General features: G+C 42.4%; 1 protein-coding gene across 1 annotated transcript; it reads right to left on the bottom strand.

The window, feature by feature from the left end:
- Window positions 1-871: 871 nt before the first annotated feature.
- LOC105495786 (transmembrane p24 trafficking protein 10) lies at window positions 872-45255 on the bottom strand. Its single transcript, XM_011765553.2, has 5 exons — window positions 44977-45255; window positions 21272-21383; window positions 17099-17172; window positions 5109-5235; window positions 872-4368 (listed from the first exon to the last, which is right to left on the bottom strand). Exons 1-5 carry the CDS (start codon window positions 45199-45201, stop codon window positions 4247-4249), a joined length of 660 nt encoding a protein of 219 aa, XP_011763855.1. The 5' UTR covers window positions 45202-45255; the 3' UTR covers window positions 872-4246.
- Between the last annotated feature and the right edge of the window lie 8044 nt (window positions 45256-53299).

The raw sequence follows: 53299 nt of genomic DNA, 5'->3' as shown, positions 1-53299 counted from the left end.
AAAATACAAAATTAGCTGGGCATGGTGGTGCATGCCTGTAATCCCAGCTACTCAGGAGGCTGAGGCAGAATTGCTTGAACCCAGGAGGCAGAGGTTGCGGTGAGCCAAAATGGCGCCATTGCACTCCAGCCTGGGCAACAAGAGTGAAACTCCGTCTCAAAAGAAAAAAAAAAATTATTCCCAAATAATGGGAACCACTACACTACAGACTATGGATTCATAATAAAATTTATGTGAGGGAGAACAAGAGGTAAGAGGATAAATAAGAGGCCAGCCAGTCAGTGTGCAAAGCACTTCATATTGGCTCTTGGAAAGCTTTGTGAAAAATGTTCAACTGTAAGTGAAAGGAGAGGAGAAAAGGCCTTTACCTCCTGGAGTGGGGTTTTGCATTGGATATGACAGGCCTAAAAAGTGAGTCCTGAAGGGTCATATATTGGGGGGGGTCTTTTAGGCTTTTAGGAATGAAAGGCAAGGGAGACGGCTTTCTGTAGGAGTGATTCTATGTAGTTACAATTTTAATTGCAAAAACCGCAATCACTTTTGAGCGAACCTAATAGTAACAGTTTCCAAAAGAGACAAGATAGAATAAAATGCCTAGCTTACAGAACCATATTTGGTCTGAGGATGCAAAATTAAGGATTCTTAATTATATATACATATATATGTATAAAATTTACATATATTACATACAAAAAATATAATCTTTTACTAGCTCATATAAACTATCGATCTGCAGTAACTGAAGAATGACAATATTTTTTCTCTAATTCATCAGGTATCATTTGCCGTAATTTAAAATGGAGAAATATGGAAGAATTATCACCAGTCCAGACATAGAAGTACTCAAGAGTAACAGAACATACACCTAAAATGGTTTCTGCTAGCCTTTATTTGAGAAAATTTACACAAAAATCCCCAATCCAACATTTACAAGTGAATCTGTATAAATCCCATATGCCTCTTTCCCAAAGAAACCGAAAAATGGCTTTACGACAGGGCTCCATGACAATGGTATACAAGGCTTACTTAAACTGCATCATTCTCATTTATACAGACCATTTTGGATAATATGCTCAAAAATGGAGGAAAGCACATAACACCCCTGATTTTAAAGCTTATTTGCTCTTGTGTCAGTCTTTTGTCAAAGGCAAATACTTTTACTTTTTGGATAAAACCAAGGTATAATATCAATTAACTTTTAAACCAAAAGCACAAAATGTCCCAGTTGATAGGCATGAGTAAAGGGAAGGGACATGAAAGAATGTCATCTCCTACAAAGCTTAAGTTTAGGGTCACACTTGGGAACAAAAGCATCAACAACATAAAATATTCTCTTCTCCTATCTTCTTGACATTTTATCACATCAGAAGAACATAACAGAGTAGCTTTCATTGCTCCTAAAAAGGGGAAAGGCACCAGTCAGAAATAGGAAAGAAAATCTTGTTAGGCTAATGGTACATAATAGAATTTCACATTTAAAAGTTTAAAGATGGAGGCCGGGAATGGTGGCTCACGCGTGTAATCCCAGCACTTTGGGAGGCTGAAGTAGGCGGATCACTTGAGGTCAGGAGTTTGAGACCAGCCTGGCCAATATGGTGAAACTCTGTCTACTAAAAATACAAAAATTAGCCAGGCGTGGTGGTGTGCGCCTGAATTCCCAGCTACTCAGGAGGCTGAGGCAGAATTGCCTGAACCCAGGAGGTGAAGGTTGTAGCAAGCCAAGATAGCGCCATTGCACTCCAGCCTGGGCATCGCAGCAAGACTCCGTCCCCCCCCCAAAAAAAAAAGTTTCAGGATGGATCTTAACCCACATATTATTTTCTCTACTTGGATGCATCCTCTGTGACTTAGTATATGTAATACTACAGATAGACTTTCTCAACCTTTGCTGCCTATGCTAAGGATCTGCAGCCAGGTTCTCAGAAGCAGTACCTACCAATTCTCAACAGCAGATGGCAATGTTGTACAAGTTAACGACAGAGCTACTTTTATGCCACATGAGAGGAAGATAAACAGAGTCAAAAGGGGGGGAAAAACGGTTTGAGTTCATAGTAGCAGGAACATTAACAGAATAGCCTGAGATTTTAACAACATAACTCATTCCCTCTTCCACCTTTGTACTTTATCCAGGTCAACACATCAGGGTTCTCTAACAATTCCAGTATTCTGCTGCTTTACTGTGAGATACGTGTAATTCTTGCAACTGTGATTAAACAAGCCCTGTAATAGTCAGCAGGGTTAAAAAGAGATTACAGAAAGGATAAATTCCTGCCTACTTTCTTGGGAGATGTGGGAAAGATTTCAAGTCACAACATTTTTCATAACTTTATAAACATGGTCATTTATATCCACATTTTCTCTTATTTACATTAGTTTTGGCCCTTAGGCACCTCATACTCCTACAGTGATTATTGGCTTTGCTTTCTTAACATGTATTTTTAAGTATTTACTCTCTTAATGGCCCTCCTAGATGTCTATTTTATACATCGTATCTCTTAATTCTCTAGATGGAACACTGAAGGACAGGAATTAAGTGACTGGCCATGCAAGAGCTGGAAATTTTATTTATTTTTCCTTGGTATAAGTTATGTTAAAAATTCAAGCAACCACGTATCTAACAGAGGAATTTTATCTAGGATATATTAAAAAAAAAAAAAAACTCTCCAAACTCAATACTAAAAAGAACAGATGACCTAAATAGAAAACAGACAAAAGACATGAACAGACATTTCACCAAAGAGGATATATAGATGGCAAATCAGCACATGAAAAGATACTCAACATGATTGGCCATTGGAAAATGCAAATTAAAACCACATGTGGTGTCATTACACACATCTCTGTGAATGGTTAAGATAAAAAATAGTAGTAATACCAAACGCTGGTGAGGATGTGAAGAAACTTTATCAATCATACATTGCTGTATGAATTGTATGAGTGGCTGTATGTAAAAGGTACAGCCACTCTGGAAAAAGAGTAGGGTAGTTTCTTACAAAAATATACGTGTTTACCATACAACCCAACAGTGCCCTTTTGAGCATTTATCCCAGAAAATGAAAATGTTCACATAAAAACCTGTACATGAATGTTCATAGCAGCTTTATTAGTAAGGGCAAAAAACTGAAAACAACTCTTATGTCCTTTAGTGGGTGAATGGTTAAGCAAACTGTGGTACATCCATACCATGGAATACTACTCAGCAATCAAAAGGAACTGCCCAGACTTCACAACGATGCAACATATGCATGTAAGAAATCTGTACATACCCCCTAAATATATAAAAATTTTTAAAAGAAAAAAAGGAAGAAACTATTGATACAACAACTTGGATGGATTTCAAGGGAATTATGCTGAATGAAAAAAAGTCAACCTCATAAGATTACGTTCTGTATGATTCTGTTCACACAACATTCTTGAAATGACAAAATTACAGAGATGGAGGACAGAACAGTGGTAGCCACAGGTTGGGGTGAGGGTATAAGAAAGGGATGTGACTGTGGCTGTAAAAGGGCAGCAAAAGGGATTCATGTGACAGAATGTCTCTTGTGATGGTGGTCACATGCATCTACACATGTGATAATATTGCATATAATTAAATACACACGAAAAAAGTTCAAGCAGTTAAGCACAAATATTTTAATTGTCTAAAATGACATTTTCTTTAAGCGTTATCTACAGTTCAAAGCTCACTTTTATGAGGTGTCACATCCATCACCATTTTAAGACATAAAATCATGAAAAGGTATCACCAGAAGCTACGTAAACATTTCAGCTAAGGGTAAAGAGAAAGTTAAGGGTGTTTTCACAAGGAAATTGAAAGAGGGCAATCCGAATGAAGTCAACATGGTCACACAAAAATCTTGGTAAAAGAACCAGAATGGAAGCCCAAGCTGCTGAGCAAGTGGGAGAAAAGAAAACATACTCCAAACAGATCACACAAGGGAACCCAGGACAAATGCTGACTTTGGCATTATCTAGGTAACCCCTATTTTTTTGTCATAGGTGACTCTAATAATAGACCTATTGTTGCAAAACCAGTCAAAATCCTACCAAATTAAAAAGTCCCTCATTGATTTGTTGGGTGTAGGTGGTACCCCACATCCTCCCACACCAAAAGAGATCAGTTCTGGCAAGAAAGCTCCAACATGCCTTGATGGTGCTGTTGGTAGGATGCCTTAGGCCAGGCACGTCCCAGCGATGTTCTGCTGGCTGAGGTACAAGGTGGGAGGAGAATATGCCTCATTCATTACTCAATCAACTTCTTGGCCTTGAAGAAGCGTCGTAGGTAGAAGACCTGCCAGGTGGCTAGTCCAATGAGGCAGAACATTGAAAAGATGCTGAAGTATAGGACCCGAGTGTTTGTTGACTCTAAAAAAAACAAAAACATTGTAAACATAATGAGTGAGCCTCCTCAGCTGGCTAAACAATGGCAGGGGAGCAATGTAAAGGCAATTAATTAACTTCACTCTGTCCCTAGGTCTAATAGTAGGATTTCAGATAATTTTTTTTTTAAGTTCATTATCCTGGCTGGGCGCGGTGGCTCACGCCTGTAATCCCAGCACTTTGGGAGGCTGAAGCAGGCGGATCATGAAGTCAGGAGATCGAGACCATCCTGGCTAACTCTGTCTCTACTAAAAATATGAAAAATTAGCCGGGCGTGGTGGCACGCGCCTATAGTCCCAGCTACTTGGGAGGCTGAGGCAGGAGAATCGCTTGAACCCAGGAGGCGGAGGTTGCGGTGAGCCAAGATCACACCACTGTACTCCAGCCTGAGCCACAGAGCGAGACTCCGTCTCAAAAAAAAAAAAAAAAAAAAGTTCATTATCCTATATATAAATGTTGAAAATAACAAAGCTTGCTGCTATCAATTTGATATGGGTATAGACTAATTGAGGATGCTGTCAACTGCCTATCACAGTAGCAATTTCTACTCTCTTGAAAATCTAACAAGGCTCATTTACCTTTAGCAACAACAACAGCAAAGTAAGCAATTTCCCTTCCATATACCCGCCTTGGCAAAACTGAGAAAAGGATACACCAGAATTGAAAGTTTGGAGACTGTCTCATTTATGGGTCACTTAAGAAGTAAGAGTCGCCTTCCCCCTCACCGTTGGTATCACGCATCTCCTCTTCTCTCTTCTTCATGTAGGCAAAATCATTAACAATAGATTCTGAAAGGTCTTCTAGGCGTCGCAGCTCTACCTCTAACGGTTTGAGCTTCTCAACTTTTGCAATCTGGAAAAGAATGGAATATTTTCAGGTCTCTGAAAACATCGCTTCAGTCAAGAACATAAAGAAGGCAACAGAAGAGTCTTTTTTAAAGTTTCACCAGATTTAAATTCTCTCCTATCAATCATCCTAACATATTTTAAAATTTGGGCTTGTTTCTTTCCCTATAGACTGTATCTTTCCATTTCAGACCTTTTTTTATACTTTAATTTTGACTAAAATCTCTTTACAAGTAATATAATAACCGCAGGCTATAAAGCAAGATATACTATTGTCTCAAGATTTTTACTTTTTTTTTTGAGACAGAGTCTTACTCTGTTGCCCAGACTGCAGTGCAGTGGCATAGTCTTGGCTCACTGCAGGCTCGACCTCCTGGGCTCAAGCAATCCTCTTGCCTCAGCATCCCGAGTAGCTGGGACCACAGTCATGCAGCGCCACACCCAGCTAATTTTTGCACTTTTTGTAGAGATGGGGTTTTGCCATGTTGCCCAGGCTGGTCTCCAACTCCTAAGCTCAAGCAATCTGTCCGCCTCAGCCTCCCAAAGTGTTGGGACTACAAGTGTGAACCACCATGCCCAGCTGATTTTTGACTTTAGTAAAGCACTTTACTTTGCCCTTCCACTCATGTCTAAGAAGTAAACAACATTATTAATATAATAAATGTGAGTCATATTAGGTCAAACCTGGTTTTAGAAGAAAAACCACTAAATTCATTAAACCTTTGACAGTACATATGAATGTGAGCATGTGTTATTAGAGCATTAAAGTAATACTTCAAAATACACAATTAGAGAATTCTGGTTTGTTCATATAAATCCTACAACAACTTTTAAGGTTTAGTATCAGAGCTCAGATGTGAGAAAACTGCACTGAATTTTTTATGCATTTTTTTTTCTTTTAGAATGACACAGTTATCAAAAGAAATCTCCAAGGAATTCCCTGTATGCTGAGGAATGAAGGATGTCAGAAAGAAATTAACTGTCTTCTGTTCTCAAGTTAGATCCCTAAGAAAACTCTTAAGAGTATCCAATAACTAGAGGCATCTATCACACCAAAGATTGCACTATTCTATGTTTTTTTTCTTATCAATCTTAGATTATGCTTTGCTTTAAAATGGGATACACCACCAGAGCTTTCCTGATTTTTTTTTTTTTTTTTTTTGAGATGGAGTCTCGCTCTGTTGCCAGGCTAGAGTGCAATGGCACGATTTTGGCTCACTGCAACCTCCGCCTCCCAGGTTCAAGTGATTCTCCTGCCTCAGCCTCCTAAGTAGCTGGGACTACAGGTATGCGCCACCACACGCAGCTAATTTTTTGTATTTTTAGTAGAGGTGGGGTTTCACCATGTTGGCCAGGATGGTCTTAATCTCTTGACCTCGTGATCCACCTGCCTCGGCCTCCCAAAGTGCTGAGATTACAGGCGTGAGCCGTCACGCCTGGCCAGTTTTCTAGATCTTAAAACTTCTACATACCAGTTGCTCTTAAAGTTTCCACGTAGAGAATTCTTTAATAACTATCTTTCTTTCTTTTTATTAATTTAATTAATTTATTTATTTATGGAGTCTCACTCTGTTGCCCAGGCTGGAGTACAGTGGTGTGATCTTGGCTCACTGCAACCTCTGCCTCACAGGTTCAAAAAAATTCTCCCACCTCAGCCTCCTGAGTAGCTGGGATTACAGGTGTGCGCTACCACACCTGGCTAATTTTTATATGTTCAGCAGAGATGAGATTTCACCACGTTGGCCAGGCTGGTCTGGAACTCCTGACCTCAAGTGATCCACCCGCCTTGATCTCCCAAAGTACTGGGATTACAGGTGTGAGCCACCACACCTGGCTACACCTAATAGTTCTGTTTCTATATCTGCTTCTTTACTCCCTATTTATTTACATTCCCTATGGCCCACTTTTTTTCCTCTCCTTTGTTCAATTCATTGTCCTTGTTCTTTCTCTTTGTGAAATGTTAACAGCAGTTAACAAGGGATGAATAGGAGGAATTTATTTTACATTTTCTTATTACATTTTTCACTAAATGTGTGATGAACAAAAGTTATTTAAAATAAAACAAACTGCTGTTAAGATTGGGATGTAAAAATTGAGTTTATATTTAAGGTTCATAAAAATATGGTGATAGACGCGATGATACACCTACGTTTTCTCTCACCAGATGCACATTTTCTTGCATTTATAAAATGTTGGCTAGAGTTAACGGTGTGACTGGTAACTGCAGAACAGCTTCTGGGTGTAAGATTTAACCAACAGTTAATGCACAGAGCTAACTTTCTTAAGTGAATGGCCAAATGCCAGGTTTTGTCATTAACCCAGAATATATATCTATTCATTGATCTCATATAGAGCTGCAGAACAAAAAAACATTCCCCAAGAAAAATAAGAGGAGCTATACAAGCTGAACCTTAGTCTAACATCTTCCCTCCTGCTCTATACTTCCCCACTCTGAGCTTCCTAAATGAGACAGTATAAAGGAAATGGCATGATACTTCTTAGAGATAAATTATTTAAAGTTCCCTAAATAGAAACTTGCAAAAGAAACTGGAAGTGAAACTACGGCTGTGCCTCTGCCAGCTGAAAATGATATTAAAAAAAAAATTACACTAAAGCCTGTTGAATCCCCCAGCCCCTGCTTTCTTTCTTTTTTTTTTTTTTGGTTAAAGGACAATAGTCCAGAGACTTAAAACCCAAAAAACAATGATGGAATTAAACTTGGTACTGAAGATGGCTTTTGTAGATTACAGCCCCCCATAAGCTGTTCTCAATCCCTTTACAGTAATAAAATTTATTTTTTAGTTGTACAACCAACACATAAATATAGTCTTCTGCTAAAAATTTAAACTATCCAGAAGCAAAGAGAATATGAACCAAAAGTCTACCTTCATGGTTCCTCAAATCCCACATTGCTTTCCAGAGGTAACGATGCTTATAAACTCGATGTATTATCTTTCCACACCTTTTTGTCTGAGACACTATGCTTTTATATGTAAATGTACACAAAAATATAACTTAAAATATATTTATAAATGGCATCATACTACACATATTGTTCTACAGCTTTTTTCCATTTAATAAGATATTTCCAAAAATGGCAGTGCTTATAAATTTACCTTATTCTTCTTAACTGCTGCATAGCATTCCACATTGCTAGTATTCTACATTGTTTAGTTAATCATTCAATCCCCAACCCCTTTTCTAGTACAGGTGCTACTCCAGACTCTACACCTCTATTCATAACCAAACAGTCAAATTCCTATCTTCAAAGCTGATTTTATTTCCTCCACAAAATCTCTGCTGAGGCCAAGCATAGTGGCTCACACCTGTAATCCCAATACTTTGAGAGGCTGAGGCAGGAGGATCACTTGAGCCTGGAAGGTCAAAGCTGCAATGAGCTGAGATCATGCCACTATACTCCATCCTGGGAGACAAACTGAGACTCCGACTCAAAATGAATGAATGAATAAATAAATAAATAAATAAATAAATAAATAAATAAATCTCTATTGAATCCCCTCTTTCATCCAGGAAATTATTTTCAGACCTTCATTAGTGTGATGAAGGTCTCATTTTGGTCTCAGTTCCTAAAAGCCATTTTTGCCTAATAATTACCTTCACTCATGATACTAATTTAAAATCTAGAAAGCTTAAAGAAATCTCAAGAGACTAAAACAATACTGAAATCTAGCTTGCCATTCCAAACACCTAGTACACCATGGATACTCAATAGTAAATAACAACAATCATGGATATATTTCTACGTTGAATCTAAACCTAGAAATCAAAATAATATTTGGAGGAAATCAAAGAACAAAAATCTTTTCAAACCACCAAAATCTGACAGACTTAACAATTAAATGCTATTAAGGAAAGCAATTCCACCTTCCTCCATGTGAGAACACAGTGAGAAGGCAGTATGCACTCAGAAGAGGGCCCTCACCAGAACCTGACCACACTGGTACCCTGATCTTGAACTTCCTTGAATCCAGAACTATGAGAAATAATTTCTGTTGTTTATTTTATTTTTATTTTATTTTATTTTTGAGATGGGAGTCTTGCTCTGTCACACAGATTTTCCTGCCTCAGCCTCCCAAGCAGCTGGGATTACAGGCGTGCGCCACCACATCCAGCTAATTTTTGTATTTTTAGTAGAGACAGGGTTTCACCATGTTGGTCAGGCTGGTCTCAAACTCCTGACCTTGTGATCCTCCTGCTTCAGTCTCCCAAAGTGCTGGGATTACAGGAGTGAGCCACTGCACCTGGCCTGTTTATTTTTCCAAAAGAAAAAAATTAGCCAGGTGTGGTGGCTCACGCCTGTAATCCCAGCACTTTGGGAGGCTGAGGCAGGTGGATCACTTGAGGCCAGGAGTTTGAGACCAGCCTGGCCAACATGGTGAAACCCTGTCTCTACTAAAAACACAAAAATTAGTTGGGTGTGGTGGCACACACCTGCAGTCCCAGCTACTCAGGAGGCTGAGGCATGAGAATCCTTTGAACCTGGGAGGCAGAGGTTGCAGTGAGCCGAGATGGCACCACTGCACTCCAGCCTGGGCTGGGTGGACTGTGTCTCAAAATAAATAAATAAATAAATAAATAAATAAATAAAGAAGTAGTAGTAGTGTTAAAAAAAAAAAAAAAAAAAAAAAAAACCACACAACTTCATTGCAGGCTGGGCGCAGTGTCTCATGCCAGTAATACCAACACTTTGGGAAGCCAAGGCAGGTGGATTGCTTGAGACCAAGCTGGGCAACACAGCAAGACCCCATCTCTATTACAAAGTAGTAGTAACAATAAAGAAAAAAAACTTTACTACAAGAATATATAAACTTTTATTACCAGCTTAAAACAAATGTAAAAAGTTTCTTGATTGTTTTTTTAAACATTTTAAGACCTTAACGTTTTTTCTGAGTTCTTATTTTTTTTTTTGAGACAGAGTCTCGCACTTTCCCCCAGCCTGGCGTGTAGCGGCGTGATCTCGGCTCACCGCAAGCTCAGCCTCCAGGGTTCACGCCATTCTCCTGCCTCAGCCTCCTGAGCAGCTGGGACTATAGGCGCCCGCCACCACGCCTGGCTAATTTTTGTATTTTTAGTAGAGACTGGGTTTTACTGTGTTAGCCAGGATGGTCTCGATCTCCTGACCTTGTGATCTGCTCGCCTTGGCCTCCCAAAGTGCTGGGATTACAGGTGTGAGCCACTGCGCCCGGCTCTGAGTTCTTATTATGTGCAAGGTACCAAGGTAAGTTACGATCTTAAGCTCTCACAGCTTACATAGTAAGTCATAACCATAACATACGGCTTTATGTAGTAACTTCTATAACAAAGACACACATTAAAAACAGAGTTCTAGTCGGGAGGACAAAGTGAAGCTTAACAGCAAGTGCGTGAGCTGGGTCTCCCAAGTTGGGCAGGACTTCTAAGAGGGCATTCAAGGCTGAGGGGAACCTGTAAACCAAAACACGGAGGGAGTAAAGTGCAGGCATGTTTGGCAACTATGAATAGTCTAGACTTAAGTAGTCTGGTGTGCTAGAAACTAGACTATAGGATATGTGTGCATGTACCCACATAACTGCCACACACTTGTGCTTGGGGAGGGTAGGGGATAAGGGGATAACAGCAAATGACAGGCTCAAAAGTTAGGCTGAGACTAAATTGGGGAAGGGGATGAAAAAGGTAGAATAATGAATCAGGGTCATTCATATATGCTCACAATGTGGTATATTTTGTAATCTCATTTAATCCTCGTAACCCTATAAGGTGAATATTTTTATCCTTAAGTTTTACAGATGAGGAAACTAAGTCTCAGAGGTATTAAATATACTTGCCCAAAGTATCACAGCTTGGTGAGTTGGCATTAGAATCCAAGTCTATGTGAGTTTATTCTGTAAGTACCAGAAATGTAATAAAGAAAACCAGATGACTATACTAAGCTTTTCCTGAATCAAAGGTGAAAATGAACAAGCTATATTAGGTCACAAGGATCTATATAGGTTGTCCTATTTGCTTGACTAATAAAGTTTGACTAATAAACTTCCTGGGTTTCCCATTGCTATTATTTTTGCAGAGCCACAGAGTAAAATTTTAAAACGAATCATGTAAGTATTCTCAAGAAGACGCTCTTTACTTGCTCAGGACTAAGCATCTAATAAATAGCACTGAAACTTTATATCACTGTACAAAAAGCTAAAAAAGAAATCCTCAGTATCAAAATTCCCACTTTCTGTTGTTCTGCTCTTGTAAACAGTTGATTAAACTGTTGAAAGTATCTGTAAGAATGCCAAATTATACATGTTTCATGAAGGCAGGCTGGTATTCTATTCTACTTTCCTTCATCACTGGAAGCATGAGGTATGTTTTGCCAAGTCTGTAAGACAATGTGCACCACAGGTTCTCCAGTAGGGGCTGACATTCCCCTGGCAGGCTGCATGTAGTTGTTAAATAATCAAAGGATGTTATAACTTCAAGGTACTTCATTTTGCAGTGAGTCCCTCATTTTTCAAATGAGGAAACTAAAGAGTCCATAAAGTTACTCAGCCCTTTGGGTGCCCAACCAAAATTAACAGTACCATGGTCTCTTAACTCCCTACTCAGGGTCATCACAGCATTTAAACTGCCAAACTCTGCTGTAAAATTCGAGAACAGAATCCTTGACTTCCAAAAGCATTTATGCTCTCTGTACCCAAATCTGACCTATCTTTCAAGCCTCCTTGAAAGCTTCCTTCAACCACTCCTGTCCATGCTCTCTCTTCCCTGAAGCTCTACAACACTTACTGTGTCACACAGTTAACACTCAATCATATATTGTCATATTCACAAATTGTTTTATTTTTATCCTATCCCTTCACACTAGTTTGGCCCCTGAACTCAAGGAAATTAAAATGATTTATAGTTTATATAGTCTTAAAGACCTGATACATAGTAAACACTTGTAATTGATCTGTTCTGCCCACTCTATGCCTTCTTCAAAGAAGGCAACTTTCTCAAAGTAGCTAAGTGCTGCTGGTCCCCTGAAGCAAGTGTTTCTTGTATACTAAAAGCACTCTGCATTTATTTTTTTTCTTATTTTTTTCTTTTTCTTTTTTTTGAGATGGAGTCTTGCATTGTCAGCCATGCTGGAGTGCAGTGGCATGATCTTGGCTCACTGCAACCTCCACGTCCCAAGTTCAAACGATTCTCCTGCCTCAGCCTCCCGAGTAGCTGAGATTACAGGTGCCTTCCATCACACCCAGATAATTTTTGTATTTTTAGTAGAGACAGGATTTCACCATCTTGGCCAGCTTGGTCTTGAACTCCTGACCTCAGGTGATCCACCTGCCTCAGCCTCCCAAAGTGCTGGGATTACAGGTGTGAGCCACTGCGCCTGGCCTGCATCTATTTTCATAAGGCCTGCCGCCTAGGAGAAAGCCTTCTCTACCACCATATCTATTAATATCATTCTTACTGGTCATGGTAGGTACCATTTGGAAAAGCTACAAGTTACAAAGCCTTTTCCTGTATAACACCTCCAAAATACTGGTAAAATTAAACTCTTCTAAAACCATATCCAAATCTTCCATTATAATGAAGATTTGAATCTAAAGAGTTTACAGAGTTATAAGTAACTGTACCAAGAAACGGTATTAACTTTCTGAAAAAACTGCTTCTTAAAACAGAGGTGTTAATCTAACCTCTAGGGAATCTCTAAATTCTTTTCCTTGGTGGAGCATCAAGATCCAAGACAGAAGCTTCTTGTGACAAGACAAATTCAGTCAAAGTAGTTTGCTGCCTCCACGCCTCCCACCACAGCCCCTACCAACTCCAGGAACACAGCAATAAATGTGAAGACCATCTACTCTAACACAAGCAAGATAAACATAACTGGGCTGGTACATTGGCTCATGCCTGTAATCCCAGCACTTTGGGAGGCTGAGGTGGCTGGATCACTTGAGATCAGGAGTTCGAGACCAGCCTGGCCAACATGGTGAAACCTTGTCTCTACTAAAAATACAAAAATTAGCTGGGTGTGGTGGTGCACATTTGTAATCCCAGCTACTTAGGAGGCTGAGGCAGAAGAATCGTTTGAACCCAGGTGGCAGAGGTTGCAGTGAGCTAAGATCACGCCACTGCACTGCACTACAGCCTAGACGATATAGTGAGACTCTCTCAAAAAAAAAAAAAAAAAAAAAAGGATTTTGGATCTAGTACATGGAATCAGAGTTCCTCCTTCCTGAGAGCACTCAGATAAACAGAACTTTTGGACAGCTGTTGCTCCAACCAGGGCAGGTGTGTTTTTGGTGTATCTGTTGATAGCCAATGACAGACAAACAGAACTGCTAGGCAAAACGGTATTTTACTCATGGGACACACAGATAGCCCAGGAGTTAGAAGATGCGTCAGATAGCTCCTTCTTTGTTGGACAGTAATTGCCTGCATTCTCCCAAGTGCACAATCAGACAGTAAGTCCCTACAAACAACTGCTCTAATTCACAAATCACAAGCTAAAAAGAAGTGGCTCGGTTCACATCCTGAATCTACAAAGATACACCCTCTGAAGGGCAAAAGCAAGACAGTGGTCAGAGGTTCATAAAATACAATACAGGAACTCAAAATCAAAAGCGCTTTTTTTCTGAGGACAGAGGCATTCTTTCTCATTAAAGAATCAAACAACAAGACTTAATGCTTCTTCACAGTATGACAAACACTGTCTTCCAAATAGTATCATCTTACATTTGTATTGTGTTACATAGCAATTTCACATGGATTAACTAATAACAATTTAGGTAGGTAGTGTGGTACAATTACTATCCAATCTTACAGGACCACATGGGATTTCAGAATTATGAGTCCACAAATATGAGGGAGAGACATGTTGGACATGAAGAAAATTAAAGAAGTGTGCCACATTACCAAATCTTAATACTGATGCCAAAGGTTCCAAATCCTCTGGAGGTAAAGCCTCTCCATTATCTCAAGGGCCTAAAATTAAATCGTTCAAGTGATTCTCTTGCTTCAGCCTCCCAAGTAGCTGGGACTACAGGTGCCCGCCACCATGCCCAGCTAATTTTTGTATTTTTAGTAGAGATGGGGTTTTCGCCAAGTTGGCCAGGCTGGTCTCCAACTCCTGACCTCAAGTGATCTACCCAACTTGGCCTCCCAAAGTACTGGGATTATAGGTGTGAGCCACCGTACCCTGCCAGCTAACAGCCATTTGTAAGCAAAGTTCAAGGGAGCCTTGCTGCAGACTGAAGAAATGGCTGGTCTTTGGACTGTGTCATAGCCATTCCTCCTCTACATCAATTTGGTCTGCTGCTGGGGGGCAGGGGTGAGGGGTAGGAGAGTGGGGACACATGTTAAAGTAGTGGGGAGGAGTTTCTTGGTTAAGAAGTAGAACCTTGGAGCTGTGTTGTAACTACATGCATAAAAAAAGGCTTAGGACATGTCAGACATCTGAAGCAGGAAGCAGGCAAAGGAAGCACCGTGGTTTCCTTTGGGCTAGGGATTCCCCTCTTGGGTTAAGCAAAAGGTCAGGAAAGGTAAAGCCCCTTTCCTAATGTTTATGAAGTCCAAGGATGATGGAAATTCCAGGAGGTATAGGGGTTCTAAAATGCTATACGACAACTAAGTTGTGTCCAAAGCATTCTTTATTTAAACCCACAAAAATGTCATCTGTTTTTGAGGAGAACTAGTTACGTCTACTGTCTAATAGGGCATCGATGTGTTGTTATTTAATAAATACCCTTGGGTTGGGCAGGGTGGCTCATGCCTGTAATCCGCCAGCACTTTGGGAGGCTGAGACAGGCGGATCATGAGGTCAGGAGATCGAGACCATCCTGGCTAACGTGGTGAAACCCTGTCTTTACTAAAAATACAAAAAATTAGCTGGGTGTGGTGGCGGGCGCCTGTAGTCCCAGCTATTTGGGAGGATGAGGCAGAATGGCGTGAACCCGGGAGGCAGAGCTTGCGGTGAGCCGAGATCCCGCCACTGCACTCCAGCCTGGGCAACAGAGCGAGACTCCATCTCAATGAATAAATAAATAAATAAATAAATAAATACATACATACCCTTAATGATAGCCAACATGTTGGAGAAAAAAATTACAATAGGTAAAATTCCACAGAGTACAAATTCAACTGAGAATGGTCCACAGTTCGGGAACAGAAGCAGTAACCACAAACTAGAAATCATTTCACCTATTCTTCCACCTCATAATAATGACATCTTCCCTTGTGTTTTATATCTTACAAAAGCACTTTAAAATAATCTTATTTACATATAATTAAGATTCTTCTGAATCATGAAGGTTTAAAAAAATTTTTCAACTTACTCTTAAATTCATCAAATAAAGAGGTTTTCTTGTTTTATTTATTTAAATTAAACTAGCCTGGAAACAGAATTGAAGCAATTGAAAAGTCTCTACTGGAAACTGTCTCCCATTCACAACTATATCACTTGCTCCTACTTACTGCCTCTAAAGAACGCTACCCCGTTTCATTCAATTGAGGATTTGAACAAGGAAAGAGCTGCAATTGTTGTACTACTTCCTGTTGCAGAATTAACCAGTCATTTCCAATCTTCTTCCATTTTAGGATATTTCCCTTCCCAAGTCCTGTCCAAAGAGAGAGCAACTTCTGTTCCACTATTCCTAGACAATTTTCCTAAATCACTTAAACAAATTTTCCTTCATTTACTTAGTTTGCATTCTTCAAAAGCCCATTCTATTTCCTGTACCCCACTCCTCCTTCATGCCCTTACGTACTGTTTTGCTGGGTAAAAATACTCTTATCTTTCTGTAAAGATCAATTATCTAGTCTTAAATAGTTCTTGTGGTTTTTCAAAGGTGTGCTTTGTTTGAAGAACCCTTTTGTGCTGCCCCCGAAGTCTCGCAGAGATGAAAAGGCTGTTGCCCTTCTCCTCATTCTGTGCACACCTCCATCTCCCTGTCACCCAAATAAATGTCAGTTTTTATTACTCTATAATGAATACTTCCTATCAGCATCAAATTTCTATTATCAACATTCCTAGTCTCTTGTAGCTTCTTCCTCCATCCTGCCCTCTTCCTTAAAAGTCTGAAATTATTTTAACTCAAAACTATATTTGACTATTGTTATTTCCCAAAGACAAAACAGTTGTTCAAGACTAAACAGCACTGAATGCATGCCCTAGATATATATATATATATAGATATACACAACTGTTGGTCTTGGGGAAAAAGTCTTAGGAATTAAAAACAAATCACTTTTCTTAACCTTGGGCATTTACAAATAACTGAATTCCAGCTTTAAAAATGTAAAATATCTGTCTCTATACAACACACACACACACACACGGTTTCTGCCTCAAGAGAACTAATGCCATATGCTTCAGTGTTTTATCAAACCCACATTTCTGTGGGACAGTTAGTTCAGTCCTTTGGCTGACTGCACAGCCAGAATTAGTCTTCAAGGCTGTTTTTTTTTTTGAGATGGAGCCTTGCCCTGTTGCCCAGGCTGGAGTGCAGTGGCGCGATCTCGACTCACTGCAGCCTCTGCCTCCCGGGTTCCAACAATTCTCCTGAGTACACTAACTGGGATTACAGGCGCACGCCAACATGCCTGGCTATTTTTTATTTTTAGTAGAGATGGGGTTTCACCATGTTGACCAGGCTGGTCTCGAACTCCTGACCTCAGGTGATCCACCAGCCTCGGCCTCCCAAAGTGCTGGGATTACAGGAGTGAGCCACCACGCCCGGCCAAGGCTGTTAATACAACTTTTTGTTCATGGCTGGCTGTCACAAGACTGCTAAGAAACCACAGCCTTTTGGGCAAAGCACAGCCTGTTGGCCTGCCGAGGTCACAGAAACCTCACAGCATAGCACACTGCTGCCTCCTCTGGCTGTTACAGCAGGACATACCTCTTCGTAATTTTTCGCCTCCACTCCATGCTTCATGTCTAGGATCACGAGTTGGTCAGGTATCCGCCCTGTTCCTGAGAAAGAAATCAAAGGATTCATTGTGTGGAATACTTAAAATTCCGGGAAATTACCCACCCACCCACCCGCCCTCCCTCTCCAGAACCCCTACCCTCTCAATAGAGGGAAACAGCCACAACTCCTCCCCCTGCTCAGTTGCAGAAAATTCTTGGCTCTGGCTAAAATCACAAACATTCCAGACAAAGCCTCTATCTGTGTGGGGTGCCGGAAAGCAACAAGAACATGCTGCTGGCAAACATCTCTGAGCAGGCGAGGACACAAGATACTGCAACTGGTACTACAGAGGAACAGAACAGAAGGGAAAACACACAGGCTTATTGAATTGGGAAATAAAACTCAAAAATCAAAACAGTGTGAAATTGAGTGGCATATAAATCAAGAGATAGTGGCCAACAACTTCGGCTGAAAATGCGTATTTCCACATCTGAAAAGGTTGCCCTGTCAAATTTTGAGGGAAGGCCATGATGAATTAGGATTATTGGGTATGTGCTAAGCTTAGATTTACTTAATATAAATCTAAGTACTGAAAAGAACGTAAGTTTTATCTAATATTCCACTTTAATTCAAACATTTTGATCAATGTATGGCCTATTTCAGTAGGAGTACAATGTTACAGAGCTATTCCCACTAAGCCCTTAAAAGAGTTACAACAGTTGAAGAAAAAAAAAAACACTTTACAGTAAGAGTTCAAATCTCAGGGATGCTTCTTATAATAGAGTTCATGTCAGAAGAGTTGATCTGATTCAGCTGGATCAAAGAGGCATACTAATCTTAAATCATCAAGTAGGAGAAAGGAAAAGACCCAAAGAGCCCCAGAAAACTGTTCAGCCCCAATCCCCTGGAATTCACCTAGTTATAAAATTTACAACTGCCTGCATGAAATCAGAAGTTCTGGGATACACAGTACCACTGAAGCACTGGGGTTCCTGAGACCATAAGCCACACTGAATGGTATTGTACCCTCTGATGCCTGAGAGACACTGTAAGTTTTCTGAAATGAACTGAAGTCAATTCAGTAACTACTCATTGAGAACTCACTAAGTACTAGAACTGTGCTGGAGATTTTAAAGGGACATGCTATGGCTTAAATATGCCCCTCTCAAAGTTCATGTGTTGGAAACTTAATCCCCAATGCAAGAGTGTTGAGAGGTAGAACCTTTAATTTTATTTATTTATTTAATTAAAAAAAATTTTTTTAAGATAGGTTGTTACTCTGTCTTCCAAGCTGGAGTGCAATGGCACGTACCATCATGGCCTACTGTAGCCTCGAACTGCTAGGCTCAAGCAATCCTCCCACTTCAGCCTCTCCAGTAGCTGGACTATAGGTGTGAGCCACCGCACCCAGGTAATTTTTGTATTTTTTGTAGAGACAGGGTCTCACTATACTGTCCAGGGTGATCTGGAACTCCTGGGCTCCAGCGATCCTCCTGCCTCAGCCTCTCAAAGTGCTGGGATTATAGCCATGAGCCACTGTGCCTGGCCGAGAAGCAGGACCTTTAAGAATTGACTAGGTTATGGGGCTCTGCCCTCATCAATAGATTAATGTCATTATCATAGAAGTAGATTTGTTATAAAAGTGAGTTCAGCCCCTTCTTGCCCTCCTGTGCATTCTCTTGCCATGTGATACCTTCTGCCATGTTACTGTGACACAGCAAAAAGACCCTCACCAGATGTGGCCCCTTGATGTTGGACTTTCCAGACTCCAGAACCATGAACCAAATAAATTTCTACTATTTATAAATTACCCAGTCTGTGATGTTCTGTTATAGCAGCACAAAATGGACTAAGCCAGAATACAATCCCTGCCTTCAAATAATTCAATTGGGATCTAAGACATATACACAAAACGACTACAGTGAAAATGCAAAGCACTGTAAAATTTTAAGCCAAAGGAACTGGTTCAGACAATCCCAATATGGAGCAAAGGGAAGAGGAGGGAAGACAGTAGTTGTGGACAGACTTCACTAAAGAGGGAACACCTAAAGGCAGGACTTAGGCAAAGTACTCTAGGCAGATGGCAAAGCATGAGCAAAGGCTCAGATATTAAAATCGGAGTACGGCATGTTTGAAAGACAGTAAAGAACTTCTTTTGGGATGGGTGCAGTGGCTCATGCCTGTAATCCCAGAACTTTGGGAGGCCGAGGCAGGTGGATCACTTGAGGTTCGAGTTCGAGACCAGCCTGGCCAACATGGTGAAACCCATCTCTAATAAAAATACACAAACTAGCCAGGCATGGTGATGCGTGCCTATAGTTGCAGCTACTCCGGAGGCTGAGGCATGAGAATCGCTTGAACCCGGGAGACAGAGGTTGCAGTGAGCTAAGATCGCGCCACTGCACTCCAGCCTGGGTGACAGCAAGACTCTGTCTCACAAAAAACAAAAAAAAAACAAAAAAACAAAAAAAAAAAAACAACTTCTTTTGGATAGATTGGAAAGATTAATTTAAAAGCACAGAAATATAAATAAGACTGCACAGGGTAAGACTGAGAGCAAAGTAAGACAAGCCACAGTGTCTTCTGAGCATGAAAACAACAAACAAAACAAAACACAATGTCGCACCCAGAGTGTTCTGTTCTCCCAAATCCAATGTGTAATCCTGATTATGCCATTGTCCACGGAAGATGTAATGCAAATTTTTTATTTTCTTTCCTCATTGAAAAAGTTGTGAAACTTAAGCAGTTCACAGCCCCACCTGGTCCAAATGATCAGGATATCTTCTTACGTACAGTCTTCCAACTACCTCCCTGATTGTCACAGCACAGTACAGTCACGCACTGCATGAAGACAGTTCAGTCGAGGACGGACTGCATATATGAAGGTGGTCCCATAAGATTATTATAATACTGTCTTTTACTATATCTTTTCTATGTTTAGATACACAAATAGCATTGTGTTCCAACTGCCTACAGTATTCAGTACAGTCACATGCTTTACAGGTTTGTAGTCGAGGAGCAATAATAGGCTACACCATATAGCTGAGGTGGGTAGTAGGCTATACCATCTAGGTTTGTGTAAGTACACCTGATATTTGAAGTACACTTGATATTTGCACAACAAAATCGCCTAAACACCATTTCTCAGAATGGTCCAAGCAAGTCTCCTGCCTCAGCCTCCCAAGCAGCTGGGATTACAGGCATGTGCCACCACCACATCCGGCGAATTTTTGTATTTGCAGAGACGGGGTTTTGCCATGTTGGCCAGGCTGGTCTCAAACTCCTGGCCTCAGGTGATCCACCCGCCTCAGCCTCCCAAGTGCTGGGATTAAAGGAGTGAGTCACCATGCCTGGCCAGTTTTTTTTGTTGTTGTTGTCGTCGTTTATTTTTTTGAGATGAACTCTCATTCTGTCACTCAGGCTGGAGTGCAGTGACACAATCTTGCTCACTGCAACCTCCACCTCCTGGGTTTAAGTGATTCTCCTGCCTCAGCCTCCCCAGCTAATTTTGTATTTTTAGTAGAGACAGGGTTTTTCCATGTTGGCCAGGCTGGTCTCAAACTCCTAACCTTCAGTGATCTGCCTGCCTTGGCCTCCCAAAGTGCTGGGATTGCAGGCATGAGCCACCATGCCCAGCCTTTTTTTTAAGACTTCATTTTGTTAGAGCAGTTTTCGGTTCACAACAAAACTGAGAGGAAGGCACAAAGATTTCCCATATTCCCTTTCCCCTTACATATGCATAGCCTCCCCCATTATCACCATCTCCCACCAGAGTGGTACATTTGTTACAAATGATGAACCTACATGGACACATCACTATCAACCAAAGTCCATAATTTGCATTAGGATTCACTCTTGGTGTACATTACAAATGTAATGTTCTGACAACCATATAATGATATGTATCCACTATTACAGTATCATACAGAATATTTTCACTGCCCTAAAAGTTCCCTCTGTTCCATCTATTCAATCTTTCATTCCACTTAGTTGACCTTTTAAAAGGTGCTCCAAAGACTACAAGGTAACAGGTCTCCAAATCAGAATAAATAAAGAATACAAATGAAACTGGATATTAAGTGCTGACCGTAGTGGTAAGGAGCACCAGTGCACTAGAGTTGGAGAAGATTCTTAATCCAGAGAAACACTCTGATTACTCACCCTTGCTCTCAAAACACACTTCAAACATGTCATAATCTTCAGTGGTAAAGGCAAATTTCCCCTTGGTTGCATCCTCTTTGGAGTAGAGAATATGGCCAGCAGAATCTGTGATCTAAAATAAGAAATGTAGTAAGAATAGGCAGCAAATAACACTCAGGAAGAGAACTTACAGAAACTGGGGAGACAGAGACACTATCTACGAAAGACAATTTATAGTTCTCATTATGATGACTATCTTCCAGCCATCCCCAAAGACAAAAACTGGATTAGAAGATTAAATCCAAATACAGTAAATTTCATTCATTCAAGTAGTCTAATCACATTGCAGGCTAAAATCTGTTGCTGCTATAGGATGTCTTACCATACCAAAAAGTTAATCTAGCTAATGCTCCAAGTTACATACACTGGACTTATTGGCAAAAACTCACTTTATAGATGCAGACTAGTATCATTGTGCATAGAGGAACATGTCACAAAAATGAAAGTAGACTATTATCAAAAGCTTATACAAGAGGGACAAAGATACATAAAAACACATTTATTCTATAAAACAAATTTGATTGGGAAGGGGTGTGGGTGGAGAATAAAATTAGGACACACAATACAAGGGCAGCAGGAAAAAAAGCATGCATAGAGAAGATAATCCAGGAGATCCATTCCTGCAAATTTCATGTTAATTATGTCAACAGCTACATAGAGTGGGAACAAAACACAGGAAACAAGAAATTTCTGGCCAGGCATGGTGGCTCATGCCTGTAATCCCAAACTTTGGAACACCAAGGCAGGAGGATCACTTGAGCTCAAGAGTTCAAGACCTGGCTGGGCGCGGTGGCTCACACCTATAATCCCAGCACTTTGGGAGGCCGAGACGGACAGATCACGAGTTCAAGAGATCGAGACCATCCTGGCTAACTAACATGGAGAAACCTCATCTCTACTAAAAACACAAAAAGTAGCTGGGCATAGTGGCTGGTACATGCCTATAGTACCAGCTGCTCGGGAGGCTGAGGCAGGAGAATCGCTTGAATCTGGGAGGCAGAGGTTGCAGTGGGCCAAGATTGTGCCACTGCACTCCAACCCAGATGACAGAGTGAGATTCCATCTCAAAAAAAAAGAGTTCAAGACCAACCTGGGCAACATGGCGAAACCCCATCTCTACAAAAATTAGCCAGACATGGTGGTGTGCACCTATAGTCCCAGCTACTAGGAAGCTTGCTCTGTCACTGCAGCCTGGGTGACAGAGCAAGACCCTGTCTCAAAAAAACAAAAACAAAACAAAAAAAAGGAGAGAAATTTATCCTAAAAAAAAAAAAAAAGATATCCTTGGCTTCCATAAATGATTATTCCTTTCTTCTAGATCCTTAGCTTTAGTTCTTCAGACTTAAACTGCTCTATTACCAAAGAACAGCCTATCAGCACAGAAGAAAGGGCATATACTGGGAAGTAAACAGCCACATACAAAGCAAGGGAATTCCACGGTAATTTAACAGCCTGGATCTCAGCCTTCATTTCTAGAGTACGCGGCTGTCTTAGTAGAAAGCATATTTCATCACTTAAGACTGGAAGCTACTTTGCAATGTGGAACACAAAAGTAGTGGCTTCATTACATTAAACTGGATGTTCTAATGCTATTCTTTTAAGGGGAAATTTTAATCAGGAAAATTAAGTAGCACACATTTAAGCTTATATATTTAAAAGTACTTTATAACAGTAGTTATTTCTGAGGGGTGAGACTTTCTCTTTATATTTTTACTTTTTTTTCTTTTTTTTTTTTTTGAAATGGAGTCTTACTGTGTCCCCAGGCTGGAGTACAGTGGCGTGATCTCGGCTCACCGCAACCTCTGCCTCCCGGGTTCAAGTGATTCTCCTGCCTCAGCCTCCCGAGTAGCTGGGACTACAGGCACCCACCACCACGCCCAGCTAATTTTTTTGTATTTTTAGTAGAGACGGGGTTTCCCCATGTTGGTCAGGATGGTCTCGATCTCCTGATCTCATGATCCAACCATCTCAGCCTCCCAAAGTGCTGGGGTTACAGGCATGAGCCACTGTGCCTGGCCTTTTTTTCCATTTTTTAAAAAGACATGTAGCCGGGCATGGTGGCTCAGCCAGGTGCAGTGGCTTACGCCTGTAATCCTAGCACTTTGGGAGGCCGAGGCAGGCGGATCACCTGAGGTCAGGAGTTTGAGACCAGCCTGGTCAACATGGTGAAACCCTGTCTCTACTAAAAACACACACACAAAAATTAGCCAGGCGTGGTATTGGGCGCCTGTAATCCCAGCTACTTTGGAGGCTGAGGCAGGATAATCACTTGAACCCGGGAGGCGGAAGTTGTGGTGAGCCGAGACCGTGCCACTGCACTTCAGCCTGGGCAACACAGTGAGACTCTGTCTCAAAAAAAAAAAAAAAAAAAAAAAAAGACATGTATCACTGGATCACTTATGTTAAAAAATAATAATAAAGCTATTTTATTTTGGAAAAAATTGATAATAAAGAAAAGTTATCACTACTAGATAAATTTGAAATGATAGATCAACTAAAAAAAGTTTTTTGGCACATCTAAATTCCCTAATAAACAGTAGTTAGTATTAGTCAACTGTCTTCTGCCATCTAGCACCATTTACTAATTTGGCAAACTTTTAAATTTATTTTTATTATTTATTTATTTTTGAGACAGTCTCGCTCTGTTACCCAGGCTGGAGTGCAGTGGTGCGATCTCGGCTCACTGCAACCTCCGCCTCCTGGGTTCAAGCGATTCTCCTGCCTCAGATTACAGGCCCATGCCACCACGCGTGGCTAATTTTTTGTATTTTTAGTAGAGACGGGGTTTCACTGTGTTAGCCAGGATGGTCCTCATCTCCTGACCTTGTGATTCACCCGCCTTGACCTCCAAAAGTGCTGGGATTACAGGCGTAAGCCACCGCACCTGGCCTTTTTTTTTTTTTTGAGACAGTCTCTCTGTGTCACTCAGGCTAGAGTGCAGTGGCGCAATCTACCCTCACTGCAACCTCTGCCTTCCAGATTCAAGTGATTCTCCTACCTCAGCCTCCCAAGTTGCTGGGACTACAGGCATGTGTCCCCACGCCCGGCTGATTTTTATGTTTTCAGTAGAGATGGGGTTTCACCATATTGGCCAGGCTGGTCTCGAACTCCTGACCTCAAGTGATCCACCTGCCTTGGCCTCCCAAACTGCTGGGATTACAGGTGTGAGCCACCATGCCTGGCCTAATTTGTCAAACATTTAAGATACCTAGACCTGTGCTGGTCACTGGGATACAAGTATGAGTAAGATAGTTCCTGTCTTCAAAGGGCTTATGAGTCTAAATGAGGCGAGGAGGGTGATAAGAAATGAGATGCCTTCATAGTGGTTTCGATTTGCACTTGCCTGATGGTTAGCGATACTGGGGAACTTTTAATGTATTTGTTAGACATTTGTATGGGGTGATAAAATATGTTAATTAGCTTGATTGTGGCATTCACTTCACAATGTATATGTATACCAAAACATCACATTATATATCTTGAATATAAACAATTTTTATTTGTCAATTATACCTCAATAAAGCTAAGAGAGCGTTTCACTGCAATGTGCAAGGCATGCTACCAGAGGTATGCACAAGTGCCATGGGATTATGGAGGGTCAGGGAGTGTATCTAGGAGTGGGTAACACATGAGCTGAGTCCTAAAGGATGAATTTCAATCAAGGGAAAGAGGGGTAAAGACATTCAGGGTAGAAGAGACAGCAAATATGAAGGCCTGGGTTCAGAAAAACATAAACAAAAATATGGTATTATCATATTACTAATAGCTAGTATTTACTGAAGACTTACTAAGTGTCATATACTGTGTTGCTGCTTTATAAGCATTTTAAATTTAATCCTCACTATAACTCTACTGGCAAGAATTATTGCCCCCATGTTTCATGGGAGGAAACTGAGGCCCGGAGAGGTTAAGTGCCTGGAGAGGTACTGGCCCGATCATGTAGAACTAGAGTAGCATGCTAAGGAGTTTAAGCTTCATTTAGTACAAAGTGGAAAGGCAATAAGGAATTTGAAACAGAATGATGTGAGTCAATGTACAGTTCAGAAAGGTGAAGCTACCAGTACTATGGAGACAGACAAGAGAGAGACAACCCTAGAGATAAGAAGGTGGGCTGGGACACTATTCCAGTACTCCAGCCAAGAAAGGAGAAGGGCCTTCAGTATAGAGAGGGGACAGATTTTATTTAATTAAAATAATTTTAAATTTTATTTAATTTTTAAAAGTTTATTAAATTGTATTTAATTAAACAATTTTATTTAATTAAAAAAATTTTAGTAACCCATGAACTGAAGAGTTTGAGGGATTTTAAGGAGGTAGCGTCTACAGGACAAAACCAAAAAGTAAATGCCCACAGAGATCAAGTGAGAAACATACTGATACTGGACCAGCACAAGCCATACATAGCAAACTAGAAAAGATGGCCTGTGTCATAGGAAAAGCCAGTGACTGCCATGGCACTCCAGGTTTTCAGATCATCTGGTTTTTCAAGAGAAGGTAGATATTTTAACTTTTATTTGAAATCTCCTAATTTTAAAATATTTACAAGCAATCCCAATATTTGAAAAACTACCTCAGGCCGGGCACAGTGGCTCACACCTATAATCCCTGCACTTTGGGAGGCCAAGGCGGGTGGACCATGAGGTCAAGAGATCAAGACCATCCTACCCTGCCTCTACTAAAAATACAAAAATTAGCTGGGCATGGTGGTGCACGCCTGTAGTCCCAGCTACTTGGGAGGCTGAGGCAGGAGAATCGCTTGAACCCAGGAGACAGAGGTTGTGGTGAGCCGCGATCGCGCCATTGCACTCCAGCCTGGGCAACAAGAGTGAAATTCCATCTCAAAATAAATAAATAAATAAATAAAGTACTTTAGAACCTTGGATACACACATGTAAGTCAAAAAGATCTGAGAACTAACCATCACAAAGTAATGTGTAGTCATCAGTATGATGCCTCTCTTACTTTCTTCAGAATCAGTTGACCCACAAAGATACTCACTTCCCCAAGATTCTCACTTCATAAAGCATAAAGACAAAATTTAAGAGCAAAGAAGAAGTTCAAAAAGGTAGACAGCAGGAATAACAGATTTTTCACATTCCAAGCCAATCTAGAAACCCTAATTTGGATTTGGACTTTTTTCCTATGAATAAAGTTGCAGACAAATAGAACTTGGGTAACATGACTTTCCAGATTTGCTCATTGCATTGGCTTAATTCTGAAGGAAGAAGTTAATTAAGAATTACAGGTTGCTGAAAATGTCTAAATGTAAGTAAAACTGGTAGAGGACAGCCTGGAATAAGCATCAAGGTGAAAGTACTGAAAAGAGTCATCACAGATTTCATCATCTCCATGCTAAGGCAAGGAAACAGACTAAGTCATTGGCCTAGGACAAACAACTGAATTTAACAGTGCTTGCAGGATTTGGCACACATTTGCCCAACCACTTTATTTCCTGGAAGAATAGATTGGTTCCTCCAAGATATGAACAGTGTCCTTCAAAAACTTTTTTTTGTTTTAAGGAGAGGAGTCTCTCTACATTATAAAGGAGCTTAAATGCAGGTCATAAAACTCTTAAGGCATTGCTAAAAGTATCTTACAAAATGAATTAAGAAATCTGCTATGTTTTTCTGAAAGACTCCAGGAAAATCACATCTCCAACTGGTACTCCAAAGGGGTAAATACTATTTAAATTGTCCTCTACCACACTGTACTGAGGAACTGCAATCACAGAAGAACCATTTGCATTGTCTCTTCTATGACATCCGAAGAACATTAAAGACTCATTTTAAAGCAAAAACTGAAATTCATTTCAAGAGGCTGAAGGCAAAGGGCGCACCACTGCAGCCTGCACCTTTTATCAACACGAAATTTACCTCCCAGAAATAGTGTGTGATGATACTGGAAGTTCCCCCAGGGCCTCCACATGGCTACACTCCCTATAACCTTCAGATGACACAACTACACGAGGGAATTTATCCGGATATTTGGAAATCCAGGCAGGCAACCTGACAACTGAACTTTCAGGTGGGGCTCACTCATATGGACTGTTTGGGCATTCTAAAACATCTCAGGATTTTTCTGAAAATCAGTGCGTTTCCTATCTAGTTTGTATAACTTTGTAGTTATTTAGGAGCCAAGACATTAGTCTTAAAGAAAAACAAAACAAAACAAAAATCATATCTTCCAACCCCAACATCATTACATAAACCAGGTAGCTAAAATTAGGGAATAGGAAACTGGGCCAAGCTCAATGACTAACCAGAGCCAGCAAAGTCTAATAGGCTAAAATGATAGCTTAATTTCCTTTAATTAAAATGTTCTAATTATAGATCACCTTAAAAGGCCATCTGGTTTCTCAAGAATTGAGAGGTTTTTTTTTTTCTTCGTAAACTGTCCTAGAGAACCACCTTGGTGAATCAATAACTGCTACTTTTACCTACTATAACAGCAAGACCTTAAAAGGATTATTTTCTTCCCTTTTAACAATAAATACTTATAATAATAATCATAAAGTTCTTTAATTAAACAAAGGTAATACCGAGCTATAAAATTTGCCCATATGACATCAAGGAATGGGAATAAAGATCTGTTTCTAGATGTCACCTTCTGAAGAAAAGCAAACCAAAGTTCACAACTTAAAAAGTAGGGGGATGGGCATGGTGGCTCACACCTGTAATCCCAGCACTTCGGGAGGCCAAGGCAGGCGGGTCATTTGAGGTCAGGAGTTTGAGACCAGCTTGACCAACACGGCAAAACCCTGTCTCTGCCAAAAATAAAAAATTAGCCAGGCATGGTGGCAGGTGCGTGTAATCCCAGCTGCTCAGAAGGCTGAGGCAGGAGAATCGCTTGAACCTGGGAGGCGGAGGTTGCAGTGAGCCAAGATCGTGCCACTGCACTCCAGCCTGGGTGACAAAGCTAGACTCCATCTCAAAAAAAAAAAAAAAAAAAAAAACAGGAAAAAAAAGTGTTAATTTTATATGCAGAGTAGGTGATGTCAAGAATATGTGAATACTCACACTGAGCCTGTGAGAAATGAGAAAACAGGTAACTGGGAAGATAAACTCATTTAAAATTGGATTTTCTTGGACCATGCTAGGCAGTGGCTGGAAACAGATTTTTGAGCAGGTCCTGCTACTGAAATTGCTCTCATTCCTTTACCAAACATTCAAAATAAAACTTTAAAAGGATCTATAAGTAGCTTAGGTCAATAAGGCAATTAGGAATAAAATGAAATAGAGTTCACCTGAGGGAAGAAATAAGTCTTATCAAGAACCTGAATTGAGCAAATGATAACTGTATAATAAATTTGGTTCCAAGCTTTCTGGAAGCCAAAATTAAAAGATTAAAGAGACATCATTTGTTTTCTGATGAAAGCTCACAAATTTATCTCAGGGACAATTTTCCTGGAAGTAACCACGAACAACCATTTATCAGGAAGGTCCTTGTAGAAGGACTGTAACTAACAGACTCTTCATTTTCAACCATGATCTCGCTAAAGATACAAGCACAGTTCAAATGAGTTCTTTTAGTGAACCTCCCTAACAATGAATGACCTGATCTAATGCAGAGGTGAGACCTGGTTCTCTGCCCTGCCCCTAAGCACTACATTTCTCCCCATCCTAGCCCACTCTGGCTGCTCACAGAATTCCAGCCTTATTCTAGAGTTGCAGGAAGGATGGGACTACTTTTGGCCACTTGCTAGCACGACTGAGTTTAAAAAAAAAAAAAAAACAGTACCAGAAAAAGATGCCTTAAAAATAAAACTATCCACCCAGACTTAATTCCCTTCTCCAATAAAAGCAACCAGGGCTCCTTGGATAAATGATCCTAAGACTGAGGAAGGAAATGTACAAAATGAGCCTGGAGCATCTTATAGTGCCAGAAAGTAAGAAAGTGCTCAAAAACAAAAACCAGAGGTCGAGGGGGGCAGATCATTTAAGGTCAGGAGTTCAAGACCAGCCTGGCCAACATGGAGGTACCCCATCTCTATTAAAAATACAAAAATTAGCCAGGTATGGTGGCACGCACCTGTAATTGCAGCTACTCGGGAAGCTGAGGCATGAGAATCACTTGAACCCGGGAGGCAGAGGTTGCAGTGGGAGAAGATTGTGCCACTGCACTCCAGCATGGGTGACAGAGCGAGCCCCCATCTCAAAACAAACAAACAAAAATCAAAATCCAAAAAATACAAGAATGAGGGTATGTCAAAGGGAAACAGGAGCCTAAAGAGCTCCCAATAGCTAAAGCTGAAACAATTAGAGCAATAAAATACAGTACTGATTTATAATCCAAAGTACACAGTAAACATCCATGAATCTACACTTACATATAAATGATTGATTAAATAAATAAATAAGGAAGAGAGACAAATCTTCCGTGAAGATTCTCAAATAAATTATGTAGGCATCCGTAAGGAGTGTGAAGCATAACTCCCCACTCCTTAAGTGTGGGCTACATAAAGTGACTTCCTTCTAAAGAACACAGTATAGAAAGGGGGAAAAAAGAGTAACTCTGTAGTGGACTGACCAAAACATCATTAAGGGGGAAAAAAGGAAAGAAAAGAATAATTGTATAGTGAAGAAACCTGACAAACACTAATTCATCCAAATGATCAACGGCAGTATCAACGGTGACAAATCATGCTGATACCATGTGATGAAAATGACACTTTACAAGTGAATCATGGTTTTGACAAGAAAAAAAAAATGACACTTTATCTCTATGGTCTTCCTCCCCAAAACCCATAACCTCAGCTTATCGTGAGAAAAACATGTGACAAATGCTCAATAGAGGGCATCCTACAAAATACTTGGCCAGGGTCCTCAAAACTCACGAGGTCCGCCAGGCCCACTGGCTCACACCTTGTAATCCCAGCACTTTAGGAGGCCAAAGGGAGAGGATCACTTGAGTCTAGGAATTTGAGACCAGCCTGGGCAACACAGGAAGACCCTGCCTCTACAAATAATTAAAAAAAAAAAAAAAAATTCGTTGGGTGTGGTCCCAGCTACTCAGAAGGCTGAGGCAGGAGAACTGCCTGATCCCAGGAGGTCAAGGCTGCAGTGAGTTGTGATCATGTCACTGCACTTCAGCCTGGGTGACAGAGCAAGACCCAGTCTCAAAACAAACACACAAACAAAAAACTCACAGGCAAGGCGCAGTAATTCACGCCTGTAATCCCAGTACTTTGGGAGGCCGAGGCGGGCAGATCACTTGCGGTCAGGAGTTCGAGACCATCCTAGCTAACACAGTGAAACCCCGTCTCTACTAAATATACAAAAACTAGCCAAGCATGGTGGCACGCACCTGTAGTCCCAGCTACTCAGGCAGCTGGGACAGCAGAGTCACTTGAACCCAGGAGGCAGAGGTTGCAGTGAGCCGAGATCGCGCCACTGCACTCCAGCCTGGGTGACAGAGTGAGACTCCGTCTCAAAAAAAAAAAAGAACGGAAACAGGAATATCTAGCCTTTTCTCTCTCTCAGAGACCGTACAACATAGTACTTTTAAGATGGAAGGTTCTAGAGTCAGACTTTCTGGTCTGTGCTCAAATCACAGGCATGCCATTTACCAGCTGTAAACACTTGGGCATGTTCCTTAACTCCTCTACCTCATTTGTAAAATAAGGACAACAGTTGTACATACATCATACGGTTATTGTGAGAATTTTTTTTTTTTAGTAGGGTCTCACTGTGTTGCCCAGCTGGTCGTGTACTCCTGGGCTCAAGAGATCCTCTGGTGTCAGCCTCCTGAGTAGCTGGGATTACAAGGACATACCACCATGCCCAGCTACTGTGAGGATTAAATGTTACACAGGTAAACTGCCTGGAACAGTGTTTCTCACATAGCAGGCATTCGAGAGGTGTTATATTATTGTTGTAACTGTTTGTTGGTGATAACTCAGAACTCCATAAATATTTAGATCATTAACCATATTTTCTTCCCTTTTTCTTTTGAGACAGAGTCGTTCTGTCGTAAAGACTGGAGTAAAGTGGCACTATCTCGGCTCCCTGCAACCTCTGCCTCCCGGGTTCGAGCAATTCTTGTGCCTCAGCCTCCACAGTAGCTGGGACTACAGATGCGTGCCACCATGCCCAGGCCATTTTTTTTTTTTTTTTTAGATGGAGACTTGCACTGTTGCTCAGGTTGGAGTGCAGTGGCACGATCTCAGCTCACTGCAACCTCCGTCTCCTGGGTTCAAGCGATTCTCCTGCCTCAGCCTCCCCGAGTAGCTGGGACTACAGGTGCACGCCACCAGGCCCGGCTAATTTTTTATTTTTTATTTTTAGTAGAGACAGGGTTTTACCATGTTGGCCAGGCTGGTCTCGAACTCCTGACCTTGTGATCCGCCTGCCTCGGACTCCCAAAGTGCTAGGATTACAGACGTAAGCCACCACGTCTGGTCCATTAACCATATTTTCTGTTTTTTTGTTTGTTTGTTTTTGTTTTTGTTTTTTTGAGATGGAGTCTCGCTCTGTCGCTCAGGCTGGAGTGAACTGGACGATCTCGGCTCACTGCAAACTCCGCCTCCTGGGTTCACGCCATTCTCCTGCCTCAGCCTCCCGAATAGCTGGACTACAGGCACCCGCCACCACACCCAGCTAATTTTTTGTATTTTTAGTAGAGACAGGGTTTCACATCGTTAGCCAGGATGGTTTCCATCTCCTGACCTCGTGATCTGCCCGCCTCAGCCTCCCAAAGTGCTGGGATTACAGGCGTGAGCCACCGTGCCTGGCCCATTAACCATATTTTCTAACCTAACAGTACTAATGGATGGCAAACTAGATAAATTATGCTATGTTCACTAAATCCAGGCATGATTAGGGCCCAAATGGCTATTGCCTGGAAACAGAGAGAAAGGGGTAGTCAGGTACACTCTCAAGGAAGCAGCAGCAAGATTTAGAAAATGAAAGGATACAAAATGCTTAACAAAGCAGATGTTTGATCCTTTTAGCTGATAAAAAGAGACAGTAAGGAATCCAAGATGATGCCAGCTTTTCCTGTATGTGGTTTTTAACTTAATAAGGAATAAACTACATGAAGAATCCAACATTAGATATGGGGGGGGAAAAGAGGATTGAGGCTGCATATATAATTATCTCTACTCTTCACTTCATAAAAATTCACAAGTGAATACTGAGCCAAAGGGTCTATTCCCCTAAGATATAAAAAAGCAGAAAGAACACCAGCTCATTAAAGATGCTATGGTTTTAGATAGAAAAACAGTACCAGAAACACTTTCTTTTTCTTTTCTTTTTTTTTTTTTCAGACAGTCTCGCTCTGTTACCCAGGCTGGAGTGCAGCGGCGTGATCTTGGCTCACCACAACCTCTGCCTCCCAGGTTCAAGCGATTCTCCTGCCTCAGCCTCCCGAGTAGCTGGCAATACAGGCGGACGCCACCACGCATGGCTAATTTTTATATTTTTAGTAGATACGGGGTTTCACCATGTTGGCCAGGCTGGTCTTGAACTCCTGACCTCATGATCCTCCCGCCTCAGCCTCCCAAAGTGTTGGGATTACAGGCGTGAGCCACTGCGTCCAGCTTCAGAAACACTTTCAAAAGGGACCACTGTATCTCAAAAATGAAAAACATAAACTCTGATGGCTTAGGTGCTATATTTAATGGGCATAAAATGAATTTAAGCTGATCTTTTAAACAAAAGCATGTACAAAGTCTATCAAGTATATTCCTGAAATAAAACGATCACATCTAGATTTTACCCAGAACAAAGTCAAACTTACCCCCCAAGCAGCACTTGGCAACACTAAATTCTTTCAAATTTCTAGTACAGTTCACTGATAGTATAACATAGTACATAAGTATTGCTTAAGCTAAAATATGATCGAGACTGGGAGGCTTTTTCTAGAAGTGCTGAAAACCAGAAATAGCAAATTTCCAGGCACTGGCATGATAATGGATAGATGCTCTCTTCCTGCTTCTATCAGCATTTGCTACATTAAGTTAACACAGGCAATACGTCATGCTTGACTTGGGGGAGGAGTGGGGGGGAGGAGAAAAGGGGAGAAAGAGAGGGAGGAAAGGAGGGGAATGAGAACGAAAGACCAGTTGCTGCCCTAACAATACTACTGCGGGGGTGAAGCCAGATCAAATGTTTTTTTTCATACTGTTCCAAAGTTATTTACGGTAAAAACCTCCAGCGTGACCCTTTTATTACGGGCACAAACAAAGCCTTGTTCTTTCTTAACAACTAGTCCCTTGATTTCCCACATTTTATGTTGAACAATGAGGTTGGGAGCACAGGATAAAGCAGATGACATCAACCTCCTTCAAGTCGGAGACTTGTTTGGGAGCCCAAGTTCGGGTCTGTGGCCAGCTGGCTGATTTCACAGAGGGCTCTACTGTCCAGGCTGCCAGACTGTATATGCGTATGGGGGCAATGGCTTAGGATCAAACTACCAGTCAGCAATTCACACAAGAAACAGCATAGAAGTCACTGCATCCCTACTAGGTTACCTTTACATATTTGTTCCACTTTCCTAGAAACCAGACTCAGTCTTCAGAAGTCAGCATAAAGATATGGTGTAGGAATTCCAAACTGGAAGCAGCCCCCTTCTCTAGATCAGTTCAAAACAGAGAAGGCTATAGACAACTGTTTACTGAATAAGAGAGATTTAAATGAAGTAATGTATCCTTTAACTTTCATGGAGAAGGAAGCACAAGGTCAAGTTATAATTAAAAGCTAGGAACTTTGTATGTAGTACAAAAAGAAATTCGATTTATATTATTAAATGTTAATGTACCAATTAGCCTTCTGTACTGAACCATCTATTTATTGACCTGTTTCTAACCCAGTGGACAATAGTCACATTACATTCACGCTAAAAGGGCCATATTTTTCCCTACAGAAAAAGTCTGGCGTAAGTAAGGGTTCATGGATCGTTATTGATAAAAAGGATGGTTCATTTTGATGACAGAGCAACATGTATCCTATTCCTTTTTTTTTTTTTTTTTTGAGACGGAGTCTCACTCTGTCGCCTAGGCTGGAAGTGCAGTGGCATGATCTCGGCTCACTGCAACCTTCGCCTCTCGGGTACAAGCAACTCTCCTGCCTCAGCCTCCTGAGTAGCTGGGACTACAGGCGCACACCACCACGCCTGGCTAATTTTTGTATTTTTAGTAGAGACAGAGTTTTACCCTGTTGGCCAGGATGGTCTCGTTCTCCCGACCTCGTGATCCACCCACCTTGGCTTCCCAAAGTGCTGGGATTACAGGTGTGAGCCACTGCACCCAGCCGAAGCATCCTACTGTTTCTCCTTGTCAGCACAGTACAGACCTCAGTACAAATACCAGTAATAAAAAAGCTGAAATACAGTAATTCCAAACAAAATAATCTGAAAACTATAGCATATATACCATCTTTTCCTTCCTTCCTCCCTCCCCTGCCTCTTCTCCCCTCTGCCTCTCTCTCTTTCTCCTCCGCACCCCCCACCCCACCACCGCCCTTCTCTACTCCCTCCTCCCTCTCCTCATGCCTGGCCTGTAGCATCTTTTCATACAGTTTTTGGTGAGGGAAAAAAGAAGTTATAAGCCAATAGTTTCCCAACTGCCGAGTTACTTCTTCATAATTTTTAGGCTTGAGTTGTGGTAGGCCTATGACTCAAGGCTGAACTCTTTAAGGGATCTGTTTGGCTTTCTTATCTACAAGCTAGTTGGGAAGGACTGAAATCATAACTGGGTATAAGATCCAAATTTTCGGCCGGGCGCGGTGGCTCAAGCCTGTAATCCCAGCACTTTGGGAGGCCGAGACGGGTGGATCACGAGGTCAGGAGATCGAGACCATCCTGGCTAACACGGTGAAACCCCATCTCTACTAAAAAAGACAAAAAACTAGCCGGGCGAGGTGGCGGGCGCCTGTAGTCCCAGCTACTCAGGAGGCTGAGGCAGGAGAATGGCGTAAACCCGGGAGGTGGAGCTTGCAGTGAGCTGAGATCCGGCCACTGCACTCCAGCCTGGGCGACAGAGCAAGACTCCGTCTCAAAAAAAAAAAAAAAAAAAAAAAAAAAAAATCCAAATTTTCAGCCAGGTGCAGGGGTTCACGCCTATAATCTCAGTGCTTTGGGAGGTAGAGGTGGGAGGATCACTTGAGGCCAGGAGTTTGAGATTGCAGCGAGCTATGATCATGCCATTGCACTCCAGCCAGAGCAAAATAATAATAAAAATATTACCCAAATTTTTGAGTCCCTACAACAGGCTTTTATTATGGACCTGAAGTAATGGGGGAAACTTCTACATTCACTGTAAATGATGAGTTGATACTTCCTGCTTCAATTATGTGCAGCAAAGTCTTTATACCTGACACTAGTTAGCTTGATTTAGCCTCACTTTGTGAAATGAGTAGGAAAGTATGGAATAAACTCAGTTTGGAAATCTTAACACAAAATACATCTCAACATAGGCCTTAAGTAGAAATCTTTGCAGGAGAGGACCACCCATCATTTCAATCCATTTCTCTCTCTCTGTTCAGAAAGGCCTCCCCTGACCACTCAAACACCCTTTAACCCATCAGTCACCCCCTGCTCCCTAGTGCCTGAACTTTCATTATAGTGCTCATCACTACCTGAAATTCTATTCTTTTAACTTGTCTTTTGTCTTTGTTCCCCACGAGAGCTCGAGCACCTTGCCCCCTGTTTATCCCCATATTCTCAGCCAGGTCTGACACATACTAAATATTAAATAAATATTTGTTGAATGAATGAAAGAATCACAAACAAACTACTCATAATTCCTCTCATTAAAATACTCCATATCTAGTTATTTCAATGACATATAGCACGAGGGGCTCTGAGGAGTAATTCAATTTTCATTCGATACAGAAGAAAGAAAAGAGTACTAACATCTATGGAGCGCCATAATGGGCCCTGCACAATAAAAACCTCACCCATCTCAATCAGTCCTTCTAACAAGTTTATGAGCTCTACGATTCCTGTATTACAGAAACAGGATCAGAGAAGAAGGGCTAAGTAATCCTTGCAAGACCCACATACCCTTTAAGTGGTGGAGCTGCCGGGATCTGAACCAAATCTATCTTACTTCAGATCTAGTCTCTACTATACCACAAGGCTTCTCAAGAAGACTAATATGTTTAACTCAGTTGTACAACAATGTGTATGTTAAACTAAAGACACAAAGATGAGTAAGACATTAAACAGCTCACAAAGTAAACACTACACTATGTGAAAAGTGCCATGTAAAACAGGAGGTAATGGTATATATACTACAGTATCTTTTCCTACAGCTTTTGGTGAGGGGAAAAAAAGTTATAAGCCAATGAGGCACACATAGGGGACACAGAAAGTCAAACACTGATCCAGGTTACGAGCACATTATATTCAAAGAACTGTAAGGTGTTCAGTATAGCTAGAGTCAGAGTGGGAGGAAGGAAATAAAGAGAATGGAAGAGGGAAAGATCAGAGATGAGGCAAGGACAGTGCTTGTTCATGTGTTCACTAATTCCTTAGGATGAAGTCCTACTATGTGCCAGGCCTTATATTAGACAAGCATTGCAATGATGAATGAAACCTAGTCTCTGTTCAAGCAGCTTATAGTTTATCCCAGGACATGGGCAAATACACAACTGCAACACAGAGTGGTACATGATAACATAGGTGCATTCACTAGATACTAAGATTTTCCTAGATAGAAAGAAGGTGAATCAGACAGATTACCAAGGCACTACATTCAGAGAGCCTTATAAGAAAGACTGCCTCAAGCCGGGCACAGTGGCTCATGCCTGTAATCACAGCACTTTGGGAGACAGGCGGATCACCTGAGGTCAGGAGTTTGACACCAGTCTGGCCAACATTGTCAAACCCCGTCTCTACTAAAAATACTAAAATTAGCCAGGAGTAGTGGTATGCACCTGTAATGCCAGCTACTTGGGAGGCTGAGGCAGGAGAATTGCTTGAACCTGGGAGGCAGAGGTTGCAATGAGCCAAGATCATACCATTGCACTCCGGCCTGGGCAAAAAGAGTGCAACTCCATCTCAAAAAAAAAAAGACTGCCTCATTCAGCACAACCACCAAATGCTAAGCTCAGCTGGCCAGGTTCTGCACCAGTCTCCAGTTCTTATCCTATCTCAAATTAAACCACGGCTGCCTAAACCAAGGGTGGAAAAGTGACCAAAGACAAAACAATCCATTGGCTGACCTGAGACCTAGAATGTGGCCTAGCATATGAAAAGGAGCTCTGGCACTCAGGAGTTGCACTTCAGGAGCTAAAATGATGCATAGACAGAATCCCTGAAGCAGTCATCAAAATATAAGAAAAAGTGGCGGCCAGACGCAGTGGCTCACGCCTGTAATCCCAGCACTTTGGGAGGCTGAGGTGGGAGGATCATGAGGTCAGGAGATTGAGACCATCCTGGCTAACATGGTGAAAACCCATCTCTACTAAAAATACAAAAAGTTAGCCAGGCGTGGTGGCGGGTGCCTGTAGTCCCAGCTACTCGGGAGGCTCAGGCAGGAGAATGATGTGAACCCGGGAGGCAGAGCTTGCAGTGATCGCGCCACTGCACTCCAGCCTGGGTGACAGAGCGAGACTCTGTCTCAAAAAAAAAAAAAAAAAAAAAAGTGGAACTAAGTGAACGGACACTATGAAAAAGACTGAGGCCGGGCGCGGTGGCTCAAGCCTGTAATCCCAGCACTTTGGGAGGCCGAGACGGGCGGATCACGAGGTCAGGAGATCGAGACCATCCTGGCTAACACAATGAAACCCCGTCTCCACTAAAAATACAAAAAAATTAGCCGGGCGTGGTGGCGGCGCCTGTAGTCCCAGCTACTCGGGAGGCTGAGGCAGGAGAATGGCGGGAACCCGGGAGGTGGAGCTTGCAGTGAGCTGAGATCGGGCCACCGCACTCCAGCCTGGGCGACAGAGCGAGACTCCGCCTCAAAAAAAAAAAAAAAAAGAAAAAGAAAAAGACTGAAAGCTGCTGTGGGCTGAATCTGCTCACAAATGTGTTCTGTGGCTTGCATGGTATATTACATTTTCAAAAATGACACCTAGTTTGTGGTCTCCAAATACCAATCCCCACAAAAAGGAACCAGAATTCCTCAGAGAAACAGTTGTTCTGAGGTCAGGGGATAGACATATACAAAATAAGTCTAGAATACTTTGTCGTGCCAGAAAACAAGGATGCTCTCAAAACCTAACAGGATTATATCGAAAAAATACAGGAGCCAACATGAAGGAACCAAAGGGACAAATTGGGCATAAAGAATGGAAACAACTGCCTAAAACACAATGACTCTAAAAGTTGAAACAAACAATTAAAAAGAGTTCAGTAAAATACTTTTAAAAAAACCCAAAAACTCTTGGACAACAATGAAAATGACAAGGGCAACAATCTCTTACTCTGACAATTATCAATTAGAATAAATTCTGCATTTATCCTACCAACATGAATGATAAATTTTAGGGTAATCAGATGATATTAATTCCTTAAGAATAATTTCAGCTAATAAATATGGAAGGAGTAACAGAATTAGAAAATCATCATTTCACAACCTTAATGAAATAATAAATTCACACAGTAGTCATCAGCAGATTCCCAAGTGAAAGGTTAATGGGAAACTTTACAATGAAGGCTTCAGGCTATTACCAGAGAGAAAAATGCCTCCCCCACACAAAGATGTCCACATCCTAATCCCTAGAACCCATGAATGTGTTATCTTACATGGCAAAAGGGATTGTGCAGATGTGATTAAATCAGATTAAGGGTCTTGAGGTGGAGAAGATTATCACAAGGGTCCTTATAAGAGAGCAAGGGAGGCAGGTGGATAAGAGAATGAGATGAGATGATTATAGCCGGGGAGGGAGGGAGGGAGGAAGAGAGGGAGAAGGGGTGGTGAGGAACAAAGCAGAGGATGGAAAAGGGAAGGAGAGGGAGAAAGTTAAAGATACTATGCTACTGGCTTTAATTTTTTTTTTTTTTTTTTTTTTGAGACACAGTATGGCTCTGTCACCCAGGCTGGAGTGCTGTGGCACGATCTCAGCTCACTACAATCTCTGCCTCCCAGGTTCAAAGGATTCTCCTGCCTTGGTCTCCTGAGTAGCCGGGATTACAGGTGTGCACCACCATGACCAGCTAATTTTTGTATGTTTGGTGAAGACAGGGTTTCACCACGTTGGCCAGGCTGGTCTCAAACTCCTACCCTTCAGTGACTCGCCTGCCTTGGCCTCCCAAAATGTTGGGATTATAGGCAAGAGCCACCGCGACCAGCCTGGCTTTAAAGATGGAGCAAGGAGATATGAATCAAAGAATACAAGTGGCCTCTAGAAGCTAGAAAGGGCAAGAAAACTGATCCCCATCCCACTATGAAAGTCTTCAGAAGAAACATGGCTCTGCCAAAACCTTGATTTTAGGACTTCTGACTTTCAGAACGATTAAGACAAATCCCTGATGTTTTAGGCCACAAATCTGCGGTAATTTGTTACAGCAACAGGACACTAAGACACACCTTAATCCACTTATCAATCTTAGCAGCTGCAATCAGGGGCACAAAAAGTACTGTGTGTTCCTGCAGTGACACTCTTGACAAAAAGATAAACCTGAATCTGGTTACATCTTTTTTTTTTTTTTTTTTTAAACACTAAGTTCTGGGGGGGGGGGTACATGTGCAGAACATGCAGGTTTGTTACATAGGTATACATGTGCCATGGTGGTTTGCTGTACCTCTGGTTACATCTTTACAGCTGATTCCTTTTACAAAAAGTACAGGGAAGGACTGGTTAAAAGACACCTCCAGGAAGCAAACAGACAACTCCAAAATGCTGTACATTCTTTTAAGAGCAATTGACTTCAACAATTCAATTGCAAGCGTAAGAAAGGAGATGAGAGGAAGAGGAGATTGCTCTAGATTAGACACTTGGAAGAGAATTGGCCGGGCGCGGTGGCTCAAGCCTGTAATCCCAGCACTTTGGGAGGCCGAGACGGGCGGATCATGAGGTCAGGAGATCGAGACCATCCTGGCTAACACGGTGAAACCCCGTCTCTACTAAGAAATACAAAAAAAAAAAAACTAGCCGGGCGAGGTGGCAGGTGCCTGTAGTCCCAGCTACTCGGGAGGCTGAGGCAGGAGAATGGCGTAAACCCGGGAGGCGGAGCTTGCAGTGAGCTGAGATCCAGCCACTGCACTCCAGCCTGGGCTACAGAGCGAGACTCTGTCTCAAAAAAAAAAAAAAAAAGATATTTTTGAGACAAGTGGGATCATACTATATGGACTGGGTATTAAGGATATTAAGGAATCATTGTTCCTTTTTTTTTTTTTTTGAGACACAGTCTCACTCTGTAGCCCAGGTAGGAATGCAGTGGCACAATCTTAGCTCACTGCAACCTCCACCTCCCAGGTTCAAGCAATTCTCCTGCCTCAGCCTCGAGCAGCTGGGATTACGGATGTGTGCCATCACGCCCAGCTAATTTTTTATTTTCAGTAGAGATGGGGTTTCACCGTGTTGCTCAGGCTGGTCTCGAACTCCTGACCTTGTGATTCGCCCGCCTCGGCCCCCCAAAGTGCTGGGATCACAGGCATGAGCCACTACGCCTGGCCATCATTGTTCATTTTATGAGGTGTGATTAGCCACATAACACTGTGGTTTATATTTCTAAAGAGATGCATGCTGACATAGGCAGGACGGAAATACATGACATCTGGGATTTACTTTAATACAATTTAGCATGAAATGATATGGTGGAAGCAGTTAAGATGACATGTGTGGAAAGATCCTGATAACTGCTGAATCTAAGTAAAGGGTAGAAAGGTGAACTCACTATACTATTCTCTATAACCCTGAAAACAAATCAATGCCGAAACCAATCAGAACTGGCTGGTGAATTTTTTTTATTTTCAGGGGGCCAAACCATTTTACTGAGGGAAATGGAGTGGCAAAGCAGTAGTGAGAACAAAGATCCATGGCCAGGTCAGGAGATCGAGACCATCCTGGCTAACACGGTGAAACCCCGTCTCTACTAAAAAAATACAAAAAAACTAGCCGGGCGAGGTGGCAGGCGCCTGTAGTCCCAGCTACTTGGGAGGCTGAGGCAGGAGAAGGGCGTAAACCCGGGAGGCGGAGCTTACAATGAGCTGAGATCCGGCCACTGCACTCCAGCCTGGGCGACAGAGCCAGACTCCGTCTCAAAAAAAAAAAAAAAAAAACAAAGATCCATGGCCCTCAGGTGAGCCGGGAGCACCCACGCTCTACAGCGCTGAAACCTGGTTGGTGAAATTTAAGTCAGGAGCTTTCGCATCAAAATCTGGTGTTCCTATTTCATATGAAAAATCAGATGTGGGCTGGGTGCAATGGCTCATGCCTGTAATCCTAGCACTTTGGGAGGCTGCGGTGGGTGGATTACTTGAATCCAGGAGTTCGAGACCAGCCTGGGTAACATGGTGAAACTCCATTTCTGCAAAAAAAATTATGAAAACTAGCAGGGCACGGTGGCATGTGCCTGTAATCCCAGTTACTCAGGAGGCTGAGGTAGGAGGATCACCTGGGCCCTGGGGAGGTCGAGGCTGCAGTAAGCCTGTGATGGTGCCACTGCACTCCAGTCTGGGAGGCGGAATGAGAAGGGAGGTGAAGGGAGGTGAAGGGAGGGGAGGGGAGGGGAGGAGAGGAGGGGGAGGAGAAGGGAGGAGAAGGGAGGAGAAGGGAGGAGAAGGGAGGAGAAGGGAGGAGAAGAGAGGAGAAGAAGAAAAGAGAAGAGAACAGAAGAGAAGCGAAGCGAATCACGTGTGGGCCGAAGAATCACATGTGGCAAAAGGGCCCACATGTTTGCACGGCAAGTCTCATCAAGAACTGAGTATTGGTCACCCCTAATTAATAACAGTTTCCACTACGTCCAATTATTCTCCCATTTATCATCACTGTTGTTTCTTTTAAATACCTGGTCCAATTTATTCAATTATATTACCTATTTGGCAATTGGCTGTAGGACCCTTGTAGTTCCATTAAGCTGGTTAGTAGCAAAAGAACAGAGCAGACACAGGAGAGCAACTGAGTGATGGTAAAATGCTAGGGTGTATGCACAAAGTCCTGCTGGGTTTTGTTTTGAGATGGAGTCTTGTTCTGTTGCCCAGGCTGGAGTGCAGTGGCACAGTCTCAGCTCATTGCAGCCACCACCTCCCAGGTTCTAGTGATTATCCTGCCTCAGCCTCCCAGGTAGCTGGGATTACAGGCACATGCCACCATGCCCAGCTAATTTTTGTATTTTTAGTAGAGACCGGGTTTTACCATGTTGGCCAGGCTGGTCTTGAACTCCTGAACTCAGGTGATCCACCTGCCTCGGCCTCCCAAAGTGTTAGGGTTACAGGCATGAGCCACCAAGCCCGGCCTAAAGTCCTGCTGTTGAGGTCCCTTCACCAGCCCTAGATTCAATGTAATTCCCATAAGGCCATGCTAAACTACATTTCCTGTTATTTAGAGTACTTACTAGAAGCAAGGTAATATGCCTGGCATTTTTGAAAAGATGAATCTGAAAATAGTTCCTACCCTGAGGATACTAACAGTCTAATAAGTAGGTCAAGGCATAAACAAAAACAGTTCAGAAAATAGGTGAGTTCAGGGTACTGTTCAGGGTGGCTCCATGTAGAATGCAAAGTGGGAAGTGACCACACATATAGCTCAGAAACAGATCATGAAGAGCACAACAAAGCATGCTGAGAAATTTAAACTATCAATAAGCAATAGTGAGCCACTGAAGGGCTTTAAAATATAAGAACAAATCAGACAGCAACAGTGGAGATGAGAGCAAGGTCTCTTTCATTGCTGAAATTCCCTGAGTCCATGAACATCCTCTGAAGAGTTGGAAGCATGATCTCCCACCCGGGAAACACTAGGTCTAAGCTTCTAAAATCATGCCATCACTATTTTCCTGGGTAGAGAGATGTTTGGTACCCAAAGAGAATAATAAAAGGATGGGTCACAGATTAATTGCCCTGAAAATAGTTTATCTCTCCCAAATAAAGTAGAAATAAACTACATGTATTACCACACTACTGGGTTCCACTACTTTAACATAAGTAACGGTCTTATTATATCTGAAACTCTATTAAAAAGTAAAAACGAGGCCGCCGGGCGCAGTGGCTCACGGCTGTAATCCCAGCACTTTGGGAGGCCAAGGCGGGCGGATCACCATCGTGGTCAAGAGATCGAGACCATCCTGGCCAACATGGTGAAACGTCATCTCTACTAAAAACACAAAAATTAGCTGGGTGTGGTGGCGGGTGCCTATAGTCCCAGCTACTCGGAAGGCTGAGGCAGGAGAATCGCTTGAACCCAGGAGGTAGAGGCTGCAGTGAGCTGAGATCGTGCCACTGCACTCCAGCCTGGACGACGGAGCGAGACTCCGTCTCAAAAAAAAAAAAAAAGGTAAAAATGTTTCTTACTATTTAGCATAAGAAAAGCAAGCCTCATTGTGTTACAAAGAAATAAAAAAAGACACTTTACTTATTGTGAACGAATAAAATTACCTAAAATACAACCAAATACTGACAGATATCAAATTATATTAATGTCTCAAAGACCAGGCCAGGCTACTCTTAGCTACAGAATGGGACCAAACTAGTATTATGGTAGTAGTTGTCACCATCCAAGAGCACAGTTGGTATTTACATAAAAGTAGCCAAGTCCAGATTCTGGTATACCAAAGAAAAAGGACTAGAGACTGAGACCATTTTGTAACCAATAATAGACTTTAATCAATTACAGAAATTACGAATTTAAAACAAGGAAGGAATAAGGTTGCAGCGCTTTTCCCTCAACATACTTAACTACCAAACTAAGTAAGAATCTTTTCCAACGCAAGGACAGAAAACCAAACACCGCATGTTCTCACTCATAGGTGGGAACTGAACAATGAGAACACTTGGACACAGGACGGGGAACATCACACACCGGGGCCTGTCGTGGGGTGGGGGGATGGGGGAGGGATAACATTAGGAGAAATACCTAATGTAAATGACGAATTAATGGGTGCAGCACACCAACATGGCACATGTACACATATGTAACAAACCTGCACGTTGTGCACATGTACCCTAGAACTTAAAGTATAATAATAATTTTTTAAAAAAGAATCTATTCCATCTGTGACACTAGTTTATTCTACCTCTGAGTCTCAGTTTCCTCATTTGTAAAATGGGGCTAACAGTACCTATCTACTTCATAGGATAGTGCATGAACCAAACGGTAATATATGCAAAGCAGCACAGTAACTGACACAGCAGATGCTCAATAACATTCTATTAATCACAGCTTTGTCTCCATTACTTTCCTGCAGGTATCGCGGTATCTTATGATGCCAATTCCCATAAATATTCAACATCCCAACACTTATTTGGAGAACCAAGTTACGGTTCAAGGTATCTGAGACCAAAACTGGTATAGGACGTTGACAACAACCGCTCCAGCTCAGGTGTCACCACATCCGCCAAAGCCTCGCAGCCCTTCTTGGGGTTCCCAGGCTTTGGTGCCCAGCCCCGCCCCGCGAAAGGCAACCAGCGGGGTGAGGGGGCGGGCTCCACCGCACGTCCTTTGCGCTCCCCAGAGGCGAGAACAACTCACGGGCCTCCGCCCGCCCGACTCCCCCGAACCCGGGCCTCCCCTCGCCTAAGCCTGCAGTCTTCCCTCCCGGCCCCATGTCGCCCAGTGCCGCACCTTGAGGTGACTGCGCAGGCCGCCAGCGCCCCCAGACTGGTCGGAGATCTCGTACGCGCCAGTCACTAGCAGGTCCTTGTGGATCTCCTCACGGAGGCACTTGCGAGAGTTAATGGGAAGATGGAAGGAGATGGCGAGGACCAAGCTGGGGCAGAGCAGGAACAAAAGCAGCAACGCCAACGGACAACGGCCACGCCGGGCTGGTGGGCCAGACAAACCAGACATGGTGCTGGAGACTCGTTCACCACCCAAGGCCTCTACCGCGCCGGAACCGGGAGGACCCACGTGACTCACCTCTGACCTACTGATGCCGTCCGCGCCATTTTGGAGTCTGGCAAATAGAGAAAGAATCTGTAGCGAATCTTTTGAAAAGGGAAGAAGGGATAGGTACCATGTCAAAACCACAAACTTAAGTGGTTAAAGAAGCTTTAATAGAATACCGTTGCAAAAGTTTTATTTTCGTTGAACTTAGTGACTACTAAGTCGGCCATGGCAAGTATGGGCAGCCCTGGAAGTAATTCTCCTTTAACTTCCGAAAGATGTACCCACGAGTTTAAAGGCGAGTGACACCATAGCAACCAAGCCCCAATAGGAAACAGCCACAAGGCCCTTTGCTGGGCCCGCCCACCGGCCGGCTGGGCGCGCGGGCGGGGAATAAGGCCGAGTCTCCGAGGCTGAGGCGGGTTGCAAGGCACTCTCGGCGCCTTTGACACCTGGATGACACCTGGGGCATTGAGACACTAGAGAGGAAAATTTCGAGGAAAGATTTAAACTTGGCTATTAGCGAGTGTGGACCAGTACCTTAGAGAAGTTGTAGAGGTTACCTGATGAATGTGTGCCGGGCAGACATCCAATTCATGTCCCAGAGCAGGGTATTTGGGCTGGAGTTAACTGTCTGGCTAACTGAATGTACATGGTGTTATTATTATTATTATTATTGTTATTATTATTATTTTAGCAAACATTGAATGTCTTCTAAGCTATATTCAAAACAAATTTGAATTTGGTATTTAAATTGAATAAAACAACATGTTTTGGTCCAGTCTCAGATGAACATAGTTAAGGGTTTAGCAGATAAGTGTTGTCAGGGAAAGTGAATATGTGTGTGTTGTAAGTTCACAAACACTTTAGGGATCAATTGCAAATAGACAAGCAAATTGACATGGTAATAATTCATACATTCATTCAATGGAGTACCTACTGTGTGCCAGACACTATACTATGCATGTATGTCAACACGTTTATTGATTTAACAAACTATTACTGAGATGCTATCAAATATTCAGAGCTGAAGAATATATGAAAATAAACGGCCGGGCACAGTGGCTCATGCCTGTAATCCCAGCACTTTGGGAGGCATTGTGACTTTGGATCACAAGGTCAGGAGTTCAAGACCAGCCTGGCCAAGATGGTGAAACCCCATCTCTACTAAAAATACAAAAAAATTAGCCGGGCGTGGTGGCGGGCGCCTGTAATCCCAGCCACTTGGGAGGCTGAGGCAGAGAATTGCTCGAACCCGGGAGGCGGAGGTTACAGTGAGCCGAGATGGCGCCACTGCACTCCAGCCTGGGCGATGGAGCGAGACTTGTCTCAAAAAAGAAGGAAAGAAAGAAAATGGAATTGCTTCTTGGCCTTTTGGCTAAGATCAAGCGTAGAAAATAAACGTGGAAGACACAGTAGCCCATGTTGGGAATCATTACCTACTTTGATTAACGTTTATTGAGCATCTTCAGAAATATCCAGAAGATGGACTGTCTGCCCTTAGTAATGTACACGATTGGTGTTTTTTTTTTTTTTAAACTTAGTCCATTTAGTTATTTTCCTAGAAACGAAATCCCACAAACAAAACAAGAACAAACAAAGAAGCTGTAAAGCATTTACAATTTTGACAAATGCCATACAATAATTATTTTATGAGGTGTCCACTTAGGAACATTTCATTTGATTGTTGTATCACTGATCTAAGATAAGATTGCTAGTCCACACAGTGCATCCTGATAATTTGCATTGGCCTTTTCCCTGCCAATGCAGGGAATCAGTTTAAGCAGTTATCTAATTCATTGTCTACTTGCATTCCTGAGGCTCTGCTGACCAATAGCAAGAGATCTGCAACCCATGAAAAAACTGTGTATGTGTTTTCTTTAAATTTCCATCTTACATTTACATAATAGATAATGCAATTTAAAATATTTTCACATATCATAATGATCTCCTTTGACATTTTCAAAAACCCTGTGAAATAGTCTGGACAATTTGTTCATTTTACAGATGAGGAAACTGAGGTTCTGAGAGGCCAAAGAATCATACTGTTAAAGAAAAAAATACTTCATGACATTTGTTAAAGAACTGTAAAGCAGGCCAGACATGGTGGCTCACACCTGTAATCCTAGCACTTTGGGAGGCCAAGGCGGGCAGATCACTTGAGAGCAGGAGTTCAAAACCAGCCAACATGATGAAATCTTGTCTCTACTAAAAATACAAAAAATTAGCCTGGCGTGGTGGTGGATGCCTGTAATCCCAGCTACTTGGGAGGCTGAGACAGGAGAATTGTTTGAGCCCAGGAGGCAGAGGTTGCAGTGAGCCAAGATCACACCACTGCCCTCCAGCCCGGATGACAGAGCGAGACTCCTTCTCAAAAAAAAAAAAAAAAAAAAAAAATTGCAGAGCAAACCTTTATTCCAGGGGTACTGCCAAGACAGGTAATACAGGCACCTACAACAATAGGATTTTGTAGCAGGAGGGAGAGATCGGGCTCAATTCCAAATGCAAGGAAAAGTAGGGATTTACAGCCAAGAATCAGGGTCAGTGAATGGAAAATTACTAAAAGGAAATATTGGGAGTAAGGGGACATTCTGGCTAAACTAACTTAGCAGGATTCTTCCTAAAACTGGACAATGCAGAGTCATGGAAGTCCAAAAGTCAGAGCCTAGTTGAGAAGGCAGATCAGAACAGCCTGGGTAGAGTTTGGTCAAGGAGAGAATCTTTGTCAGTACTCCAAACCCCATGAGCTTAAAAGTGACAAAAGCTGTCTGGGGGCCTGAGCTGTCCTTGGGAAGATGCTATGATTCCTTAATTTACAGATGAAGAAACTCAGACGCAGAGCAGTTACTTTTCTGTGTCACAGCTCTCAAGTCCTTTCTTTTGTTTTTTGAGATGGAGTCTGGCTCTGTTGCCCAGGCTAGAGTGTGGTGGTGTGATCTTGGCTTACCACAACCTATGCCTCCTGGGTTGAAGTGGTTCTCCTGCCTCAGCCTCCTGAGTAGCTGGGATTACAGGTGCATACCACCATGCCCAGCTAATTTTTGTATTTTTAGAAGAGACGGGGTTTCACCATGTTGGTCAGGCTAGTCTTGAACTCCTGACCTTGAGATCTGCCCGTCTCAGCCCACAAAGTGCTGGGATTACAGGTGTGAGCCACTGTGCCCGGCTTCCAGGCCTTTCTTGTCCTGTAGTCTCACTTATCCCCATCCTCCAACACCTCCTGTCTTTCTTCCCTCCTTTATAGTTTTCCCCTCAGCACTCATTACTATCAAAGAAAGCATACATTTTGCTTATGAATTGTGTTTATTAGTCTGTCTCCCTAACTAGAATGTCTGTTTTGTGAGGGCAGGGATTTTTGTCTATTTTTTTCACTGTTTTATCTTCTGAACCTAAAACAGTGCCTAGCACTTAGGTACAATAAATAATGGTGCAATGAATTTAAGACTGATACCTTAGAAAGCCCAACAGCAAATTTCTCTCATTATTCTTTAGCTGTTTTCACATAAATTTGTCTATCCATAATGTATCTAAAGTGTAGGTACAGTTTCAGTGTCACCAACAACATGTGTATCTTTTCTTAAAAAAAAATTGGAAAATATATGCTTGTTTCTATGTAAGGACACAGAAACAAACAAACAAAAACACAATTCTCCTCTGTATGCTGTGGAATGGAACCGAGACTTTTAAACCTGCACCTGTGTTAAAGAAGTTACCGGCCCGGCGTGGTGGCTCATGCCTGTAATCCCAGCACTTTGGGAGGCTGAGGGAGGTGGATCCCGAGGTCAGGAGATCGAGACCATCCTGGCCAACATGGTGAAACCCCGTCTCTACTGAAATACAAAAAAATTAGCCAGGCATGGTGACACATGCCTGTAGTTCTAGCTACTCAGGAGGCTAAGGCAGGGGAATTGCTTGAACCTGGGAGGCGGAGGTTGCAGTGAGCCTAGATTGCGCCATGGCACTCCAGCCTGGCGACAGGGTGAGACTCTGTCTCAAGAAAAAAAACAAAAAACAAAAAAAAAGAAGTTGCCATTGCACCAGATGCAGTGGCTCACGCCTGTAATCCCAACATTTTGGGAGGCTGAGGCAGGCAATTCACATGAGGTCAGGAGTTCGAGACCAGCCTGGCCAACGTGGTGAAACCCCATCTCAACTAGAAATACAACAATTGGCTGGGTGTGGTGGCTCACACCTGTAATCCCAGCCACTTGGGAGGTTGTGGCAGGAGACTCGCTTGAACCCAGGAGGCAGAGGTTACAGTGAGCCGAGATTGCGCCACTGCACTCCAGCCTGGGTGACAGAGCAAGACTCCATCAAAAAAAAAAAAAAAAAAAGGACACCGTTTTATATCTACATGGTAGAAAGGCCTCATTTGGATTGAAGAGCAAATGGAAAGTGTCCCATAACTACAGTAAATGCTTCTCTTTGGCCAGCAGTCTTCTGCCATCCTGTCATCCTGAAACTTCCCCAGCCAAATCCACCTAAGATTCCTGAGCCACTGGAGCCTCTGGAGGTGAAGAAATATCATGAAGACACCCTCTGCCAGTCTATCCCTAAGCCGTATGTTTCTCAACTTTTCCTTTGTGTAAGAGGGGGCATGTTTAAAACACACCTCACCCCAGATGGTGAATCAGAAGCTCTTACTAAAAATTTGCATTTGGGCTGGGCGCAGTGGCTCACGCTTATAATCCCAGCACTTTGGGAGGCTAAGGCAGGCAGACTGCTTGAGTCCGGGAGTTCCAGACCAGCCTGGGTGACATGACAAAACCCTATCTCTACAAGAAATACCAATAATCAGCTGGACATAGTGGTGTATGCCTATAGTCCCAGCTACTCTGGAGGCTGAAGTGGAAGGATTGCTTAAGCCTCGGAGGCAGAGGTTGCAGTGAACCGAGATCACATCACTGCACTCCAGCCTGGGTGACAGAGTGGGACCATGTCTTTAAAAAAAAAAAAAAAAAAGAGAGAGAGAGAAAAAAAGAAAAATCTACATTTGTAACAAGCTTGCTGAGTGATTCTGTGGTTGGGAGTGCTTGGACCCTTTCCTGACACCTCCTTGCACCAGCCTAATCCTCCAGTGTGGCTTGAGACTCCTCAGCTCCATGCAGAAGCCATCAAGGATTCCTGACTTGGTTTTTCCCGCCTACTCATGTATATAACCCCACATGGAGTATGTGTTTACATAGCTAAGACAAGATGGGCTCTGTGAGGATACAAAAGACCGCTTTGGAGAGCAATTTGGCAATATTTGCCACATGCCATACTCTTTGACCCAGAGAGTGATTCCAAGGGTCTCTTTAATGGGTCTTCTAAATGTTAGAGTCCCCCAGGACCTGGTCCTGGAAACTTGCTCTGCATTCCAGGTGATGTCATCCAATTCCATGACTTTATTTTTATATTTTTAATTTATTTTTATTTTTTTGAGACAGAGTTTCACTCTTGTTGCCCAGGTTAGAGTGCCATGGTGCAATCTCAGCTCACTGCAACCACCGCCTCCAGGGTTCAAGCGATTCTCCTGCCTTTGTCTCCTGAGTAGCTGGGATTACAGACATGCATCACCACATCTGGCTAATTTTGTATTTCTAGTAGAGATGGGGTTTCTCCATGTTGGTCAGGCTGGTCTCGAATTCCCAACCTCAGGTGATCCGCCCACCTTGGCCTCCCAAAGTGCTGGGATTATAGGTGTGAGCCACCGCACCTGGCCTTTTATATATATATATATATTTTTTATATAAAATATATATATATAAAATATATATATATAAAATATATATATATATATATATTTTTTTTTTGATATGGAACCTCGCTGTGTCCCCCAGGCTGGAGTGCAGTGGCGCAATCTCGGCTCTCTGCAACCTCCGCCTTGCGGATTCAAGCAATTCTCCTGTCTCAGCCTCCCAAGTAGCTGGGACTTGGGACTATAGGCCCACGACACCACGCCCAGCTAATTTTTGTATTTTTAGTAGAGATGATGTTTCACCATATTGGTCAGGCTGGTCTCGAACTCCTGACCTCAGGTGATCCACCCTCCTTGGCCTCCCAAAGTGCTAGGATTACAGGCATGAGCCACCGCTCCCAACCCAATTCCATGACTTTAAATGTATCTGTAGACCGATAATTCCCAAAAGCTCTCCTTCTCAGCTGTTTTCTCATAGACTCTGCTGACTGCTCCTCATCACTTAGGACCCAACTGAATGTCACCACCCCACATAAGAACCGATAATTCTCCTGACCTCTCCCATAAGCTTCAGAGTCTATATCAAGCTCCCTACTTGACATCTCCACTTGAATGACTAATAGGCAATTCATACTTAACTCTTGATTTCCCTTCTCCCCTCTTCCCCTGTCCCGCTCCCAAATCCGCTTCTTCTGCATCTCAGTAAATGGCACCACCTTCTGCCTAGTCAATGACACCATTCCTGTTTCCTCTTTAACTAACCTCCCTAGACAGAGTCAGTTCATCAACAAGTCCCATCAGTTCTGGACTGGGTCCTAAAATATATGCAGGTCAGTTTCTACTTCTCTGTAAGCTAGGGGTCCATAAACTGCTGCCTAGCTAGGCAGGCCAAATCTGGCATGCAACCTCCTGTTTTTCTATTGTGCAAGAGCTAAGAATGGCTTTTACATTTTTTGAGGGCTGTTAAAAGAAAGGAGGAGAAGAAGAGAAGAATGTGCGATAGAGAGCTCAAATGACCTGCAAGCCTGAAATATTTGCTATCTGACCTTTTACAGAAAAAGTTTATTTCTGTCAGTTAAGCAAACAAGACAACAGCCTCCTTAATGGTTATCTCTGCTTTTATTATTGCCTGACAATAATCATACTCGTTGATGTACCCAGAATTTTTTTCTTTTTTTTCTCTGATTATTATTATTATTATTATTTTTTAAGTAAAGCAGATCAACTGGATTGAAATCCAGACACCCAGTCACAGCCTGAAGGCTGAAGGCCACTGTGCTCTGGCTCATGCCTGCCTCTTTGTGCTCATTCTACCCATTAATGTCTCACCTGGCCTTGCAAACAGTTTAAGCTCCTACGTGCATCAGAGCCTTGGACCTTGCTGCCTACCTGGAGCCCTGCTTCTCAGCTGTTGTCTCATAGACTCTGCTGACTGCTCCTCATCATTTAGGACCCAACTGAATGTCACCACCCCACATAAGTAACCCCGCCCTTGGGTTACTTTATATCACATTATCTGGTTTTATTATCTTTATTTTTTTTCTCTCTCTCTCTTTTTTTTTTTTTTTTTTGAGATGGAGTCTCCCTCTGTTGTCCAAGCTAGAGTGTAGTGGCACAGTCTTGGCTCACTGCAACCTCTGCCTCCTGGGTTCTAATGATTCTCGTGCCACAACCTCCCGAGTAGCTGGGACTACAGGCACGTGCTACTGTGCCTGGATAATTTTTGTATTTTTAGTAGAGATGGGGTTTCACCATGTTGGCCAAGCTGGTCTTGAACTCCTGACCTCAAGTGATCTGCCTGCCTTGGCCTCCCAAAGTGCAGGAATTACAGGTGTGAGCCACCACACCTGGCTCTTTTTATTTTTTTTTAGAGACAGGGTCTTGCTGTGTAACCCAGGCTGGAGTGCAGTGGCGCCGCCATCATAGCTCAGTGCTGCCTCCATCTCCCTGGCTCAAGCGATTCTCCCACCTCAGCCTCCCCAGTACTGGGGACTACAGGCACACGCCACAATACCTGGCTAATTTTTTTTGTTTTAGTAGAGATGAGGTCTCACCATGTTGCCCAGGCTGGTCTTGGACTCCTGAGCTCCAGCAATCCTCCAGCCTCTGCCTCCCAAATTGCTGGGATTATAGGTGTGAGCCCCTGCACCTGGCCCTGGTTTTATTATCTACATGGCTCTTGTCACTGTTTGAAAGTATCTTGTATATATCTTTCTTGTTTATTATCACCCAACCCCACTGGAATTTAAGCTCAGAAGAGCAAGGGATTTGATCTTTCCCTGAGATCAGGCACAATATCCTGTTTGTAGTCGGTGCTCAACAAATACTTACTGAATAAATGAAACAGAACATAATATAAAGCTCCTAGCATGAGATGAACAT

The sequence above is a fragment of the Macaca nemestrina genome, chromosome 7 (assembly GCF_043159975.1).
Source record: "Macaca nemestrina isolate mMacNem1 chromosome 7, mMacNem.hap1, whole genome shotgun sequence".
Lineage (NCBI taxonomy): Eukaryota > Metazoa > Chordata > Mammalia > Primates > Cercopithecidae > Macaca > Macaca nemestrina.
This window is presented reverse-complemented; position numbering and strand designations above follow the sequence as displayed.

What these genes read in the sequence shown, in the direction of transcription:
- LOC105495786 (XM_011765553.2), bottom strand. Translation starts at nt 45,201, where the DNA reads ATGTCTGGTTTGTCTGGCCCACCAGCCCGGCGTGGCCGTTGTCCGTTG. An exon ending in GCCTGCGCAGTCACCTCAAG is followed by an intron (nt 21,384 to 44,976) that starts GTGCGGCACTGG and finishes TTCTTATTTTAG; the next exon opens with ATCACAGATTCTGCTGGCCA. An exon ending in AGGCGAAAAATTACGAAGAG is followed by an intron (nt 5,236 to 17,098) that starts GTATGTCCTGCT and finishes ATTCTTTTCCAG; the next exon opens with ATTGCAAAAGTTGAGAAGCT.